The following is a 72089-nucleotide window of genomic DNA, read 5'->3' as shown; positions in this document are numbered from 1 at the left end:
CAGAGATGCTAGCTGGGGTCCTGGAAAGAGGAGAGCTGCGTCAGCAGGGCATGGTGCCCAGGCTGATTAGTTCTGCCATGTTGCTGCAGCTATGCCGCTTCCTGTTCCACGGTGAGGACATTTAGAGACATCTGAGATATTGTTGCATTGCATAGACATAAGGACAATCAGGCTGCTCCTCAAAAATGCAAATCTGCACAGCATGGAAAATAAAGTTATACATATCCTAGTTTTACATTTACACACATTGTGCTTATGTTTTGGAGTACAAAGGGAGTGCCAGAAATGGCTGTTGCACACAGTGCCACTTGCCTAAATCACTGAAATTCATTTCAAAGCAATATATTTTTATCTACAATAATCTGGCTATTTGCTTTGTCTGTCAGAGTTACTCACACTACACAATAATAAGATGCTTGTTAGTGTTCACCTTCCCACCTGTATTACAGATCCTAACAAAACAAAGGCTTTAGACTCTATTTCCAAAGAAGCCATCTTACTCTGCATTCTGCAGTCCATTAAGGTACCCTTAATGTCCTGATGCTAAAATTCCAGTTGAAATTTTTCTCCCTGACAACATTGACCCATCAAGCCAGAAGGTAAGGACCAGTCTATCTGCCCTAGCAGCAGATGAAGACAGCTGTTTATGACAACTTGGTGTGTCAGTTTGTTGCAGCTGTGTTAGAGATGATGGTTCTTTCATCCCAGCTCCTGGCTGTGCTGTGGGATCATTCCTTGCAATACTCAATCCTGTGCTTTCTGGCTTGGTCCTTTCAGTAGCTGTTAATTGTACCTTATCTGGTTTCGTTTATTTAAGATGGTGAGCAGGTCATTTTTATGGTCATTTTAATTGTGTTTTGAAAGGTTTCTGTAGAATCTGACAGCTTGTTTCTGCCCTCTTTATTTAGAATTCAGATACAAAACAAATTCTCAGTCATTTATCACAAGTAAGGGGACTGAAACCATCTGTAGTGGATGTGGAGGAAGAAGGGGTAGAAGAAGGAGGGCATCAGATGCTGATATTGTAGAAAATTCCTTTGCTGGCAGTAGGTCCATGCTAGAAGAATTTCTGCTTCTCTAGACAGTTACTTTCACCTTCACAGGATATTTCTTGCCAAACCAGATGCTATTCTAATTATAGAAAATTTTTACTGTATTTTTTTTTTCCCATCAAAAATGATTACTAGATGTATTTCTTAGGAAAAATTAGCAATCTTATTTCAACTTTTGCCTTCCTAAACTATGCTAATTATCTCTTTCTTTCCAGTCTATTTTTAGCCACAGGTTTAGCCTGTCTGTATGCTTCCAAATCCTTCAGATTCTAACAGACTCAGATAGCCCAGCGTGAGTGCTCCACCTGCATGCTTGAGGAAACTTTTGACTTGCCCACCTTTCCCAAAGCTGTGTAGTATTTCAGTAGCTGAACTGGGGACAGAAGAGGTTGCTCTCCCTTTTCTTCTGAACCTGTCTTGCTTTTCTCCTGTTATTTTCTATGTTTTAAAATAAACTCAGAACCATAAGACCATGCAGTGACTCAGATTTATGATACATGGTGAGTTCCATTTAACTCGGGTAGCTGAGCACAGCTGGAACCATGCAATGGGACTGGACATGTTTGTAAGTGTTCTCAGAAGGAGAATTGTTTTAAAAATGAAGGAAGAAGCTATATTATATTGCATTTGGCTTGTCAGGATTCATTTTTAGAGTATCTGTCAAAAGCTCCACATTGTTTCATAGAAACCAGGGAAACAGCAAGAGTGGGAGAGGAAGGGGAGTAAAAAGAAATCAAATTGGCTATTCCACACAGTATTGCAGATCCAGCTTAAAGTTATATTGTCTCAATGCCTGAGACTTCAGATAATTCCATTAACCTCCAAACTGTTTTTGTCTCTGGAATTTTCATTTGAGATAACCTGCACTGAGATTTTACAGTTCACTGATTATTAGAAGTCAAAGCTGTTACGGTATTATATTTGAGTGAGATAACTTGATTTGCAGCATATGTGAGGTGTACCCCAAAGGACTGTCCTGGTGCTAGTAGCAAGATTAAGGTACTAAGGGCTAGTGAAACTTTTATTAAAGGAACAGTGTTGGAAATAGATCCATCATTTTGCTGTATGTAGGCGAAATTCAGCTATTAAAAAAAATCTAAAACAACAAAGAGAGTAAAATTCTCATTTTAATTAAAATAGAGTAAATCTAAACCAGCTTCAGCACACAAATAAACTGTCTGAATTTACATTTCCATTAACTGATATGAGAGTCTTGCTTAGCATATGAATTTACTTCAACATTTGTACTAAGTTTACACTTTGCTGTTGTCTTTTTTTTCAGGACAAGAATGTACTTTCTTGTGAATCACTGGCCATGAGACCTCACTCCTTAGAGACATCTGCCCATAGAGATTTCACTTTACTGTTGCAATGACAAAGTGAGGAACAGGAACCCCAAGGTGAGCACACTGAACATGTGTTTCCCCCAGGGAAATCATCAGAATGTAATCACCAGAATGGCTAAAAATCATTTGCTAAACAGAAAAATAATTTTCTTAAAAATCTTTTCCCATTCTCTCACACATTTTTTTTTCCTGTTGTAGTTAGAGGGCACTGTTTTCCTTCAAAGCTTTTAGGCTGGTAGTAGATAACATTATAAAGGTAATGTGACTATGCTGCACAGTAGAATGGGATTGATTGGCATGAAACATAAACCTATCAAAAGAGAAAATCAAGCAGGCTGATAGCTCTGCTGTCAGGGCAGATTTATCTTTCATTGCAGCCTTGGCGGTCCCACTGCCTGGGATTAAAAAGCTAAAATCCTGTTGTGATCATTGCAATGACCTTGAGTCAGTGTGAAAATTTTCCATTAAAAGTTATTTTGAATAACAGCTGAACTTTTGAAAACCCATAACTTTTATTCATTCTCTTTGAAAATGTTGGAGATTTTCATAAAAAGTGAGAATATTTGTTTCTTTTCCCTGTGCCCAATAAAATCCCTCCAGTGTTTCCCAAACATCGCTATCAACATCGCTATGTATTTCGTACATGAATGTTAAATCTCTTTATTCACTTTTCACACTACTGTAGTCTCCTCTTGACTTATGCCCCACAATGAAATAGGAACTGTACTTTTGTCGTTAAAAAATGTTCCCTCTGGCTTCCACCTTTCATGGATAAGCTCTAGGATTTTAAGTTTTTCAGTATGTCTTTCAGGTTGAGGTGTCTTTTCCTCTTTTACCCATTTTGTACAGGTACCCTAGCTACAGACTCTACAGGTAGGGTAGGCATACAGTTTTTCCACAGCATATTAGGATGTTCTACAGCAATTGGATCAAGTTCTGTGTATATGGATTGCTTAAGCTCCTTTCAAGCTTCCAGAAATGCTATAAAATGATTAACGTCTATCCATAGCTTGCCTAAAACTGAAATGGCAACACTGAGACACCATTCAAGACCAAAGTTGTGGCTATTCACCTAGCCCTGCTGGAATGCGAAAATGTGCCATGCCCTTGAATGAAATTCAGAATCAAAAGTCTGAATCAAAAATCTTTAGAGAAATTGCTTTTCAAACTGGCCAATCTTCTGCGTAACTCCCAATATCACTTCCAGAGGGATAAAAGTGGGGGCCTAGAACCAAACCAGCCAAAGACAGGGAATGCATATGGGAGTACATCTCCAGATGTATACACTCCACTGGAGATTCCTGATACCCTTCTCTTATCTAATCATTAATTTATTAATGTGGGCAGCAGACATTCTCCTTGTATGAAGATGTAGCAGGGACACTGGGGCAGGGGAAAGGCAGTTTAAATTACAGATCATAGAATCCCGAAAGAAAAAAAGTAGCTCAGCAAATAGCTACTGTTGTTCCATTGTTCTTAAGCGATAGTATTGAGATGTTAAAGAATAATGTTTTGTTTCCCCCCATATCAGGGGGGAGGAGCCCCCAGAGGGGGAGCTCCTCAGGAGGAGCCTGAGCCCAGAGGAGGAGCCCCTCAGAGGGGGAGCTCAGGGCAGGAGGTTAGACTTCAACCTCTAGACTGAAAATAACAATTTCACATCAACAATATAAAATTTCCCAAAAGATTTTTTACTAAGTAATTTTTAAACAATATTTTTTTCCTTAAGTGCCTATTATTTTAAAATATTCTGTGTATATTTAGAATCATAGAATCATAGAATCATAGAATATCCTGAGTTGGAAGGGACCCATAAGGAACATCGAGTCCAACTCCTGGCACCACACAGGTCTACCCAAAATTTTAGACCATGTGACTAAATGCACAGTCCAAATGCTTCTTAAATTCAGACAGGCTTAGTGCAGTGACTACTTTAGTCTCCTTTACTGCTAAGATCATCAGGAAGACATGCTGGTAATCCATTGTGGTGGCAGAGATGGAGGTAACTGAGTTCTTAGCAGTAAAATACTGACTGGTATCTAGGCAGGCATAATGTACAACAATCAAATGCATAATGAAATGCAAAATGTGGGTCAAGTATTTTGTACTTTAACCCCATGCTGGGACAAAATTTAAGATCTTTTTGAAAGTATACCTATGTAGACCTAGTTACTAACAGGCAAAGCACAATGTAATTTGATTGGTTATGGCAATGAGATAGGAAATGCTGAATTTTGGATTGATGTCAAGCCTCTTATTTCATGCTTGCTGTATTTCAAAATTGAAAAAATCTTGAAGTTAAGGAAAGGGAAAACAATAGATTTTTGTAAAAAAAAAAAAAAAGAAAAAAAAAGAGACAAAAAGTCATACTTTATCATCCTTCAGCAACTCTGAGATATAGCAAGGAATATCAAACAGAAATCTAGTGAATACAGAAAAGAGTGGTTCGGGAGCTGGAGGTGGGGTTTTCAGTTGAATTTGTCAAATATCGATTTACTCTTTTCAGAGTCTCATTTTTAAAGCCAAAGATCACATCTGCTTCTTAACCATAGCAAGATTTTGACTACTTCAATTGCCTTCCGAACCTAAAAGAAAGCTTGTGTTTGAGATAAGTCCTAGAAATAAACAGTGAATAAAAGTTCTAAGCAGTTTTTCTAAACTGTTCTGACGTCTGTGTATTTGTTAGATGTTATTAGGAACCTAGTTAGGTGAGAGATATACAATTCCTCTGCAGCATCTGCTATCCACTTTAATGAATCTGTGGTTAGATATGACCAATGTGTCAGAGTCTCAGCTGGTGTATGCACAATGGTGTATATTCATGAACTCTGATGAAACTGTAATATTTTATACCAACTGAGAATCTGAACATAACATTACATGGCTTTATATATCTCTGCATATCTTGCTTTAGGTTTGGTCATTTACAATAAAGTGCACCCTGCTAAAGATCCACAAAACTTACTGCCTTTGCTATTTCTGCCTATACATAATCTTCATTTTATTTTTATTATTTGTATTTTATTATTTTTATTGTATTTTATTATTTGTATTTTGTATTGTATATGTATATACAGTATATAATACTGTAATGTATTTTGCATGTACACTTTGGTCTAAGAATTTCTCAAAATAATGGAGGAAAGCAATTTTAAAACCACATCTTCCTACAGCCCACTCTTGATAATAATACAGAACAAGACAGATAGAAATGTCAAGAAAGAGAAATGATGAAGGCCAAGGACAATGCTCAAAACTCTAACTTTTGCCATGTAGCTATATGCCCTCAATCATTATTGTGGAGGAAAGCATATCTCCATTTAAAAACAGCTTGGTTGGGGTCCTCCTTTCTGTGGTTAGAACAGATTCTTCTATATTACCCTTTTCTATATCCTCACCCCTGGAAGCAATTCGAAGTTGTGCTGACCTGTTTTCCATCTCGACAGATTTGTTAAAACTGACCTTTCCTTCCTATTATTCTTCAGAATTCTTTGTAGCTTCTTCTTTCTTTTTCTTTCTTTCTTTCTTTCTTTCTTTCTTTCTTTCTTTCTTTCTTTCTTTCTTTCTTTCTTTCTTTCTTTCTTTCTTTCTTTCCTTCTTTCTTTCCTTCTTTCCTTCTTTCCTTTTTTTCCATCTTTCTTTCCTTCTTTTTTCCTTCTTTCTTTCCTTCTTTCTTTCCTTCTTTCCTTCTTTCTTTCCTTCTTTCTTTCCTTCTTTCTTTCCTTCTTTCCTTCTTTCTTTCCTTTTCTTTCCTTCTTTCTTTCCTTTTCTTTCCTTCCTTCTTTCCTTCTTTCCTTCCTTCTTCCTTTCCTTTCCTTCTTCCTTTCCTTTCCTTTCCTTTCCTTTCCTTTCCTTTCCTTTCCTTTCCTTTCCTTTCCTTTCCTTCCTTTCCTTTCCCTTTCCTTTCCTTTTCCTTTCCTTTCTTCCTTTCCTTTTTCCTTTCCTTTTCCTTTCCTTTCCTTTTCCTTTCCTTTCCTTTTCCTTTTTCCTTTCCTTTCCTTTTTTCTTTCTCTCCTCTCCTTCTCCTCTCCTCTTCCTCTCCTCCTCCTCCTCCTTCCTCCTCCTCCTCTCCTCTCCTCTCCTCTCCTCTCCTCTCCTCTCCTCCTCTCCTCTCCTCTCCTCTCCTCTCCTCTCCTCTCCTCTCCTCTCCTCTCCTCCTCTCCTCTCCTCTCCTCTCCTCTCCTCTCCTTTCCTTTTCTTCCTGATCTCAGTCCTGACTGTATGAATGGCTACTCAGACCCCTCAAAGCAAGGCAGTCAATCACATGTTTAAACAATACACCTGGTTCTTCTAGAGAAGTACCTGGGACCAGTAAGATAGCCTTGGGAACAGTTACAGTTCTACAGCTGTGATTACTCTGTGTTACAATACATGCAACAATTTTCCTGTGCTGGTAAGAGCACATTATCAAGAACAGGTCCTGAATTATGCATGTGAGCTGGGTTTTGGGAAGCACTGCTGGTAGAATCTTTGCCCTCTGAAAATACCAGTCACAAAAGCCTTAGATTTTTCCTTGACTTTTAAATTATACCTACTGAAACAGATGCTATATATGCAATATTGTAATACGATTCTTTCTTAGTAGCAGAAAGTCTTCTTTAGTGATCTCTAGTCAATATATCCATTAAGTAGTTGAGGGAAGCTCTGTTTAAAATTAAGAGACAATGCATTTTTCATGGAACATTCAAGCCTCTCCAGCACTGCTGAGTTCTTTTTTAATGGGAATCGCTGTTGAAATGAGTACTTACAGGTTTTACAGTAACTGCACAGGAATATAGGTCCAGAATATCTTAGGGTCTTACTTCAGGAGAAGTTGATATACTGAGCTGTTACTAATGTTGTATAAGAAGTTAACAAATATTTTTGTACTTGGTTATACAGTTCTTCTTAATTTTCTTGCTCTTTCTGAGTTCTGCTGTAAATTCTGATTTCAGTTTCTCATTCAGGATGTAATTTCGCAAGAATCTGATCCCTCTTATATGATATAGTGGGGCATGTCAATACCTGATTAACTTAGGTATGTAAGGAACTCATTAAAATACATGGAATACTTACATGTTTAAACTGAAAGGGAAAATCTAGTTAACCAGCTTGGGATGTGGACCATCTGCCACAACTGGGAGGGTATCGCAAAGAATGTTCAAGGATTAGAAAATATGATGTCCAAAGAAATGGCGAAAAGTCTACTCAGAAAGAAGTTGTAAGAGAGACTTTAAAAATGGCTGCTACAAAGAATAAGACAATAAACTGTTCTCCATTCCTATATGGGTTATGTTATGGATTAAAGTTGTAGAAAGACTTATGTCAAGCTAAGGAAAAAGCTTAGGAAAGCTTTCTATATAGGGGATAGTGATGCAGTGGAATTGTCGACAGACTGTGGAATTTTTATTAAAGGAGTTATTTTGAGAAACGGGTTAAAGAAATATCATGTATCAGTGGCAGAGGCGTGAACGATGCTGTCCTGGGACAGCAGCATAGTTTAAGTAACCTCAGATCTCCTTAGGCCATGTTGTGTATATTTTTCTATGTGACAGATAGGAGAAGCAGACTTTAGATACCTGCATTCTTTAATTCACCTGCCTTTTTTCTTCTTCTTTAAAGGAGAATATAAGCATTTGCCCAACCACTTAGGCATTCTGTGAGGGTAAATGCAATACAGATTATTAACCAGTCAGATGCAGTGTCACTAAGTAGAGAACTTGAAACAACAGATAGCACAGGCTGAAAAACTTCAGTAGATTTGGCCAGAGTGCTTGGACTGGAACTCTGTTATCAGCATCCCTGGGCCTGCCAAGCTTTCAGTGGCAGCAGAATTTAAATACTCATTTCATTGACTGCTGACTCAGTTCTATGTGAATTGAATACGTAGTTTCTAGACCAAGAAACAAAATGTAAAAAGGTCCCTATCCTGCTATTACTTACGCATGAAGCTTAATCTACTAGAGTAAAACCATTACATGTAGCTATTCTGATGGATAAAGACAATGATGAATGTAACTGTTTGCAGTCCAGAAGCCTCTACAAGTAGTATCCAAAGCATCCTTCAATTAAGTGGTAGTTTTTGATCCTCAAAACTGGCTTATTTATCTTTTTAAATAAATAAATAAAAAACAAACAAACAAACAAACAAAAAAACATACTATGTGGAGCATGCTGGTAGACTTCTGGTGTACGTTACAGCACCTTCACAGATCCAGCAAGGCTAGAAATAGCTTTATATCATGATGTCTATTAAAGCTCCATATTGTATGTTTTCGTACTTGGCATGTAAAACCAAGACACCTATTCCTTAACTATCGATATTAACTTGTCTGTTAAAATACCTGTAGATGATAAACTGTGTAGACTTCATGTTGTTTGATAATGGGCTAATTTGGTCAGCCAAGAAAAGTACCATTTGAATACATCTATTTGCATTAAAGAGATGAACTGTAGAATTTATTTGTCCTTTGTGAGACATCTGAAAGTTAGATAGCTATGTTTGAATGAGTCACTCATAGGCAAGGGAGAAAAATGAGGGAGGTCAATGAACTGTTCAGCTAATTCTAAGACAAGTCAAGTGAAATCTCCTGTCTTATTGAAAAGATCATATTGGATTTTCAAGCAAGTACAACCACAGAATTGTGTATCTGTTTTGCAAGTTATAATCAACTGGGATTAAAAAAAAAAAAGTTTTGTATATTTTTGCCAGATTTTAACTTTGTCCTTTGAAAATTTTGAAGAAGGGATTATCCTGTGAATATATTTGTGTATGGGTTTCCACTGTGTTTCCCACTGAGCTGACCTCTCTGCAGTGTTTGAATAAAGAAGTTAACATAGACATTTCTGAAAACGCACATCAGGTATGTAAGTGTGCACATCTGGCAGTTGTATATGCAAGTGAGATGAGCTTTTGTGTAAGAAGTTGCACATGAATGTTTTTGAACTTAGACATTTAAGGTCAATGACTGTGGAAGATTTTGCACACAGCTGGCTTGAAATAAAAATCCCAGGTAATTGTTAATGGGCAGGTTTAAGGACAAGTCAATTTTGGTCCCAGTGTCTACTGAAAGTTGTTAGGGTATGAAGGATTTGAAAGAAGAGACTCTGGCTTTAATAAGGGTTTGTCTGGAAAATATCAACTACCTTTCTGCTTTCTGATTCTGAAAGTCTTAAAATGTTATTCTTCCTTCCCTTCCTGGCACATCACAGGATACTGCCTATAGGTTGTATTCTTGCAAGTTCCAATTTCAGGCAGTGATTAGAATTTATGAATGCTGAAGAGAATTTCTAAATTGAAAGGTTTTTGGACTACCATTTTGTTATAGACTGTATGGGACTTTGATCTTTTTCTCACTTTTTCTCACTTTTTTTTTTTTTTTTTAAATGAAATAAAACAAAGTACTCTCGCAACATTTATAGAACAGAACAGTGAAATCCAAGCTGGCTACTTCAAGCAAGGCTGAAGAAATAAGGATACAAACTTTCAAATACAGTTTCATAAATTTATAATATGGAGGATATCAACAAAGTTGACCTCTGGATCTCAATTTTATGCTTTGCTTAACGTTTACAGTGCACTGACACTTAATCTATAATGTAATTTATTATTTCTGTACAATAAAAATTCGTTATATTTTGTAGATTGCTTTGCTAGATGAAGTGAAAAAGAATTGCTGATTTTTTATACTTTTGAAAAATTAGACTAGTCACTAAGTGAATAAATATAATCTGAATGAGTGACCAAATTAGAGAACCCATTTCAGAAATTTAGTGCACACCATATTTACTGCTTTTGGCTTTTCAGATTATCTGCATTAGGTACTGAAGTCTGGAGTTCTTATGTGAGAAATTCAATCCTATACTTAAAGATTTTAATTATGGAATTTGTTATAGGCACACGTTGTAACTAAGTATATAATTTTAAAGTCATTACAGTATATAATTACAATATAGTTAGTGTATCCAGAGTTTAAAAATGCACATTCTAGGTATGAGATTGATATTAAGTAATTACACAGGAAGTTAATGTACAGTCTACATTAATTAGTGATATTTACTTGTATAAAACATGAAGTAGTTTCATTAAATTGTAATTTCAGTATAAAACTATATTTGTACCTGAATTATCATCATTATCATTTTTAATAATAAGTGGTTTGAATCTATTCTACTTTGGTCATGCTCGTTGTGCCACCAACATAGTGTTCAGAATCTCTATCTGTTTTCTTTCTTCTCTCCAGTGTAATCACTTCAGTCTGAGTACACTGCCTAGTCCAGTTTTAGCCTCTGTTAAAGGATGGATGATATAAGGTTTCAAAAACTATGTACAAAATCCCATCTATAGTTATTCTAATTAAATTTAAGCTCTTTTCTACTACCAGAAATGTTGAAGGTTTTTTTTGGTCCTTCTTAAGGAATAAAGCTGTAGGCATTGTCTAAACTAACATGTATTTCCTGATAATACAAATAGCATTTGCTGCCACAGTAATCCTTTCCTGCCAATGCCAATGTCAAATGCCTCTAGCATGGGATATAGTCAACATACAACAATTTCTAGTTGCTCAACCTTCACCTGGTTAGTGTATCACCCGGTTTTGAACACAGCTTCACATCTTTTTTTTTTTTTTTTTTTTTTTTGTACCCTTTGTTTAGGGATCTCTGAATCAAATGGAAGTTTCATACAAAAAATATGACAGCAGATATGCTGTGAATGCAGTGTAGTCTCCATGTGTGTCATAAGGATGCTGTATTGGTTGTAAGTGAGGTCTGCAGAAAAGGCATGATTCCAAGCTCCAGCACATCATTTAGGTCTAGTGAGGGGAGAACAACACATAACTTTGTCCAAATATGCAGTGGTCATTTTCCTCAGTACGTCAGATGTTCAGAAATCTCTGAAAAAAAAAATATGCTGCACCTGTGGTTAGTGATGGAAGAGGCTAAAATCCCCTTATCATTCCTGACTTTCCCCTTCTTGATAAATGTCTGGCAGATGCTTACCCTACACATAACAATATTTGCAAAGTGAACTGCTGTTTTTGCTGTGCTTATTTATAATTATGCATCTCTGTAACTGTATTCCAGAATTTCATCTGTCATCTGAAAAATATTGATATTCATGTTTTTGTGGCTAAGCACAAGGTTCAAAATATGAAGTGAATGTTACCCACCTCATGACAGCTGCTAACAACTTTTGACAATTTCAAGAAGTAGTATGAGGGGAAGAGGAATGGTTTCATATGATATTAACTATTAAGACCAATAATATCTGAAATGGTAACATGGACAATGGTCATTTCATACCTCATTGTAAGCAAAATATCAAAACAGTCTTCTTTGATATATGTAGAAACATGTTTGGGCATAGGGGAGGGGATTTCTGATTGCTACAAAGGGCGGTTGGATTGAGGATAAAAAAAGTTTAATCTGTTTTTCTTCCCCTATTTTTTAAACCATGCCTGTTCCTGAGTAGTAAACAGGGCCAGGTGTAGCAGAAATAGAGTCAATGAAATAATTCCCTTTGATTTCAACAGATGTTGGACTGACGCCCAAAAGAGAGAGGGAATACATTTTCTCTCTAGAAGCAATAGTCTCATCTGCTTTCAGTGCCAAAATTTCTTAGCAATCTCCCCATTTTGTGGGGAAAACAACAACAACCAACCAACCAACCAAACAAACAAACAAAAAAAACACACCAAAAATCTTCCTGTCCTTGTTCATAAGTTTTCTAAATGTCTCTGTATGCTTTTGTTTAAAAATATTCAGCTTCCATAAAAAAATTGGGGTAAAACCCAACAGTAACATAAAAATCAATGACATAGGGATACTGTGTTGACTATCATGGACAAGCCCAGGGGAAGGGCATGGATCCAGCATTACTGTTGCAACCTTATTGCAAAGCCCTGGCACATCTCTTAGAGCTAGTGTTTGACAAATGACAAAACAGCTTTGTCCATTTACTGCCACTTGCAGTACAGATACATGTTGGATTTTATATTTAATGTGAGTGGGAAAACATGTAGCTACCATAACTTAGCAGCTGGCATGTGACTGAATTTCCCTTCTCATAAGAAACATCAGTGTTTGCAGTAAGCAATGAATTATGGTCAGCAGTTAAGAGAACTTTTCTTCTGAACTTGGAATCACTAGGCAAAGATCTAGGTGACTGCAGTTTGATTTGTATCGCTCTTTTCCATCTTTCTCCTTGCTGGCATCGCATAGAAAACCAACTCCTACCAGTTTGTCCTGTTTCAAATCTAAGTCCCAAGGTACAGTTTTTAATTTTGATAACACTGAGAAATCCTGAGTCTTAGCATCAAATAACGAATACGAAATGCTTTGGGATATTGATAAACCAGGTCCTATATATATATATAGTATATATATAAATAATTTGCTTCATGAACTTTTGCTTTGAAGTCTTCTTTTGTTTGCATTTAAGAGATCCTTTCTGGGAGGAAGTACAAATTAAGATGCAGCCTTCAGCCTTCCTTACCAGGGTCTTTCTCTAAGCGTGTAATTAGCTGCAGATGAAACAGCAGCTATTTAAGTGTTTAAGCACCTGATTGCTCCTGGAAATCAGATACTCACATGTCTAAATTACAATAATTTTACCTACTCTGCAGGTTCCGTCTCTGGCCAGAAAGTCATTTGGATTACTCCTGTGTCAGCAAAAGCAGTATGAGATTCCTATTCATTGTATTTTTCATAATAGAATAGGGGTGGTACAGAACTTTTTTTTTTTTTTTTTTTTGTAACTCTGTAGAGTTATCACTTTTATGGCATAATATTACTTAATATTTGTATACTATCAAAGCCTATAGGAGACAAGAAGTTTTCCAAGCATGCCACTGGACTTACTGTAGCAGCAAGGGATCCAAGATAGAGGAGGGAATCTATGCTAAGGCTGAGAGTGTTGCTTTTGTCAGGAAAAGAAAAAAAAGTCAGCTGGATTCATTCTTCCTTTCAGAGGGTATCAAGTGTAAAAAACAGATCTCCCCTAAGAGCATTTGAAAGAGTGGGCAGTGAGGAAATAGCAAGGTGCTTGCTGCTGTTCAGGGATTCTCAGATGTAGAAATCCAGGTGTTATTAAAATAAAATGAACTGCTGGCAGAGCTGCAAAATCACTAGCTAATAAGAATGGATCCAGCATTGCCTGGGGGGGCTGACAGAAGCTCAAAGGAGCGCCTCTCCAACACACTACATTTATCTTACATAAAGGCTGGATTTTTGATTCACTGCAGCTGAATTCGGATGCTCTGTTTCCATTATCACTCACTCTACTAACACAGCCCATTGATTTTACTGCCACCTCTGTTCTCCCTTGTCCTTCTGTATTTGTTTTCCAGGAAACCAGTGCTACAGCCACCGACTCCTCAGAGCTGCTGGCCAGCCTCAACCTGTGCTCCACTTGCACAGCCTTGCACCTAAGCAGCATTCAGGTCTCAGGACCATGCTGCTACAGCCAAAACCCTTTTCATCCTGCCAGGACACTGAGCTTTTATACTGTCCAGCTGCTCTTGAGCTTTGGCTGGCTGACTTAATGCAATCAGTTATTATTGATACTTTGAATATGCATGCTAACTAAAATGTGTTACAGCCTGTCAAAAAGCTAAGTGAAATATTTTTCTTTCGTATGGTCTATCCCTAATATAAGCTGTATGCCTTCTATAAAATATATGCATTGCATATATTCATAGCATACACATACAACATATGTATATATTTATCTCTCTCGGATGCTTATTCAGAAAAAAACAACTCCAGATATGGATTCAGGCAACATGGAGTGCCCAAGTAATCACCTCCACGTTTGCTCTTCAGTAAGAACAGCCTCTAAATTAAGTGTATATAGACCTCCCTCCCTGGTGTGCTTACACATATATTACAGAGGTACATACATATTTATCAATATAAAAATTAGTGTTATTTTCACTGTATGAATAACCCAATGAAACTAGATAGTGCAAAATATAACTGAATTGTTGAAAAGTCCCTGTTGGGTGGTGATAATTCACAATACCCTGATTCTATAAGACAATAAATATAAAACCTCTTTCTCAAGTAGAAAGCAGCAACCTGCCTCTGTAATAGGAATACCCTTGCAGTGCAGCCTGTCTGCCCCAGCAAAACCACAGGGTTGCGATCTATCTCCCTCCTCTGTGACCAGACTTGAAACAGAAAAGTTGCAGTGTTTGACCAGGCAAAGCCTCTGCTGACTTTCCCAGTTTCACTGACTAAAATAAAAAAAAAAAAGTTCTTTACAGTTATATTCCAGGCAGTTTGTGTGTAAGTGTACACAGAAGAAAGGCCATATTTGAGCTTCTAGCCACTGTACATAGGTCAGCAATCCTATGTGAGGAGCTCCTTCATGCTGAGCATTTAATTCCTGTCCCCCACCCCCTCAGCTTCAGGGTTTTTCTGAAAGAACCTGAGGATCTGGTTAACCCCTGGCTGAGAAATCTGGACTCTCTTGAAGTCCTTAAAGATACTGCAGAGAAAGCATTAGACCAAGAAGAAAATGAGCCTAAGGCAAGCCAATAGTCTACCAGCCTCTCTTGGCTAGTCTTCATTATTTTTCCCCAAACTCTAAATTAGCCCAAGCAGTTTAGTCTGCAGATTGATTTAGCTTCAGCTGAAAGTGATGAGGATTTTTCCATTCATTTTAGAGATTGTTGGATCAGACTTAACTCAGTTTGTTCCTGAACCAAACCTTAATGATGTCAATAAAGTGCCTTTTATGCACTTTAATGGGCTTGTAGTCATTCCAGTAGTTCCCTATTAAAGAAAATAATTACTTATTTCCTTAGCCTTCTTCCAACCAATGTGGTTTTGGCTTCTTTTTCTTCATTGCTGCCCCTCCCAGTTGGTTCAAATTAGCTTGCTCATAGAAAATGTCAGCACTGAGACAAAGACTCGAATAAATACAGAGACGCAGTTATGCTCTGAGAGCTGGTCCCCTCATGATACACGAGAGGGAAGACAGCAGAGAAAGCATGTTCTGTTTCATAGCTACATGAAAGACATCATTCCCTAAGGTTGTTTCTGCACTGCGCTCAGGCAGCACGATGTTGGCAGTCACTTTGGTGTAGACAGTGTGGGTGTCCTTACGGGGAAGCTGCAGGGTTACCAGCTTTGGTGTAGGCTGGGTGAGGCCACCTGAGATGCTGGGTGTCCAATTGTCTATGCAAGCACCATGACTTCATTGCCATTAATGCGGGGCTAGCTAAATTATAGCTAGGCTGATAAGCCTCTGTATGCTGCTGTAACACTCCCATTACAGGCTACGTGCAGCTTTCAGCTCTGGATTTGTACTTTTTAGGCTTTGACTTACAGGGCATTGAAGTTAACTGAGAGATTCCCATTGCAGGCACCTTCCTATGCCTATCTTATAGCTCATCAGCCTGCTCAAATGTTTCCCTCTCTTAAAGTGCCTTACCATCATGGGTAAAGTGGAAAGGGATTGCTTATGCACTCTTTAAGATTTGCTTTGGCAGAACAGCCTAAACAATCTTTAAATTTAGATGAAATATCAATTATTAAAATAAACCTAAGATGTGTGTTGCCTGAAGCAAAGAATTAGTACCTGTTCCAAACTAGCATCTAAATACTTGAAAAAATGTAGTGAGTTGTGACAAGTTCATTATTACAGCCATAATGCTTTCTCCTTTGCTGTATTAAATAGATTTCAGGAATGTTGCACAACAAATTATTTTATAAACACCACTTAAAAAATGCAGCTGAGTACTCAGGAAAAAAAAAAAAAAAAGCTATTTTTTTCCATTTTATTTTATTTTATTTTATTTTATTTTTTTTCTGAAAGCAACAAACTGGATTTTGCTCTTAAGTTATTATCAGAGACTGCATTGATCTCTGGGTGAGACAGAGAGCTCGATATGTCCCCCTAGCAGCATCAGTTTGTTCCCTAGGTAGTGAATTATGCAGCAAAATTGGTATGTATTTTATTACTAATACTTACACAGAAGAAATATTCCTTAGAAATAAGAGATTATCTGATGTTCAACATTCTTTAAATTATTTCAGGATAAAATCACCATTCTGTATTTCCTGCTCTGGTTTATTTGGCTGTTTTGAATTGTCGTGGGTTGTATTTTAAGGCAAGGCTTTAATAAATGTGACCGCTGGTTTCCAGCAGAAAGGTTTTCATCCAAGGAGCATGTTATCGATGGCTATTCTCATTTGCAGCACTTGTACTCTCCATGGCTCTCTGCAGCTGACTGCACTGACGTCATCACTAGCACTATCGACACATTCTTTTGTGTGGTGTGAATGAAAAAGTAAATTGATCCCAGTGGGGACTGTGCTCACAATGAACAGAAAAAAGCTGCCACTCTGCCAGCTATAGATGGCATTAGATGTCTGTTAGTACAATCCTTGCCTGGCACTTAAATTAGACAGGGGTGTTTTAATGCCCCCCACAAAATATTCTTTTTTTTTTCTTTTTTTTCTTTTTTTTTTTGAGGGGGGAGGGAAGTTAAGCTCAACACGTGCAAATCGATAACAGTTTAAATGGCAAAGGATGTAAACAAGAGCATCTTGTATCCTTGAGGTAAAGTAATTTCAGAAAAGACAAATATTATTATGCCAAATTTATGGATGAGGGAAGCGTAAGCTCCTTAGGGTCATGGAACAAAGGCAGGGAAAAAAGGGGAATAAAAACCAGTCATCAAATCTTTGACTTATGCAGAAATATCAGTGTCAGAGAGTTGAAATTAACTGCAATAAATAAATTATGTCTGCTAAGCATCTGGACTTACATAACCTGAACTCTAAGCATTATTGTCCTGAACTCTAAGCATTTATTACAGGAGTAACGTTTCTATTTTGTGCAAAGGCAGAATTTAACATTTTACACAAATTTTACTCAAAAAAAGATATATTTTGTAAGTTTTTTTCCATTTTGTATACCTGTTACAGTGTGTAGTTGTCTTCCCCTCCATCACTATGAACTAAGTCTAAGATAAATGTCTAACATTTTATTTTTATTTATTTATTTTTTCAAAATCCGTGTGAGGAAGGTCAGCATCATCCTTCATTTAGCGGTGGTGTGTACATGGATGTGAGGAAAGCATTATAGGTGGCTTGACTCAAGTTCCCTGGATAACCCATGGCATGACAGGAGAAAGAAAAAGCAAAACCTGAAGTGGCATCCCAGAAGTGAACTATCCTGTGCCCCCTCCCACCACACAACCTATAGTTATTGTCTGTATCCTCTTTATGCTAAATTGGACTATGATCTATGCTATGATACATTTATGCACAATCAGGTGTACAACTGATGAGTTTTGGCCTCTTGATTCTCAAGTAATTTCCTGTTTCTCGTCAGTTTTCTTCATTTGTCCAACAGCTTCTGGTGATGGGTGAATGCTGTGAATGACTCATCCTGGCAGACTTGGTGCATCTTGTTGTAAGGTAGATCTATCAACACCTTTTCTCTATAGCACTGACAAAATGGGTAAGCTGACCTATACATGGTTCCTGGAATACTAGCATTGCATTTCCAGCTACGACATTCTTGTTCTTGGATCAGAGGAGTAATATGTCATCATACTGGTGACTATAGCCAGACATATTCTAGCAGAAAGCTGGCTTCTTGTGTAGAAAAGTACCACAAATTTTGTTTCAGTGTAACTCCCCATGCAGCTACATGTTCTACTCAGGTCCCATTTTATAGAGGACATTGCAGAAAAATAACTTTCTAACAATTTTCCAGACAAAGAATCTATACAGGAAGATATACTGTAGGTAACGTCAAATAAATTCCCATATCCTGACCTAACTGTGGATGAACCTCATCATTCTTCTTTTGTCAAGGCAGGATAGTTAGTTGGATAACTCAGGCTTTTGCTAACTAGATTTCCATCAGGAGGACACTCAATTTCTTTGTGGGGCAGAGTTGCCCATACAGTTGCTCTGTGCACGTCTGGGTCCTCGTATAAGAATTTCCCTCTTCCAAAGTGAAAAAGAAGTTTCAGTGTAATGTTAAGAACGGGAGCCTTTTTATCTTGAAGTAAAGGATAACTGCAGTGCAGGACCTGTGGGCTGCAAAGTTACCAGTTCAGGACGAGGATGCTGCTTTGTACCATGGAGCTCTACTCAGTGGAGCTGGTTAAACACTGACTTCAGTACTCACATGTCTGAGACCGTTTCCGTCTTCTAGATCACAAACTCCAGACTCCAGAGGAGTAGAAGAGTGTCATTTTTATTGTCCTATTTTTATATTTGAAGGAGTATAAAAATAAGTTGATGCCATGGGTAGATTATCATCATTGCTGTTCTGCTACGTTCCCCCCCACCCCCCACCCCCCCATTATATTTTTTTAATATCTATTCATATGCATTGCATTTTACTACCTGCAAAAAAATCAGAGATAAATGAAGTAACTTTAGAACCCCAATAAGACTTTTTTTCCCCTTTTTATTACTCTGTTGAATTTTGTTATAAATCTTTCTCAGTATAAAATCAGGAATTAATTTCTGTCTGAAATTTCTTCTAAGATGTTTCTTTTCAACTGCCACATTAAAAGAAAGTGCTGTAGGGGCCAAAGAAAAACTATCCTGTTTTGACATACCTGGAAGTGAATATTTATTATGTCTAATATGAAATGTTTCTTGAAAATCAAATTATTTTTTCTTCTAAAATATTCTTAATATTTAAAAAAACTGAAAACCAAGTGAAATGTCAACCTTTTTTTTTTTTTTTTAGTCAAAACAGTTAAAGTGATTTCAGTGTCTTTTAAATTGCTTTATTTTTTCCCTTCGTTTTTGCTTTTGTTCTTTTTGATGGGAGAAAAAAAAAAAAAAAAGGGAAATCATTCTATTTCCCATGAAATAGAAAATCTGGTGTCTGCCCTGCTTTACTCCCATGGGAACAGCATAGCAGATGTACAAAAAGGATTAATGTTATATAACAGAAAAGTTTAACCAACACTAGACTACTAAGCTGTTCAGTAACTACCCTCATCTTAACCATCCCGTGCCATACAGCAGAGAGATGAGCCTGAAATATAAGCTGGCAGCCTAAGCATCTTTGAACAGGGGGTTCCAGAGTGCTGAAGCATGGTCTGGCAGTGGTATGTCTCTGTCAATAGATTAATACTGGGAAACTGGACAGCAATTGAGCTGTTATGTGCTGATGCATGAAAGTATGATTTTGTGCTGGAAATCAGATATTGGAGAAGACTGTCTTCATGTCCTTATCAATTAATGCCTAAAACAACAACAACAAAACACATGAAAAGACTGAAGCCATGCAAATTCAATCAATTTATTTTTTCGTAGAAATAAAACAGTAAATTGTTCAATGTAATGTACTCTGACTCCGTTGTATTAATAATGTGTAGTTCCTGCATTGACATTGAGCAGCTGGATCTGGGGATGTGCTTACTCTCAGCTTGGTAAACAGAGAAAAAAAAAAAAGAAAAAAAAAAAAAGAGGAAGAAAGATGGATTTAGGCATTTTTTTCCATCCCTCATTACTTGAATTACTGTTGCCCTGGGGTTGGATGGTGGAAGAGGACAGACTAAGATGTCAGAGATAAAGAAGTGAGTGCACTTGGCAGTGTAGAGTAGAGCAGGGGAATTTTTCTGTACGAATTCTGTTCCTTTCTTCCACCTTCTTGCAGGTCTGCTGTTTTTATCTGCAGGAGGAGTTGTGCCTCCTCTGCTCTCACAGGCTGGATATCCTTAAGCCCTGGTCAGGCCAGAGAATAAATGATTCTTTTGGTCTAGAGTTTCACAAGAGCAGCCAGGAGGTCTTTCAGGTTGAGGGGGAATTAAGTTGTTAAATCTGCTGCTGGTCACAAGTGCATTATTGACTTATCTGACTAATGCAATTCACCCTTTATTGTGTGAATAGGCACAGTGTGAATATTGTAGAATTCCCTCCTTTGACCTTGACATTAGATTGTGCAAGATTGTTTTGTCTCTTCACCCAGTTAACTTTTCTGTTTTCTTGGTGAGTTGAGAAGGCTGCCCATTAGCACCAAATGTGTTTGTTTTTATTAAGAAGTTACTTGGGGACTCAAGTAACTCAGTAAGTAAAGTCCAGTACAGTTCACCAGCAAGACACCATTTTATAAATGTCCCCTTTTATCCCCTTACTGTATTCAAAACGGCTGTACCATGAAAAGCTTTGTTACCTATTACCAGCGACCTGAGCCGTCTTTCTCTGGTTCTGGCTGTAAGGTGTCCCTGGAAGAAATACAATCAGTAAAACTCTGTATCTTCCAGAGCAAGTCCATTTTCCTTGGAAGCAGGTTTCTAGTTTGTAAATAAAACTTCCTTCCCTAAAGGATGCATGTCTCTTCAGCCTTGGCTTGGAGGTGAATAGTCTCTCATAAATACAAAAGACAGATTCTTTTCTTATGTATCACTGGTCAATTTATCATTAAGTTCCTGTAGATGAAGCTAGTTTGAATCTCCAAGCTGTTTCCTGTAAAGCAAGAGGTAGGTTCGGTCACTGCCTGAAGTCTGTCATGGGAATTGAAGCTGAGCCAACAAGCAACCTTCACAGTGTTCTCATCCTGGGAAAGTAAAACATGTCAGTGGAGGAGTTTAACAGATTTGTTGTCACAAACATCATTTTGAAACAGAAGGCGAGCTTGTCTCATAGTGCAGTTTGGGAGCCCCACGATTAATACTGCTGTTCAGCCAGCATGGGTGCTTATCCTCATGTACTACAGCATTTGATTGCTGGGCTGACACCAGGGGCCCTTGGTTAAAAGAGCAGTGTGCCTGGTCTTGGATAGGGCTGTTTGTGCAGTGCCTGCCACACGCACACTGTTTAAGCTGCTGTAACTCTGACCTCTGGAAAAGACCAAAAGCAAGAATCTCCTGTCCTCAGGTAGTACTCTGCAGCTCCCTTCAGCCTTCTCAGCAACATGAAGAAGCATCTTCATACACTTTCATTGTGTCCTCTTCTGCAGCAATTTCTTCCACCCCCGCACTGACTTCTCTCTGTCTCCTTCACGTGGCCTTTTTTGTTTTCTTTGCTCTGCCATAGGGGATTTCTATCTGGTTTGAATTTTCGGTAAGAACAGTTGGCTGTGGTGATGCTGGCTGCTAATTCTTTCTTTCTTTCTTTTTCTTTCTTTCTTTCTTTCTTTCTTTCTTTCTTTCTTTCTTTCTTTCTTTCTTTCTTTTTCTTTCTTATTCTTTCTTATTCTCTCTCTCTCTCTCTTTTTTTCCCCTCCAAATAAAGTATTTGTATGAGGGGTTTATAAAATTAATAATTACTGGTGAGATGTGAGGCCAAAAGGCAATGTATTGCATAAAGAATTTTTAAATTTAATTGAGTTGGTACACTATGTATCTAAGTTATATAATTCCTTTTACCAGAGAAAGCAGTGATGGATTAAGCAGGACTTTGGAGAAACTGACATAGTTAGAAAAAACCCTCAGGAGCATGGGAGAATTTAGGGAAGTCTTTGGGCCTCGTATAGAGCGTTGTGGGAACAAAAGGCTGAGAAGGAAATTAAATGATATGACATTAACACAGAATAAGCAAAATTTACTTATATCAAGGTTGGAAGAGAAAAGAAAAAGAAAGAAAGAAAGAAAGAAAGAAAGAAAGAAAGAAAGAAAGAAAGAAAGAAAGAAAGAAAGAAAGAAAGAAAAAGAAAAAAGAAAGAGAGAAGGAAAGAAAGAAAGAAAGAAAGAAAGAAAGAGAAAGAAAGAAAGAAAGAAAAAGAAAAAAAAAAGAAAAAAACAAAAACAAAGAAAGAAAGAAAGAAAGAAAGAAAGAAAAAAGAAAGAAAGAAAGAAAGAAAGAAAGAAAGAAAGAAAGAAAAAGAAAAAAGAGAGAAGGAAAGAAAGAAAGAAAGAAAGAAAGAAAGAAAGAAAGAAAGAAAGAAAGAAAAAGAAAAAAAAAGAAAAAAGAAAAAAGAAAAAGAAAGAAAGAAAGAAAGAAAAAAGAAAGAAAGAAAGAAAGAAAAAGAAAGAAAGAAAAAGAAAGAAAGAAAGAAGAGAAAGAAAGAAAGAAAAAGAAAAAGAAAGAAAGGAAGGAAGGAAGGAAGGAAGGAAGGAAGGAAGGAAGGAAGGAAGGAAGGAAGGAAGAAAAGAAAGAACTGCTAACAAAAGAGGAAATGTAGAGTGTAGGAGGGAACCTCTTTATCTTACCTTCTTACATTCACAATTTGGTGAGGTTTGGAAGAGATGCCCAGGTCACTGATTTCCTACTCAGCATGTGATAGTTATATCATGGAGTTCTCTTCTCATTGTTCTTTCAATATTTGCTTTGTTCCTTAAGTCCACCAGAGCTATTGCTTCACATGAGAAATTAATATATTAATTCTTGAAAGCTTAATGACAAAAATGGTGAAAAGTACAAGGAGATGTTCTCACTCTCATGAAGAAGACCTATTCTTTGCAGAATCCTTTCATCACTCTTTCACTTATTTTCAATTCACTGGGCCAATAATACTCATCATCCTCATTATTCTTGCAAAAGGCAATCACTATATTGTTAAAATAAGTATAATTATGGTTGTGTCACAAAAAAGACAGCGTGAGGGAGGTGTATAGAAAATGCTCAAATCGTAGTTAGTAATAGCAATAAACACATGAAAAAATGGCAGCATTATTTCAAATTTAGGAGAGTTAGTATCCCCATTAAAAGGAGTCAGTCAAATCTAAAGCGTTAGTAAGCTGTATATTAGAGGTATGCCATTTTTGTTTTTCATATATATGTTCTTTTCCTAATACATTATTAAGAAACCAAATTCTGAAGTCCTTAACTCATTTTTTATTCACTTATCATTCAGACAAAACTCTAATCAACTTCAGTCAAGACCTTTCCCCAGCATGGTAGATGAGCTGTGTCATGTTTTACTGCCATCAGATGATAATAAAAAGTTACCACTGTAAAATATAATGAGGTAAAGGACATTTTATGCTCAATGATTTAATAACACTTTGAGCTTATATTGTGCCAGCCAGGCAAGGCTTCCAAAGTGCTTTTCAAATGCTAGTGAATGCATTTGAAGAATGAGGTCTGTGATGAAGTAAATGAAAGGTTATTGTAGCTTTCCTGATAAACAGGCACTGTCAGGTTTAATAGACAAAACACGAGTCTCTTTTAAAGCAAGGTACACAAGGTCCAGGTGTTTCTAGGTGTGCTGTGGTTCTGTTTCAATGTGGGCACATGATTACAAGCTTTGCACAGATTTCCTAATGCCCAGTCCTCTTCTACATTGATTGAGAATCTATTATGTCTTAGAATGGTCTCTTATGCAGAATTTTCCTCTGTCTCCCACATTCCTTCAAAGGTCACATTCAAGCTGTCTTTCTTGGTTCATTTGTTCATTGTTATCACTGATACACAGGGAGCAAAAACCCATTTCCAGCAATACAGGATGACCATCCGCTTAGTTTGAGGTAATGCTGGTCTCCTTTTCAGAACTACCAAATTATTTTTACTGTGTTTCAGCAAATTAAATTCAAGCAAAAATTAAAACATAAGGAAATATAGCACAGGTATTGAGTTATTTCTACCCAAACTTGTTGATTTATTCTTATTATTTTTTATAGTTCTTTAAACAGAAGATAAAAATATCTGAGTCAGGAGCCTTCTGCTCGCAGTGGAAATGTTCAAAATGTAATCATAAAATTCTATTACACTGTCATTGCCTTTTCAGACCTTCTAGTCAGAGTAGCTTGCTTACCGTCAGAGATCAGAGATCACAGCCTGCTACAGCCACAGACTTACAATGAATGAAAGAACACATTAGTATTTGTTGAAGGCTAAAGCCAAGGCTTTTCTTTATTATGTATTACAGCAAGGTGCTTTAGGTGCACAGCTGCAATAGTAATAAGAAACTATCAGAGATGTGGTATCAGTTCTGAGTAATACAGAGATACCAAGCCCTACACAGTATGTTTGAGATGGAAAAGATCTACTATTTCAGAGAATCTGTATCCATGATGTGGTGAGATGATATATTTTTTCTGCCTAATCTTTTGTGGTGTCAACTTCCATTAAGGTGATTGTTAATCTCTTTGACTCCTACTCATTCACTCTCATGGCTTCATGGGACCTCCAGTCCCATCCAGCACAGATAGATCCCTTACATTCCAAAAACCTTTACCAAGAAAGACCCACATACAACGCTCACTTTTGTCTTATAATCAAAGCATAGCATAATATATCACACCAGATTTCATCTAATGTAGCCTGCCCATTTGTCTTTTCTGTGGCCTCCAGGCAATAGATGCCTGTGACTTTATTGTGTTGTTTTCCTTTTAGTCCTCTCTTTTGTTTCACCTCCAGGTCTTCCAGAGCTAATGTGTCACACTTATTCTCCCCAGTGCCTGCCCTTTAGTGAATTTCTTGCAGCAGTTGGTCTTTCCTGCTTACCCCTGGATCTGCCACACTCAGAACTTTGTTTCCTCTGTTATCTGATCCTGAGCATCTCCAGAGAAAATGTATTCAGTCTGTATTCTGTGTGTCACTGTCTTTTTCACAAAGCATTTTAACTTCTTCCTCACTGATTTCCAAGTTCACAGCCTTTGGCATCCACTTGTCTCTACATTTTGATTAGATGAGCTATGCTAAAAATCACGTTAATGTATGTATAAATTATATAAATAACTGTGCAGAAGCCCAAAGCTGTTCTGCTTGCTGTAAAAGACAGTATTTCAGTGAGTAGTAGGACATAAATGATAAAATTCACAATAGGTCTAAATTAAATTAAGACTGTTGTTAGTGAAATGAAATTATCTGTACAAGCAAAATCTAAAATCACAGCTCTTATTTTTCCAGGAATTCTGTAACAGTTTGGTTAAAAGTTTACTAGTTTACTGTTTTGTTGTTGTTGTATTTTTCTTATGTTTGTTTGTTTTTGTGTGCATGTACTGTTAATATTTTATAGTGATATTTCATTTATTTTATGTAAAAATATATATTTTAAATTCCTTTTAGCAGTTGAGAGTATTTTACTGTGAGGCAGGAACTGATACACTCTCTGTTTCCTGAAAGGAACCTTCCAGTCCCAGAGTGACCCTTTGGTAGCTATTCTCAGCATTGGTGAGTCATTCATTAGAGCTTTTGAGTCATAGATGGTATCAGTTTCACATAGGCATCAGAATCACAACTGTACTTGCTATGTAAGAAATGAAAGTAGCGGTGGGAGATAAATTACTTCAGCAAAACTTCTCCATTTTCTTGCTTTTCCACATCCTAATTTCATATCATCTTGAAGCCTGTGGACATTCATTATTGAAATGTATTTTGTCACCTGCAAACTTTATTTTGATCAGCTTGATAGGAAAAAATCAAATTTATTGGGCTTGGTTATTCTGTAGCTGGAACAGATTTCTCCAGGCAAAGGATATTTTACCATGACATTGAATGAGACCCTATTCCTCTGAGAGATTATAGTGAATAGTCAAAGGGTAAGTGAAGTGCTCTTTTTGGTAGAACTGATTCTGGAACAAAGTTCTGTCTATTCACGAGTCATAAAAGAGGTTAAGGTAAATCTATTTGTTAGATGAATCTTAAGCAATGAATGAATGACATTTTTATTAATTTCACTTCACTTATAGATTTGCCTGCAAGTGGCAACCTTTTCTACTTTTATTTAATGAAATGCACAGAAAAGTACCTACATTGAAGAAGAAATCTCCTACCTTTTTTTTTTTTTTTTTTAGATTTCATCTTTAGTCTCCTCAAACAGAGATTCTGGTTTTAGTAAGCATAATTTTCATTTTAAAAGGATAGCCTATTAGCCTATTGGGGGTTAAAAAGGGATTGAAGTACACGATTGTTGCAGATCTGCAACAGTGAAACATAACGGCTGATGGACAGGTGCTTGCTTTTATGGTTTCTGGTACAGTGTCTGTACTTGGGCTCACTCTGCTGGGTTTGCAGGTGGCTGTGGTTTCAAAGGGGCTGTGGGAACAGGACTGAAATAATAAAGCACTCTTTTAGTGGGTGTTGCTCTCTGTAGACTGCTTACAGCAAGAAATTTGCCATTGTGTCCAGGTCTCAACAACACCTGGAATTTTCCAGAGAATATTTTTCCAAGAAAGTGCAGTTTCTACAAAAATCAGCATATTCTAGAAAATGTTGTATATATGTTTTATTTATTTATTTATTTCCACCAGAGAAAATTGTGTTAAATAGTAAATATTGTGTTTGGTTTAGCTTGTCCAAGGTGAATCAGAATTCACAATTTCTTGATATTTTTTTTCTTATTGGATACTCCTTTTCCAATAATATCAATAGTTGCACAAGTAGGTGAACAAATAAAAATAGTTAAAATGCTTAATATGATGTTTGCTCAGGTGACAAAATTTTGGGGTCACCAATTTGTGTCTTTGTTTTGGTTCCCTTTTGACATTATTTACAAGATCAAAACAAAGTCCATAGAGTTAGGAGCTTTGTAACCCTCTTTTCTCTGAGGATCTCCTTAGCTTGCTGAACACCTCTGCAGTAGTCCATGAAACCTGAGAGATTTCAAAAATATTTACAAGCCTATTGCAATGCTGGGAATGATATTCCTATTTTTCAGAGGAAAAAAATCCTATGATTGTGAGGAAAATGCAGAGAAAGACTAGCTGCTGCTGCTGAAAATTTATGTATGCAGCTTTACCTTTACTCTACTGCCTTTAGTTATGCAGTAGCAGTAACACTGCTTAGAAAATAGAGCAGCCATCTAAAATATGTCCATCTTTAACTTCTACACTGCTGTTAGAAGCATCTGCTTTGCTGTAGTGTGAATGAAGATAAATCGTTAATTTAAGTGGACCCTTAGACCCTAAACTTAATCTTTCTTATTTTGCTCCTCAGATATTTTCCCCCAGCCTAAAGCTTGTCTTCAGAAAACGAAAGCAGCCTCTCTTCGCAAATTCTGCACTGGAACATTGCATTGGCTGGATCAAGGTTAGGCTGAAGAGAAACAAAGGTTTAACTGAGCACCTGATAGAGACTATTCTTTGAAAAGCAGCTCACAATGGGGAAAAATAGGGAGCAGTAGATTGTTTGTATGCCAGATGTAGTCTCTTTATGGACTTTGGTAGGAGCTGCACGCAGTTGTGTTTAAGCAAAGTTGAAGGGAGCTGTTCAGAGGGGATTTAATTCTGCTTCTTGAAAACTGGAAAGTGAAGAAAGAGCAGGGTTTACCAAACGAGGGACAAATTCTGCATTAACCAGCTCACATATAACCCTGTTGATGTTTAACAGCCACTCGTTCAAACTATTTCATTGAAATTGATGCAGATCTACTCTGTCTGAAAGCAAACATTAACATTTATCATTCAAATACATATTTTATACTTGATTCAAAAACCTCTGAATGAATGAAAACTTTTCCACTGATTATGAAGGACTATTTTTTTCAGGCTCTAAATGACAATTTCAACCCAGCAAATGATGGCTCCAGTTCTGAAAAAGAATTTTAATTAACTAACCAGAGTTTTAAAATATGGGAATGCTGTATAAAGTTCTGATTCAGAAGGCTTGTTCAGGTTTATCATGATGGAAAAAGCAACAACTAATGACACTAATAGGAGCTAGAGGTAGGCAAGTTGAAACAAAGAGAATGCAAAATTAGTGCTAAGAAAGATGCACTTCTCAGCCGTGATGAGAACAACCAGATTAGACATAATTCATATCTATGAATATTCCTTAATAAGTGAAGATGCAGAGATATTTTGAGAGCTGAAAAAGGCAAAAAGACCTGAGGTCCAGCTTTTCTAAAACATGCACACAGAAAGTCACAGTGTCAATCCATCTCTTCAGAAACAGAAAGGAGATCTAAAAACTATTCTGTAAACAGACTTACTTTCTGCCAATTTATTATTACTAAAATTGTTCTGTATCCAATCCATCTGTCTTAACTTCATGACAGAGAATAAAATAATCTTGAAGTTTAGAACCATTAAGTAGTCTATAATCACTCTACCTTTTGAACTTCCAGGTTTAAATCCTACCAGGATTTATATAAATATATAATTGAATTTAACAAAAAATAGAACTTGCTTCATGATGCAATGAGCATAGCTTTCATTTAAGAAAGCAAATTTTGTAGCCTACTAGATTCATTGTTATCAACACAATTAATGATTCAGAAACACATTAAAATCTTAGCCTGTATTGCCTTCATTGTACATAATTTAAAGTCTAATCTGTACTTGCTTTATGGAAAGTCAAAGATGCTCTGAAATAAAAAGTAAACTTTCAAAATTCCTGTATTTACTAAGAGAATGAAGAAAAAAATGTTAAAAGAAAATGTGAAATAATTGAAAAAATGTTTCTGTTTGTTAACAGATAAAAATAATGCACTCAGAATGAACTCATCCTAAAGCATATCATCTTCATTTCCCCGGTCCTGATGGGGGTGATTCTGTCTATAGTAAACAAGATAATCCACCCTCTGTTGTTTGACTCTTCTTGGACTGGATGTACCATTTATCATGATGGAGATACCTGAGATACCACAGGTAAAGTTATGGAAGATGTTTTCAGTTAAACAGGTGTTATAAGCCTACTTTTTCTTAAAATAAACAAATGAAAGAATAACACAGAAACAAAACCCTAGGACTTAATAGTTTAGTAATATTTGCTTTCTCTCCTGTTTTGCAAAATAGCAGGTCAATACAGTAAAATAATCCCTCTTCCCCTCCCAAGCTTTTGTAATCGCATGCAATACATTGCATTTTTCTGCTAACTTGTAGCTACAATTTTGGATGCCTAATGAAGAAATTCTTGTAAGGGAAATCCCTGAATTACTTATATATGCAAGGAAAACTGTTTAAAGACAAGGAGAATGAATCTGTCTCCTGAGCTGTCTGTTTTTCTTTATTAAAGGTAAAAAAAAAAAGAAAAAAAAAGAAGGCTTCTATTTGAAGAGAACTACTTCATTAGGCATTTAAGAACAAGTTAAGGTGCTTAAAAGTGACAGATTAGATTTTTTATTATTTTATTTTATTTTATATCACTATTTTGGAAGAAAAATTCTGGAATCTCCACCTTATCCATATCCTCTTCACCTGTTCTTCAGGACTCAGACATCTATCACTTTTATATAGTTAAAGATTGTCTATATTATGGTTTGATATTTTTCTCCAGAAGGAAAAGAAATGCATAAACCAGTGTAGGACAGAAAAACAATCCTGCCTTGTTCAGGGTGAGGGGACTCCCTCCTTATTTAAACGTGCTATGAGACTTGAGAGGTCCGAGCCACATAGGAAAGCCAAGGCTCTTGAATGAGTGGTATCTCCTGAGGGTAGCAGACACAGAACTGCTTTTAGATGGCTTTTTTGCTTAGTTGATTTGGGATAGGCTGTAGAGCACTATGTGAGTGTGTAAAGATGTTGGGCTGTCAACAGAGCAATACAATATTTATTAGGGAATCCTAATTCTCTGCAGCAGGAAAGAAGAAAGGCAGTACTACCTACTCCCTTCTTCACGAGGGGAAAACTCCTTAAGCTACAAAAAAGGAGACCATGGATTTATATTAGTCAGATCTACTGACTTCGGCTTTTATTTTCATGCACTTAGCCATTTATACTAAATAAATCCATGCTTGCCTTCTTAGCTAGGAACATTCAAGTATGAACTGCTATCATATTTTATAAATAAGCTAAAGGAAAGGTCATGGATTGCCTCAGGAACAGAACCCAAGACCTCATGCAATAAGTTTTAATCTTAACAAATCATCCATATGGCCTCAGATTGAATATGCTTTTCACAATAAATCTCTAGCTACTAATCCACACTTTTATTTTGCAGTCAAGGATAACTACCAAGACTCCTGATCTCTAGAATGACAATTAGGCAGCAGTTACATGATCTAGGTTGAATATCTGTACTGAGATCTCTTCTCACAATTGAGGGTGATAGAATAAAAGGTCTTCAGATAAATTTACCTTGTGAATAAGAACATCATAATTGCATGGAAGTGTTGTGTTTTTTTTTTTTTTTGTATTTTATTCTACTACATTTTGTTTATTTTTGGTCACGTCATGAGAAATTATGCCAGAATACATAGTTCTGATACAAGAAATATTAGTGTCCAAAAATTACCAAAAAGCTAGTACTAAGGTACTTAATCTCCCTTCCTTGACCTGGCAATTTACTCACTGGTGTTTACTAAATTCATAAATAAGAGAAAAAAAATCACTAACAAAAATATTTAGTGACACTAAAAGATGCACGACACATCCTATAAACTCAGAACCTGAGAAATCAGATGTTGAAAAAGAAGTTTCCTGAACTCCTTGTCACTTTTTCATTGCCTGAAATGCTGTCAGCAACATTCCCTGAAAACACATGAACTTTCTACTTTCATCTACAACAAACAGAAAAAGAAACTTATTCCAGCTCACAGATTGGTTTATACAGTTCCTCAGGGTCTCAGGCTTGCTAAGGCATGATGCTTCCCAAGTACATAGAATAAGTGTGAGTCAGATAGACCCATCTGTTGATAAAAAGAGCATCTGAGGTCAGCCTTAAGACTTTGGAGTGTGTGTTTGATCAAGTTTTTGTTTATGTTACCAGAAGCTTTCTGGTAAATGATATAAATACCATATCTGACCATTTGCCAGCACATATTTGCTCATTGCAATATACCTTCTGGAGAAATATCCATTTTAAAATAACCTGAATCTCTCTCTCTCTATATATATTTTTTTCCTTTTCCTGAATCTACTAATTCATTTTTAAATATGACAGGTGCCACACAAAGTGCTAGAGGTAGATGAGATAGTTGATGTTCCTGACAAAATTGGCTACATATAAGACTTCGGTAGAATAATGATGTAAAAAGCAATGATTTGGCTAAACAAACAATAAAAAAATAGACCAGAGATTCTGTGTGCATTTTAAACAAGTTAAATATTAGCATAAACATCTGTTGCTGTTCCTGTATTTATGCCTAAACACCTAAACAAAGCTGGTTGAAGCAATGCAGTTTCAGAAAATATTGAAATGCCATGAGTGTGAGAAGAATGATTATCTCAAGCTATAAAACTGTCAGACAATTCTGGCAATGTAAGAAACTTAAAAAGATAGCCATCGGTTAAATCCTCAATAAGGTACAACTGCATCAACATGCAATATGAAGAAATTGATTTTATTTTATGTTATGTCATATATAGTTCCTGAGGATTCAGTCTTAGAGTCAGTAAATGCTTTGGCTGAAGACAAGCATGAAGCTTTTGTGTTGTGTTATGTAAAAATAAGACAAAAATGTGAGTATTAGCTGTTTTTGCAAAACAAAACAAAACAAAAACAAACTTACCAATAATACAGAACTATAGTATTAATAAAAAAAGAACAGAAAGGCAAAGAGGTTGATAGAGATGGAGAATTCTTTCCATGTGTAAGGAGACTAAACTGAATGCACCTGTTCTGTTTGGAAAGGGTAACTTAAAGGAACGTGAGATTTTCACAAGTTTATGAATATTATCGGGAACTGGGAAGACCTATAGGATTCCTTTCTGTACAGAAGCTCAGAACGACACACACACGATAAAGTTATCAGGTAGCAAGTTTAAAATAAACAGAAGGAAATGCTTTTCCATATTGTTGCATAACCACACTGTGAGGTCATTTCCACAAGATGCTGTGGATGCCAAAAATATAAATGAATTTAAACAGGGTTTAGAGAAATGCATGGGAATGAATCCATAAGTAATCCAGATGCAAAGTCTGGCTCAGGAAATATTTAAACTGATCACTGCTGGAGCTGAGGATAGATGGAGAGTTGGGCAGTTTATACATGCCTTGTTTTTTTCCACTTTTTCTTGTGTATTCACTATTGGCCAGAGTCTCTCTCAAATTCATTTCACCCTAGGAGGGGGAAGCGCCATGACTAAAAAATTAAAGATATTGTCTTGTGACTGGAGATATCTGAAGCAGACTTTGAATGTTTATATTCACAGAATCCATAGAAAATACACAGTTTGCACATAAAGTAGAACTTACAAGCTTTTCCCTTTTATCTAGATAAATAGAAAAGCTGATTTTTCTCCCAGATCTGCTTCATACTTTTCCCCTGTCAGTACCATAGGAGCAGTCTTTCTCCCTTTCATAGTCCGATGACCAAGATGCTCAGGGTCACTACAGGTATGGGCACAATAAGGCTCAGTGTTGTCCAGTGGGTACTGCTCAAGGACAATTCCAGTATCCTATGAAAGGGAATGTGAGCAAAGGCCATTTGAGGAAGAACTGCATTTCATGAAAAGAAACTACGGTATCAATTACTGCTAAGATTAGCCAATGAAACTTATGTGGCTAGTCCAACACTCAGTTATAACCTACAGAAAATAACCATTTAGGCTCTTTCTGTAGCTGATAAAGAGACAAATGTGTTAAGGTTAGAAAGAGTGGTTTAGTTCTTTTTCTCTGTTGATTATAGAAGGATCATAAATAATTAGTTTACAACTGGTTCACAGCATTTTATATAGCTAAAGTTAGACAGGATAAACGCAATCTATAAGGTCTGATTTCTCAAATGAACTCTCTTATCAATGCAAAGGAATTTCCATCTCTGAATTCTGTGACAAATCCCAGGGGTGAATCTCCCTAAACATTTTGAATTCTTTTTTTTTTTTTTTTTTTTCCTAAATGTGATTTTCTTTCTGAAGTGAATTAAGCGTTAGTCAAAGATAGTGGATTTCCAGCCCTACTAAGCCTTTTATTAATTCATGAACTAGATATAAAATAAACAGTAGCAATTTAATTCTTATCCGCTTATTGCTTCTTCAGGATCTCTTTGTGTACACGCCATCATCATCCTAATAGTTGTTTGGTCAGTGTGATGCATTCTTGCATTTGCATAAATGCTGAGGCTGACAATAAAGTTTCCAGTTAGTGCCAAGTGAGTTGGTGTTCCTGTAGTGTTAAACACTTCTCCAGTGATCCGAGACCACGCATTTCATTTCATGTGGGATATTGAACAATTAACATCTTTCAGTTGTTTAACCACCAGGACTGAGTATGAAGTGACAACTTAGAGTCCCTTCATGAGCGAGTCATGATCTACTCAGTCCCCCAGTATATGCATTTTTAACATAACTGAATGTAATTATAACTGAGGATTTTGCATAAGAAACTTTTTAGTGTTCTGCAACATGCCTCAGTTACAAATCTGATACTGAGTAGGGTATTTCACTCTCGAAACTCTACCTTACTCCCTATATGTATGTATATATATATAATATATACAGTAAATATACAACATTTTAAATGGAGAAGTTAAGGCTATAAATTGGAAGGACTACTGAAATCTGAAAAAGTTACTTAAAATTATTGTTTTATATGGGAAGAGATTGTAGCTCAAATCTCTGTTTACAAACTATTCAGTATAGGAAGTTATCACATAAATTCGTTCAACAAAGGAAGGAGAATATATTGTCAGTGCTTTCAGTCTCCATCCACATGTTTTCCCTATAAAGGTGCTCAGATAAGCCTTTCAGACTTTCTAGAAATCTGGAGACCGTGTTACAAAAATCTCAAATAATACTTATTGCCATTTTATGAATTCCAGAAGGTAAACAAAATTCTCTCTATATATGCAAAAGCTAGATGGACTAATATCTGTATCATCACCAAGTTAGGTGCATGTGTCGATCTGCTCGGGGGAAAGAAGGCTCCGCAGGAGGATCTGGATAGGCTGGACCGATGGGCTGAGGTCAACTGTATGAAGTTCAACAAGGCCAAGTGCCGGGTCCTGCACCTGGGGCACAACAACCCCAAGCAGCACTACAGGCTGGGAGATGAGTGGTTGGAAAGCTGCCTGGCAGAGAAGGACCTGGGAGTACTGGTTGATAGTCGGCTGAATATGAGCCAGCAGTGTGCTCAGGTGGCCAAGAAGGCCGACAGCATCCTGGCTTGTATAAGAAGCCAGCGCTTGTATAATGAGCCAGCTTGTATAAGAAGCAGTGTGGCCAGCAGGTCTAGGGAAGTGATTGTCCCCCTGTACTCGGCTCTGGTGAGGCCGCACCTCGAGTGCTGTGTTCAGTTTTGGGCCCCTTGCTACAAGAAGGACATGGAGGTGTTTGGGCACGTCCAGAGAAGGGCAATGAGGCTGGTGAGGGATCTGGAGAACAAGTCTTACGAGGAGCGGCTGAGGGAGCTGGGATTGTTCAGCCTGGAGAAGAGGAGGCTCAGGGGCGACCTTATTGCACTCTATAGGTACCTTAAAGGAGGCTGTAGAGAGGTGGGGGTTGGTCTATTCTCCCATGTGCCTGGTGACAGGACGAGGGGGAATGGGCTAAAGTTGTGCCAGTGGAGGTTTAGGTTGGATATTAGGAAAAACTTCTTTGCTGAAAGGGTTGTTAGGCATTGGAATGGGCTGCCCAGGGAAGTGGTTGAGTCACCATCCCTGGAGGTCTTTAAGAGACGTTTAGATGTAGAGCTTAGTGATATGGTTTAGTGGAGGACTTGTTAGTGTTAGGTCAGAGCTTGGACTAGATGATCTTGGAGGTCTCTTCCAACCTAGATAATTCTGTGATTCTGTGATTCTGTGATCCTTTGAAAATTCTGTCCCCTTTTGTTGATTCACCACCTCCTCTCATTGCAAGATATTTATTTTTTATTTAATTATGTATTTTTAATTAACTCTTGATTTTGGTGTCGTGGCAGGAAAGGAGGCAGAAAGGGAAGATTTATCTGTTGAGAGTATCTCTCTTACGGGCACAAATACAGCATATCCTGAAGAAATCTTGCTGTCTTCCTCTGTTACTGTACTTAATAGCAGATACACTTAGAGAATAGTATAGCTGAGGCACTAAGAGAATAATATATATTTATGTATATTGTATAATTCTTTTATGTAACTGTTTTTGTTGGCTGTCAGAATAATCTATAATGGAGAAACCAAGGCACTTTTTCGAGAAGTGACTTTCCCAAGATCCCCCAGTAGCCCTTTGCGTAAACCAAAGTTGGAATTCCTCCTCAGAGCCAACCCTCTCAACTGATGACTTCTTACTTCTTGTCTTCAAAATATTTTTTCTTATTCTAACACATATATGTAAAGCATGCTTATTTGTTCTGATTTAGAGTTGTTGTTTCACAAAGAAGGTGCTGGTAATTTTCTTTGTTCTTTCAAAGACCAGGAAATACAAGACCCTATTTTCTTCTGTTGTTGGCTGAAGCTTCACAGTCAAACATTTCTTCCTTCAGCTTTTGAAGGAAAAGTAAAAGAAGCTCTTGCCCTGGAGTTATTGGCAGATGCTGCAGTGGTTAATTACCCGTGTTTCAGGCTCAGATTTACTGTACAGCTTAATCAGCATTTCTCCGGACTTGCGTAATCTAGGAATGGTTTTATGAAGAATGGCAAAAGTATACATACAGGGTCACAAAAAACCACTGTGTGGATGAATGTGATGTCACTGTCACCATTCTAAAGCTCTGAGTGGAAATAGAGATCCCCATTGTCCACTGTGACAAAGACACAGATTCTTTCAAACTTTTTGTTTTAATTTAGCCTGGAATTGCACTGAGTGAGCTGTGCCAAGCTGAGTACTGGAAAACTATTTGCCTCTCCTTTTGCTCCTAGGTAGAGGTTTGGGCTATGAAGACCCTCGTTGTGCATGAGTTAGTTCATTCTGATTCTCTTTGTGAAGTGAATGAAATATTAGCTCTGTGATGAAACATGCATGTGGTTTCAGCAATGTTTTTGTCCATAGGTTGCTTCTGATGGGTAGCCCAAACCACATAAACATCAGGTTTGCTCCCTCAAACATTTTGACCCCTCCAGCACATCAGTATTCCTTCAGGACCGCAACATATCTGTGGCCAACTTCACACATTCTTTAGCCCCATCCCAGGACACGCATGATGTTATCACAGTATACAAAACTCACTTGGGTTAGTTGTGACACAGCCCTCACATTGTTGTAGGCATTTTGAAATTAAATATAAGAAAGCAGATTAGTAGTTCTGTCTCAGGGTTACAGATTTAATTTTGTGCTAGTAAAGTCAATAACACAGAGATAAGTCCAGATATCATCTATACTGTTAAAGTACTAGAATTAGTCACCTCCACAATTTCATTTAGGCCAGCTAGTGCTATTCAGGCTCAATTCCCAGTACCTAGTCTGGATGATCTCACAGTATTTTATAGCAGAAAAGCTTTGAAAATTAAAGATTTGGTCATCCCTCAAGGTCAAGGAATGGACTTTGGGATTGTTTAGGTTACTGAGCTGTATACAGAGCTGCAACATGAGATGCACAGAAGACTCTGGTCAAAGGTCTGGTCTGATCCAGAGAGGCCATGTGGACACAAGACACCCTGAGCCAACAGGAATGGGCACCAGGCGTCACTGTGTGGAGCAAATGACTTCAACATTGTACATAGTTGTCCAGGGTGCTTAGGCCTATCTTCAGAACAGTCCGGATGAGATTTTCAAGGGGATGAGATTTTCAAGGGGAAGTCATGGACATGTCCTTTACATTATAGTGAATTAGGTGCTTCAAGGACAGGCTTTGGAAGTTTGTGCAGTCTCTGTTTATCCTGCCTGCACTTTACAGTACTCAGGTGTGTGCCAGAGGGAGATGTGGATCTTGCCTGCAGCAGGGGAAACAGAGGTCTGCAGGAGGCCTGAAAAACAGGGTGTGGTGACTTACTGCAGTGCTGAGGTGTGTATCATTAACTATAGCTGGGAGATTTAAACAGGTCTCACACTGTTGTGGGTCTGGAGAAAGAGATCCTCTTTCTGGAGAGTGTTAATAGCTTCACATCCCTGGATTAAATGGCATGGGATAGCATCCTGTGGAGGCAAAACACCCTCTAAACACATCAGTGCAAGCAAGAAAGCCTTGCTTGCATGGGTACTGTAGTCATGAGGCAGCTTTCTCTATGCATTTAATCTGTATGTGAAAAATATCAACTGAAAACTGTGGCAATAGGAATGTGTAGTGTATATTTTCACCCAAGCAAAGCTGGAAAACTACGGATCAGGTTATATAGGGTTTGGTTTAGTACTGAAAGCCTAACATTGTACATGAATATGTAATTAAATATGTAATTAGGTTTTCTTTTTAAAAAATACCAAAATTTTATTGTTTTCTAGAGAGGAGGAATTAATTTTTGTTCAATTACTAACACAGTTTTCTTTCATTTTGTCAAAATGTTGTGTTTTCATAATTTAAATTAATCTCATTTCCGTGTACTAGATATGATGCACTGTGCTTTGTTTTAATTATAATGCAGCTGGCTGACTTTAATAGTTAGCTACAATATGCAATTCACAATGAAAAGCAACAAAATGATAAATTCAAATTAAATATAAAATATTTTAATCCTTTTTTACCAAAAGTTGGAAGTTGTTGTTCACATTTTTTATTCTGATAAAACTGTAGTTTGATAGTAAATCATTCTATTATTTTTTCCCATTCTTATTGCAAATATAATGGATTTGAAGTGAACTAGTAGGAATCTATAGCATATAAAACATTCTTTACAATGTCTCAACCAATTTGTTCTTTTTTAGATCTGTGGAGAGGAACTATTTCATCCATAATTCTGAAGAGACATTTGGAGGTAAAATGACTTACCATAAAGTAGCATAGAACCATAGAACTGGAAGAAGACAGTAGCAATGACAGATACTTTCCCTCCCGCTTGTTTAACTCAGAGCTCAAGAGCAGGTACACGATGTTCTGAGGTATTGCAAAAACTCATTAGTTCTCTATAAGAAAAGTTTGCCCTGGAGTTCAGAGTTATTATCCTTGAAGCTAACGATGTGAGTTGAAATTCTATGCAGCTTCAGTGCAGCATGTCTCTACATTTACTGTGTCACCTCAGCTGAACCCTTTTGGCTCTGAGAGCCCGTCAGCAAAATTACAGGTTATGGTGAACAAATGCTTCAAGTTCTTGGGTAATTTCTGGATTAATCAATGGAAATTTTTACGGCTCTAGTATTTTCCTGATGAAAGCATGATTATTTTTCCTATTTTGCTTGAACAAATGGATAGCACAGACTCCAAGATCAGAGTGTAAACACACATATTTCTATAGCTCAAAATTTTATTCATTCACAGGAGTGCTGTCCACTGAATTCCCCAATCTCTCACCAAACCTGCAATTACTACTGGCATTGGACAGCAGGTAATATGCTCTTTGCTTGCAGGTGCAATATGCTGACTGCCATTTATAACACTTTACCCCACAAGAATCATTTATTTGGATGGTAATGCCCTCATCTTGTTCCAGTTACCCATTTGTGCTAGAGATCTGTGAAACCTAGATTTATATAATGTAATTATTGATAAAAGAGGCAGATGCATATGCAATGGACCACATTTTGTGAGGCTCATTCTTGTCTGTGAAGCAGCTGAGAGATATTAAATGGCCTCCATCTGATGTTGCTGGCTAGTGCTAAAGTCTTTATTCACTGCAAAGCACTAGAAGCACGTGATAGAGATGGCTTAGATTAATCTCTTTGACTAGCCCTGTAGGGCAGAGCATCTCCCTGAGGAAATGATCTTCCTGGGAGGCACATTATCCCTTCACCATTCATTCAGGGGTAGCACAGTTTCATATTGCCCCAAGCATAAAGTTGATCCCATTGAGACCAATATGACTGCTATCTTAGTAGCCATGTACACTCATGAGGAAACCAACACCCAGTTAAAACACTTCCATACAAAAACCCACTCATATCATTACAAAATTCAGAGCTAGACTGAGATTTAAAATGTCCCTGTAGGAATTATATTGTTTTCAACTTCCCTACATAAGAGAAGGATCCAGATATGAAATTCAGACTCAGATCCTTCACCACATTATAAATCAACAGTTTGGTTATAAATCAAATCTCTCAATAATTTAGCATCTTTGTATTCAGATTAAGTGCTACTCCTATTCTGCTGTATGGGTGACTGAAAACTGGGAAATAGTGAGATGATATTGTGTACCAGAATAAAATCAAAATCTTATAGGATACATTTGATCAAAATTCAAGATTTCTAAACCTTGTTATAAACTTAATCAAGGTCAACTGCATGTATACAATCTGCAATTTTAATTTGAAATTTAATTCATAGCCTGAACAGAAGTTGTCATTTTATATTAGGAACTAGGCTATTTGTGTTATTTTGTATGTAAAAATACTAATGGAAGAAATCCAAATTTATGGCTTGAGATAGGAATATAGTATATGGATTTATGATGGTAATGTCAGGGGGAACATCCTGGGATTAGTGGTAATTTCTGAGCTATGTAACGGGCTCTAAAGTGATCTGCAGTCCACACTGCAAGCTCTTGCCTGAAAGCATGCTTGCTACTTGAATCCAATTTTCATACTTCTAAATTATACAAAATATAGTGAATCTTCAGACAAAGTGCAATGGATTTAGCAATGACAGATAGACAGTTAAATAGGCTCATACGAAATGCAGAGGACCTTACTTCATCTTTCCCATTCCTGAAATGGCCTTGGAAGCATGAATAACTAAATCTAAAACTGTGTATATCCTCCAAATTCTCATTGAAATGTAGGAACAGGTTGGAGGGCTGTGGAAGCCCAGGGACTTCACATGAACTTAGGAAATTAAGGGCAAAGCTACTGCTTGTGCTGTGCTTCAGATTTGTCACTGTAAAGGGCTGAGGAACTGGGCCCTACTTTGTATGTAAGCAATGTTGGGGTGGCCATGTCAGGTGTAGTTTTGTTAGCTACACAATCCGAGGAAGAAAGGTGGAAGAGGGGGAAGAGTATTAGCTGAATTTCACAGTACGTCCATTGCAGCAGCCTCATGTTCTGTCTGAGAGTGCTTATCTTCCCCAGTGGGTTTAATGTCCTGAATAGTGTATGAATGGAAGTTCCCACTAAACCAAGTTCCTCTTCTAGCACATCCCTGTACTTGGTGTTTCCTGTCCTTTGGCTCTACAGGATTCCTAGTACACAGAACAGAAATACTGGCTAACTTCAGAGAAGCTTAGATTCACTGTGCAGTCCAAAGCCTAACATTCTCTGCATTGTTCAGGAGAGCTTCATTTTCTGCATCGATTGCACAGGGAGTTCAGATCACTAGTCTCAGCTTGTTCTTTTGTTGTGCTGGAGCTAAGCACCTATCTGGTGAAGTTACATACCTAAAACAAGCAGACTGCTTATGGCCTTGGTTTCTGCACTGCTTTGAATAACTCTCTTTTTCCTTATAAATAATATATTAAACTTTGAAAAATTTAGTCTAGAGTTACTTGAAGCATCATTTCCTTTACCTCAGAGAAAAAGACATTTTTGTATGCTTTGAGAAAGAACCAATCTCAGATATGGGAGAGAAGAGCTGTTGCTGAATGATAGCACTGTTCCAGGTGTAAAGCTAAGCTCTAAGATACAGAATGCTCACTTGTATCACACCCCATATCAACTTTTATGAGTCCCAGAGGAATGTACAAGAACACACAGATGATCTATACAATTCCCAGGTTACAGAATAAAAACATGCATATTGCTGTCATCCTAAAAAGCATGTCTGACAGAACTACTCCAAGGAAGATAACTACGTGGGGTGAAGATGTGCAGCAGCACTGCAACAGATTCCTGATCTCTGTTGGCAGATGCTTCATAAAATCTTCCCTTTTTGGCATGATCCAGTGAAAGGGGATCTTCCTTTTACCTGTGGGCTGTAAGCATTCCCCTTCTTTAAGAAGTACATTTACTAAAGTAGCAGACTGGTGCAGTGTCTCAGGAACGTGGACAATAAATCAAGAGGATTGGAAGCATTGCCAATTTAGGAAATTATCAAAAGGAAGTATCAGAAGCTAATGTAATTGGTTATAATCCTTTTGTCATGGTCAACACATAAATCTCACAGCAGAGGTCATAACTGGTGTTAAGTACACTGTCAAAGAAGGAACACAGTGGGAGAGAGTTTGTGATTTTATCTAACTGCCACCTGCTGAGGAGATAAATCCCAAAGTGCGGGAGACTAATGTGAAGACTGAATGTCAGCTATAACAAATTTTGACTGAGTTATTAAAATGAGCTGTCTTATTGATAGACCAAGTCTGTCACTGTAATCTTGCCATGTCACCTAAGGTGTTGAAGCCTACAACCACTGTGTATATCGTTTTTTCTTGGTCAACATTGTTTGCAATTCCTTTGTTTCCACCCTTGTAAACTTCTTCTACCAAAAGAGCTGTAAAATTGGAACCAGGCTGAAGTAGAGGGTCTTCTCAAGTACCAGTGTCTTGAATGCTGATCTTATTTTGATCCTTAAGATTAGACTGCTGTTGAGGACAACCAACAAGATGTTAAACCTTCCAGTGTCAGGCTTCTTTTTGGTGTCTGTGTTTCATGGCTATGCAGTAAAATTGTTCTTACAGTGACCTGACTGATCCACAACTTTGTTTCATGTCATGTTGTCTCCAGGGAAACTAAAGGGAATGAAACATTGTAGCAAAAGCTTCTAAGCAAATAGACATATTTCTTTAGCATCCTTCAGCACTGGCTCTGAAATTAAGCAGATATTGGGTAATTTTCCTCCACAGAAATAAAAACTGATGCATTTCTTGTAATTTAGTTTCGGAAGCTGTTGGATAGCTGTGATGAAGGCACTAATTTGGTCCAGACTAACAATTTGACAGGTGTACGCTGTTTCCCATCTAATGACAAGAGCCACTAGCTGTAGTTGTCCATCTGACAGAGCCAGTGGAGCAACTCAGTTATGTATTCAAAGTGTGAAAGCAGACTGGTGTTAACTCAACTGTTGAACCGGCAGCTGCCTCGTGACTTTTATGTATTAGTCTCTGATGATAGGAAGCAGTGATAATGATTGGTCACAGACCTGATGACCTCCCTGGAAAGAAGAAAACTGTACTGTACATTTATCATTAACAAGGACAAAGTTTTCTGTTCCATGATAGAGTTCCTCTAAATTTTCAACAAAATAAGATGACACATGAGTTTCCTTTCAATAATGCAAAGTAGACAAAACCTCAGCTCACTGGCTTCTCTAGATAAATGGAGAAAGTCCAGCATGGTGCATATATAGAATTTGGTTCACACTTTTCGTTTTTGGTGCCATCAATGTTATGAGATAACCATATATCCAGCTTCTGTTACTGTTATTGCCTCATCAGTCAATGCTTTAGTTACTTATGTCATTCCAGTAACTTCACCAGAACTTTGATTACATTTAAATTGGCAGTGTATATCATGCATATGCAAAAATTTCCGATTGCTCATAGACACACTAAAATGAGCTGGCACCATGGAAAGTGACAGTTGTAGGGACTATATTTCACAAAAAAAAAATATATATCAAGCAAAAAAAGGCAGAGGCTGTCTAATTAAATAGTTTAAGTCGAATAAATCATTTAAACGTATTAATAGGGTTTCAGATTAAGTTTCTATGAATTTGCAGATTCATAACAGTTTCCATACTAGGGGAGTCATGTAGAAAATATGATGGAGAAGATCATATTATTCTTTGTATTTTAATCTTGTCAAAATTTCATATAAAATTAAAACAAAATGAGTTTACACTTTGTGAAATTAGATGGCAATGGTGTTCAGTAACTTGTTAAACCAGTAAGAGCAGCCACGTGGGTACAAACTACAATATTCAGCTATTCATGCTCAAGTTTTTAAAATTAATTTAAATTTCTTGTAATGTACTGACAACAATTGAATTACACGATGGAGATTTTTCTTGCTTTGAACTACAAAAGCTCTTTTGAGTTGTGTGCATATTCAGTTGGCGGTGGTGGAAGATGAGTGAAAAACATTGTAGAAACACAGAAAAAATATGTAAGTTTGCATTTTCCCATAAGGATTGAGGATCCTCAAAGCAGACCCAAACCATGAGACATTCTAAATGCCACACACTGGGGTGGTGGCACAGGAGGAGTCATAGTTTGATCCTTAGCCATAGTCATTCTGATCTGGCTCTGTTAGCTCTTTAATTGAGACACTGTCTCAGGTTAAAACAGATTGTAATAGCTATACCCAAATGCTATAGGACTGTCAAAGTTAAAAGGGTGGGTACTATTTCCCTCTCAGCTTCATCATGCATTCATAAAACACATTTTGTAAGTCTGCTATATCATTAAAGAGCATGCAACTGTATCAGTAGCAGGAAAAGGATAGAGATTCAGCTACTAACGGGATACTTTAAGTAAGTAAAGACTACACAGGGTTTATTTTTATAATGAACACCTGTTTGTCATTCACTTATTGTTTTCCCCCAACCCCAGTATAATCAGCCTTTTGCAAATGGGACAATAAGGGATTTTTTATTTTTTTTTTCAACCAAGGTCTTTTCCCAGACAGCCTCAGAAAGTGATAAGGGGCAGTCTCAGTAGCTGTCACATTAACTCGGGATACTTCTGGACCATTTTAGCTGAGATGATCTGTAGTCTTTGTTTAGAGAGAATGTGTTCAAATAAAAGTCCAGTTCTACTTCTCCCTTGCTTCTCCCCCATTAAAAATGAAAATAAATAAAATTAAATAATAAAATAGCATGACCTGTGGATAATCCATGGGCTGGAGTATTTTGTGCTTATGCAGTATATAAGGACAGCACCCATGGGACCTGTTCAGAATGGGATTGAGCTTTTTGCTGATTTATATTCCACTATACATTTCCTCATCACAAGGTGATGCCAAAATAGCTCAAGTACCTGAAATACTGTGGGCATCTGATTATGTACAGGAATCTCTTTGCCTGTGGTCACTTCTACATGACCCACTAATGCAGTGAAAGCACAGTGTTACTTTCTGTAAAGCACAGAAAGGCTTATATCTTCTGTATGTTTATTCTATTTTTTCTTTTGTTGTTTATTCATGACAGTGGCTCGGAAATTATGCAGTATTCTAATTATCGCAATTGTGTCCAAAAGAAGCATTTCTATTACCAGTACCTCCATTTCAGTATTTGGACCACAGGATACCATTTAACTGCAGCTGTTGAAATTGGCTGAATTTTTACAATACCAACTGCTGAAGCTATAGTATGACTATGTTAATCCTACCATTTATATTAGCACAAAAGTAATTGAATACTAAAGCTGCTCAATTTGCATTACAAAATCATTTCAGTAAAATAATAGCAAGTATGAATCTTTATTCTTATGACATCAAATAAAACTGGCCTTTTGTGCATAAGATTTATTTCAAAATAGAATTAACCATAAAGAGTTCTACAGGGAATTCTTGCCCTTTTTCATATGAGTTTTAAGCAGCATTTTCCGAGGCAGGAATCAATATGGATAATATTACAATTCAGATGGGCAAAATAAACAAGTATAATTTCCTTTAATCAGCTATGAATATGCATAAACAAAATATCTCCTCTGTGGTTTAGATATCAGAGGCTTATTGCTCGTGTAAGAAAGCTTTTTTTTTTTTTAAAAAAAAAAGCAGAACATACACAAAAAAAAAAAAAAAAGAGGAAAAGTCAGTGGGTTGAGAATAGACAAATCCTTCATCCCAAGTATATTAAATGGCAAGAAAATTTAGGTACCATGCAAATATTCCATGAAGCCCACAAGATTTGTTAATTTTTTTTTTTCAACATTAGTCAAGACAGCATCCTGGATAACTGTTACAATAGTTCAGAACAAACAAGGAAACACAGAGAATGGCATGTTTATTTTCCAATATTTATAGAGTGACTTGGATAACTTTGGCCGAGGAAGAACAAATCCATCTCAATAACTATTACACAGCAAATAAAACTGCACAAGCAACTCCTTGGTGTAAAGGCTAATTGCAAGCACTGTTCTACAAGGAAAAGGAAACAAGCCACCTCAAAAGCAGTGGGATAAGAAAGGCTCACATTAATGCTTAGGTCATATAGTTAGCAAATGTTAACAGATGCATCTATTATTAAGAAGAGTCTGATTCTCAACTGGACATCGGTTTCCTTATTCTACCAGAGTAACAAGAGAAGCTTTATTTGAAATAAGATTGAGCTCCTGAATGGTATAAGGGTCTGTTTACTTACATGGGCAAATTGCCATCTCAAGAACAGGCAGCTCAGATAAGCTGCAGTACCTGCCTACATGTGCTCATCAAAAACAAATTCACCCAACTTAACCAGGGACAGATGTGAAGGCTGAAATATGACAATGTTACCCCCATTTGCTGAGAAAATGCATAAATCCTGATGCGAGTATTCAGCCAACAAGAGGTAACTCATAAGTGGTGCCCAATGACAGGACAAGAGGCAATGGGCATAAACTGGGACACAGGAGGTTCTGTCTGAATACCAGGAAGCACTTTCTTTACTGTGAAGGTGATGGAGCACTAACACAGGTTGCTCAGAGAGGCTGCAAAGATTCCATCCTTGGAGATCTTCAAAAGCTGCCTGGACATGGTCCTGAGCACCCAGCTCTGAGTTGCCCTGCTTGAGCCGGGGTCTGGACCAGGTGACTTCCAAAGGTCCCTTCCAATCTTAACCATTCTGTGATTCTGTAAAGGAGAATATATATCTATATTTGCTCCTCTGTGGGAGGTGTGCCCAGGTCTGTGGGAGGTGTGCCCAGGTTGAAGAGCTGCTCAGCCAGGTAGCAGAGCTTCAGGAGGAGGTGAGCAGGCTCAGGAGCATCAGGGAGTCAAAGAGGGAAATTGACTGGTGGAGGTGTACTCTACCCTCTCTGAGACAGACTCACGAGCCTGCCACAGCACAAGTGTCTCCTGCTACGCAGAAGACAAAAGTTCCCTCATCCCACCAGGCAGTAGGAGGAGACCTAGGCCAAGGGCGGGGAATGGAGACAGGTTCCTGTTCGGGGTGGTAGGCGAGCCCTGTCCCTGCCCAACTCACCTTCACATCTACCCTTATATAACAGATATGAGGGTCTAGAACACGACAGTCAGAACAACGAAGTAGACGAAAGCCCGTCCCAGTTGGAGAGGGTGCCTAAGGCAAGGCAACCTATCCCCCGCATTGCTACATCATCTGTCAAAAAAGAAAGAAGGGTTATTGTCATGGGGACTCCCTTTTGAAAGGGACAGAGGGCCCAATATGCCGACCAGACCCAACCCACAGGGAAGTCTGTTGCCTCCCTGGGGCTCGGGTGAGAGACTTCGCTAAGAAAGTCAAGTGCCTGGTACGGCCCACTGACTACTACCCACTACTGGTCTTTCAGGCTGGTAATGACGAGGTAGCAATGAGAAGCCCGAGAGCAATCAAAAGGGACTTTAGGGCTTTGGGGAGACTACTTAAAGGATCACGGGCACAGGTTGTGTTTGCCTCTATCCTTCAAATAGGGGGGATTGACGCTGAAACCCTTTCTACATGCTTATGCCCTTTCTACACCAAACACCCTGCCAACTGCTAGGAAATTATGATTTTTAGAGCTTAGAAAAAGCTAATTTTGACCAAAAGAAAAGGGGGGAAAATCTCAGCTATAGACGTATTTCTGAATCATTTTAAAGTGGAATAGAACTGGCTTGAAATATGAACCTGCTTGGAACAGTGAGCCAACTAGGAAAGGTGCCCTCCTAGATCTGTTGCTGGAGAACAGAGAGGGTCTTGTGGGAGACGTGGCAATTGGTGGCCGTCTTGGTCATAGTGACCATGAAGTGGTTGAGTTTAGAATTTATGGTGACAGAAGGAAAACCGTCACCAAAACTTCAGCCCTGGATATGGGGAAAGCAGACTTCAGGCTGCTCAGGGAACTGGTCAGCAAGGTCCCCTGGGAAACTGCTTTTGAAGGCATTGGCGTCCATCAGTGCTGGTCAATCTTTAAGCACTGCCTCCTAAAAGCACAAGATCAGGCGATTCCAAAATATCAGAAGTCAGGCAAGCGGGGCAGAAGGCTGGCCTGGCTGACCAGGGATCTTCTACTGGAGCTTAGGCGAAAAAAGAAAGTGTACGGCTGCTGGAAGGAGGGTCAGGCGACAAGGAAGGAATACAGGGATGCTGTTCGTGTTTGCAGGGAGAAAATTCGTGTGGTCAAAGCCCAACTAGACTTGAAGCTGGCCATGTCTGTGGGAGACAATAAAAAAGGTTTTTTTAGATATGTGGATAGAAAAAGGAGAACCAAAGAAAACATAGGTCCGATACTTGGCGGGGAAGGTCTCCTCACAGACAATGACACAGGCAAAGCAGAGACGTTTAACACCTTCTTTGCCTCTGTCTTCAACACTGATGATGGGCTTCGGGACCCAGGGTGCCCCGAGCTGGAGGACCATGACAGTGGGAATGACAAACTCCCAGCCGACCCTGAGTGTGTGCGGGATTTGCTGCTCCACCTGGATCCATACAAGTCCGTGGGTCTGGATGGGATTCATCCCAGGGTGCTTAAAGAGCTGGCTGACGTCATCATGGGACCTCTCCCAATTATTTTTCAATGATCTTGGGAATCTGGAGAGGTCCCGGCGGACTGGAAGCTGGCAAATGTTGTGCCAATTTTCAAGAAGGGTAAGAAAGAAGACCCTAGCAATTACAGGCCTGTCAGTCTCACGTCAGTGCCTGGTAAAATTATGGAGAAGATGATCCTTGAGGTTATTGAAGCGCACCTGGGGGACAATGCAGTCATTGGTCCCAGCCAACATGGGTTCATGAGGGGTAGGTCCTGCCTAACAAATTTGATCTCCTTTTACGATAAGATCACCCATCTAGTCGATCGGGGAAACCAGCTGATGTGATCTTTTTGGACTTCAGCAAAGCTTTTGACATGGTTTCCCATAGGATCCTACTGGACAAAATGTCCAGCATACAACTCAACAAAAACATCATACGATGGGTGAGCAACTGGCTGACGGGCAGGGCTCAAAGGGTTGTGGTAAATGCGGCCACATCTGGCTGGCGGATGGTCACTAGTGGGGTCCCTCAAGGCTCCATTTTAGGGCCAGTCCTCTTCAATGTTTTTATAAATGATTTGGATGTAGGACTAGAAGGTGTTTTGAGCAAATTTGCCGACGACACCAAACTTGGAGGAGTTGTAGACTCAGATGAGGGTGGAAAGGCCTTGCAGAGAGATCTGGAGAGATTGGAGAGCTGGGCGATCACCAACCACATGAAGTTTAACAAAAGCAAGTGCCGGGTCCTGCACCTTGGATGGGGCAACCCTTCCTATACGTACAGACTGGGCGACGAGACGCTGGAGAGCAGCCCGGCAGAGAGGGATCTGGGCCTTGTGGTTGACAGCAAGTTGAATATGAGCCAGCAGTGTGCCCTGGCAGCCAGGAGGGCCAACCGTATCCTGGGATGCATCAAGCACGGCCTTGCTAGCTGGTCAAGGGAAGTGATTGCCCTGCTCTACTCTGCGCTGGTGCGGCCTCACCTCAAGTACTGTGTGCAGTTCTGGACACCACAGTACAAAAAGGACATTAAACTGTTGGAGAGTGTGCAGAGGAGGGCGATGAAGATGGTGAAGGGCCTAGAGGGGAAGACATGTGAGGAGCGGCTGAGGTCACTGGGCGTGTTCAGCCTGGAGAAGAGGAGGCTGAGGGGGGACCTCATCGCAGTCTACAACTTCCTCGCGAGGGGGAGTGGAGAGGCAGGTGACCTATTCTCTGTTATCACCAGTGATAGGACCCACGGGAACAGAGTTAAGCTGAGGCAAGGGAAGTTTAGGCTAGACATCAGGAAGAGGTTCTTCACCGAAAGGGTGGTTGCACGCTGGAACAGGCTCCCCAGTGAAGTAGTCACTGCACCAAGCCTGTCTGAATTTAAGAAGAGATTGGACCGTGCACTTAGTCTCATGGTCTAAACTTTTGGGTAGACCTGTGCGGTGCCAGGAGTTGGACTTGATGATCCTTATGGGTTCCTTCCAACTTGGGATATTCTATGATTCTATGATTCTATGATATTGAACTCATGTTTGAATCTTAAGATAATCTTTTACGGAATGTACAGGAAAAGAAGCAAAGTTAATGGGTTTCATAAAGAAGAACTAGGAAGATATTCTGTGTCAGGGAGAAGGCTCCTAGACCCAAGGAAAACGGTGTTATTGCTGGAGCAGAGGTTTCCCATAGTAAATGCTAAGGTGTTTGGCAGACATGGACATGCTGTTCATGGTAACTTCTCACTTAGGACAGGGAGAGGCAACAAAGGAATTAAGAGAGCATAATGTGGTTTATTTGTCACTGGTCTACATTGACTTTTTGGAAGTCATGAAGTAATCAGCAGTTACACAAAACCAATATAAATTGTTGTCCAAAAAGTTATAATAATACATTTATATATAGTTTTATACTAAAATCTACTACTATCCAAGAATAAAGTGATGAGGAATCAGGCTTAGAGTTCATAAATGGCAATCTTCAGAGGAAAGGGAATGTAAAATTACACACATTTGGTAGTAAAAATCATTTATGACTCTTCGTCTTTTTCCTTCTCTCCAGTGTTACTACCCGTAGGATAAAATTGGAGATAAAATGCTAGTCCATGCCCTCTTCCCATTTTTAAACGCAGCCTGTCCCTGTTACCTCTTTTCATCTAGACTTCACATATGAGACGAGGAACAATAATTTTATTTGGCATGTGTGATATTGTCCAGCTATTTTAACAAGAATGCTGAACACAGCTGTAAGTTTCAGACTCATAATGCACTTCTTGCTTGGTTACACGATACAGTTATTTCATATTCAGTGCTGTTAAAAGCAGCTAGGGTCACTTGCTTCCCATCTAACATTTCTGGCTCATGGAATTTTTCAAATTGACAAATAGGTTCAGTGTGGGTTCAGCACCATTTTGAAGTCTTGCTTTTTGCTGATACTTCTTAAAATTCCAGCTCCTTCTCCCTCATTCTCCCCAGGCACTGCAGATTAGACGTAAACAGGCAGCATTCTTATTCATGTCAGTAGTGGTTATGATTGCCTTATGACTCCTGAACTTCTGGGAAAGTATACATTTTCCATAAAATTTTGCCTTCAGTATTTACCTGCCAGTCAATTTAGCTTTCATTTTTCTGATGCCAAGACATATAATTCTACTGAGATTCCAGCTTGTATTTTTCTTCCAGTGGTTCAGAAAAAAGTAAAAGGAAACTTAACAGAAATATGCATTTTTATGGAATTTTATTTTTCTGTTTATAGAATTCTGCTTTTCTCCCCAATATTAATATATGTCACCATGTGAAAACTTCATCAGGTGCAAATGACTAAGACCTTGTTTAGCTGAATAAAAGATGCTAATGTTGAGCAAATGAGGGTCCCAAGATTAGATTACAATATTGCTTTAGCAGTTTTTTTCTCTAATGTAGTTCTGACTGTTTCATTACTTTATTAGTTTCCACCGCAAAGAATATAAGTATTTGCTTTACAATAGGACAGGATGACTCATATTACATATCTTTATCTTTGTCTAATGTAGCATACCTGAATGGGTAAATAGAAACCCGATAGTAATTACCTCTGGCCTGCTAAGCAACAGATGCACAATACAGATAGTTGAAATACTCTAATCAAAATCTACAATTTAACAAAATGTAATTCTATACTTGCAGTCACATTGTAATGATTATTATGATTAATATCATTTTTTATTATTTTTTTTTTAGAAAGAAGTATTTTCTAATAATTTATAGTTATTACTAACATTTTTCTACATCTTTCTTTACCTTCCTTTCTATATCTCCTGCACTATCTTCTTCACAAAAGCAATGGCATAGATCACCTTTGTGTGATCCTTGTTATGTACAGCATTCATTATTTCATTGTGATGTTTTGCTTCTTTTGAATGTAGCCTCTTTAAGCTGTCTTTCTGAAGATATTCTCCCAGATCTAAGGGCAAAGTCAGATCAGTCACACTGTTCTGAGATTTTCTTATCTTGATTGTTTTTACAGAGATACTGCACGTCTTGATTTAATCTTACATATCTGGATCTGTTAAAATGTGCAAGCTGAACTTACCCCATTAAAGAGGATGCATTGTGTTCACATTTGGCTTTGATTCATGATGTATCAGTACCTATTAACTGTTCTGGTAGATGATATTATACAAAACTTTACAGTGTGAAGAGTGGTTTGGTGTGCCTTAAAATTCTGAAAACTCATTATGAAGCAGAAACTATGTATCAGATTGAATATTTTTAGCCTTCCCACCTAAAACAGCTCTACTCTTTCTGAAAATGCCTTGTCTTGCTCATCTAAAGATTATCCTTATGGCTGCTTCAAGGTGAAGCTCTACCATCTTAATGTGCATTTAGATAGGAACTTGGAATCTTTCTAGAGGGAGGGAAGGACATGACCAACCTAATTTCAGAAATTTGTTTTCTGCCATGTTTTTAAAATTGCTAAACATAGCCAGCTGGTTAGATGGGGGGTTCAGAAAATTGGAGTTCACAAACTTTAAGGATTGAAGGCCAAAAATATGCTAGCTTATTTCCTTGAGGAAATTTTTGTCATTGTTAGCAAAGACAGGCACAGTAAGGAAGATTAGAAGTCATGTTTTGGGAGAGAAGAGAGTTTGGAGAAGGCACAGAAGAATGTTACAGGAGTGACAAAGATGGAGGAAGGGATATTGGCAAGGGAATTGATGAAAAGCATGAGGGAAGCAGAATGAACAAGGTTATCACTGCTAGAATAAATGTCTTCCACAACCCAGAATGGTACTTCACATTCTTTTATTGTCTAGCAAATGTCTGTAATATGTACAGGAAATGGAGGGTTATTTTCCCTGTGGAGACTGGGAAACATAAAAAGAACAGATGTCTGATCATCCTATGTGATTTTTTTTCCCCATAGGACTTCTCTTCTATTCAATCTGAAAGTGAAATTAAAGCACTGACCAGATACCTACTGCAATTTTATTTTTATCCTCATACCTGAGTTCATATGGGTTCCCACATAATTAATACAAATATTGTCTGGATTCAGAGAAGTGAAGATTTCTTTCCCTATTACACTGCAATATCCAAGTCCTTTCAATGTTGTGGAAAAAGAAAACAATTACTTCTCTTTCTATCATCTCCCCCCAGTCTGGAATTTTGACTCACTCCAGAATAGCTTGGAGAGTATAATTTAGGGCAATCACCCACAATGTGAGACATCATATTTCCAGTCCTGCTTTAAACCAAGATGAGCAGGACTTGAATGTCTTCTGTATTGTTGGTGAGCTCATCATCATCAGAGTGTTATAAAAAAAAAAAAAATTCCTCACAAATACTGAGCAGTAAAAGTTTCACTGAAACTGATATTCTTCTGGGGAGGTGTTTCGATGTCACTGAACACAAAAAGGCCATTACACCTAGAAATTAACCCTAAGTCCTACTTTGGAAAGCCACTAGAAATGACAATGGAGGGAAACAGAGACTATAAGTCACCTTAGAATATTAAAAAGATGACAAAAAATAAATCAGCACAGAAGAGAATTTCAAATAAGTCTGTTTCTCTCTCATATTAACCTTAACATTCTCTTAATTATTATATTTTGGTTTTATTTTAGAACATAGAACCCTCATTGTGCAAGCCTAGTATGAACAATGACCTAAAGAAAGTACATTATAAGTTGAGACAAGACACAATTAAATACAAGTTGCAATCAAGGGAGCAAACTGAAGTTGTAAGGATAAGGTTATTGTGTCACACAGGCAAGAAAATATGGCTCCATAGGTGAGTGAACAGCTCAGCTAAAGGCCTTCAAGTCAAATTAACTACATCAATTAGCGTTACTGGACTTCTGTGCTTAGCTATTGCAGAATTTTCTGTATAAAACTCAAATAGATTCAATATCATGAAAAAATAAGTACATTTCCGTGCATGCTTATTTCCATCTACAGTTAATGTCTTTCTACATATTCATATTGACTCTGCAGAATAGTGAAGTGTCTTATATAGTTTTTATTATTATTATTATTTTGTTTATTTTGCTCTATTGATGTTAACTGGAGAACATATCACAGAATCACAGAATCACAGAATCACAGAATTATCTAGGTTGGAAGAGACCTCCAAGATCATCTAGTCCAACCTCTGACCTAACACTAACAAGTCCTCCACTAAACCATATCACTAAGCTCTACATCTAAACGTCTCTTAAAGACCTCCAGGGATGGTGACTCAACCACTTCCCTGGGCAGTCCATTCCAATGCCTAACAACCCTTTCAGTAAAGAAGTTCTTCCTAATATCCAACCTAAACCACCCTGGCACAACTTTAGCCCATTCCCCCCTGTCCTGTCACCAGGCACGTGGGAGAATAGACCAACCCCCACCTCTCTACAGCCTCCTTTAAGGTACCTATAGAGTGCAATAAGGTCGCCCCTGAGCCTCCTCTTCTCCAGGCTGAACAATCCTAGCTCCCTCAGCTGCTCCTCATAAGACTTGTTCTCCAGATCCCTCACCAGCCTCATTGCCCTTCTCTGGACGTGCTCAAGCACCTCCATGTCTTTCTTGTAGCAAGGGGCCCAAAACTGAACACAGTACTCGAGGTGCGGCCTCACCAGAGCCGAGTACAGGGGGACAATCACTTCCCTAGACCTGCTGGCCACACTGCTTCTTATGCAAGCCAGGATGCTGTTGGCCTTCTTGGCCACCTGAGCACACTGCTGGCTCATATTCAGCCGACTATCAACCAGTACTCCCAGGTCCTTCTCTGCCAGGCAGCTTTCCAACCACTCATCTCCCAGCCTGTAGCGCTGCTTGGGGTTGTTGCGCCCCAGGTGCAGGACCCGGCACTTGGCCTTGTTGAACTTCATACAGTTGGCCTCAGTCCATTGGTCCAGCCTATCCAGATCCTCCTGCGGAGCCTTCCTGCCCCCGAGCAGATCGACACACGCACCTAACTTGGTGTCATCTGCAAACTTACTGAGGGTGCACTCGATCCCCTCATCCAGGTCATCGATAAAGATATTAAAGAGAACTGGCCCCAGTACTGAACCCTGGGGGACTCCACTAGTGACCGGCCTCCAACTGGATTTGACTCCATTCACCACAACTCTTTGGTCCCGGCTATCCAGCCAGTTTTTAACCCAACGAAGCGTACGCCAGTCCAAGCCATGAGCAGCCAGTTTCTTGAGGAGAATGTTGTGGGAAAAGGTGTCAAAAGCCTTACTGAAGTCAAGGTAGATCACATCCACAGCCTTTCCCTCATCCACTAAGCGTGTCACTTTGTCATAGAAGGAGATCAGGTTCGTCAAGCAGGACCTGCCTTTCATAAACCCATGCTGACTGGGCCTGATCGCCTGGTTGCCCTGTAAGTGCCGCGTGATGACACTCCAGATAATCTGCTCCATGAGCTTCCTTGGCACTGAGGTCAAACTAACAGGCGTATAGTTCCCCGGGTCTACCCTCCAGCCCTTCTTGTAGATGGGCGTCATGTTTGCTAGTCGCCAGTCGACTGGGACCTCCCCTGATAGCCAGGACTGCCAATAAATGATGGAAAGCAGCTTGGCCAGCTCCTCCGCCAGTTCTCTTAGTACCCTCGGGTGGATCCCATCCGGCCCCATCGACTTGCATAAACACCAGTTATGAAGCATTGACTTTGACAGGACAAATTATCTGCAATTTTACTTAAAAAAGAGAAGACTTATGGAAAAATGAGCACTAAGATTCTAAGATTGTTGGGAAAGGTATATTCCAAAAAAAAAAAAAAAGAGCAAGGGAGAGGGAAGTATAGTGTTCTTTTTCCATTTATTGAAAGTAATTAGTGTTGCAGAATTTTTAGTGATATTATATTGATTTTTCAATTATTAAATAGATCTTCAACTATTGTTGAGTAAAATCATACTTATCCAAACTGTGCAGATTTAAATTACCTATAGGTCTTGTTTAGTAACCTTAAATTTCTTCACAGGACAAATTCATCTGTATCTGATTTAGAATTTAGGATTGTTAGATCTTGAAATCTTCAAATTTAATGGAAATATGCTGGTCAGCCTAGGATTTTAACTTTGTTTTACAAGGCACACACTTGCTATGGAAGGCAAGCAAATATATGGAGGAAAAAAGCAAACTAGTTTATACTATGCTATTGACCTAACATAAATTTAATGTATTTTATTCATGGAAAAATGGTGCTCCAGATTTTGCCCCCTCTTTATAGCTGAGTAAATGAGGAAGCTAGATCAACATGTACTCTAGGATTCTTTCACATGTTAACAACATATAGATAGGTTATGTATTACCATAATTCAGTGGAAAGAGAGAGAGTTTTTGTTTTGTTTTGTTTTGTTTTGTTTTAATGTATTTGCCAGTGAACAAAATGAGGAAATAAATCTAAGCACCTGATATTCTTTTATGTCATAAAACGTATTTTCTACAACATACTATATGGTCTTCCTGTCACTGATGCAACTCTATAATATACAGCAGAGGTATATCTGCAGTAAAACTGTGTTAGAATAAAAATAATCTATCCCCCACATTTTTGAAGGGAAGAATGGGAGTTATTTCACCTGCACAGAAGCATTTCCCTGCTCTCTTGTCTTTTCGAGTTACTCTGAGTTATTCAACCAGATATGTTTCTCATCTTAAAATATAGTCATGTCTGCTTTGCAGCAGAGAGAATCATTAAATACATTTGTATTTCTAACAAATAGGATTAATTCATGGTTATTCCCCTAGATTTCTGACAGGATAGAGAACAATTTCATCCAAACTCAACACCTGAATTTCCAAACTAGATACTTGGATTTATAAATTGCTTTGCTATAATGGTGCATTATACACACAGAAGTTAATTCATATGTAAGTAAAGTGTGATTATAAAAACATTGTTGCTCATCCTTCTTCTCACTGTGAAAAATAGATGAAACTAAACAGAATTAGAGGCTTTTACCCTATTTAAATAGCTGTAGTGTTACTAAAGAAGAGCTATTCTAGAATAACTATCCTTGCATGACACACTATGTAAAAAAAAATCCTTCTTTTGTCACGTCACCAGCTAACACTGAAAACCTTCATAAGAACTGTGTTTCTTTCATACAGCAAAAATGAAAAATAAAACTAAACAAAAACACACATTGTATTTCAGATACCACTGAATGAACAAGGACTAGCTATTTGAAGATGACAACCAAGTGTGAACTCAGAATGATGCTGACATTGACCTTGGATTTTTGTTCCATTCCAATAATTATTTTAAAATAAATATGCCTTATTTTTTGAATGTATAATAGGCAACAAATAAACTTGCAGATGTTTCTGAGTATTCATCATTATAAAAACACCTTTCTTTTCATAGCTTTATTCCAGCATGGAGATGTGCTTTCACTTTGACTTACTAGCAAGCTTTCATAATTGCAATTTGTAGGAGAAAAGAAAAACAAACAAACAAACAAAAACAGGAAAACAGGAAAATTCTATAAGCAGTTTTCAGCTGTGATCTTACACTGCTCAAGACCCAAAAATTTACTGTTGGATATAGAGTAGCAAATGTTTTTGTCATTATTTTATTACATTTCATAGCAAAGAAAAGGGATAGTGCATCAATGTTTTATGTTTTCTTTAAGGAAAAGCTAACCTGGGTCACAGAAGACCAATGGGAATATATGCTATAGGATTCATATTTATTCTGTTTGCAAGAGCCAAGTGATTGAACATCTGCGAACCCATATTTAAAGAAAAACTTTCCCAGACTGTTTGATAGCTTTTACATCTGTAGCAATGTACTGTAGGTCATATTAAGAACTCTGCCGAAGTTAGACAAAAAGCATTTCTGTTAGTATTTCTTTCCTGGGCTAACCCTTATAAGAAATATATTCAGAATTTCCAAAATAATAATTATAATTATAAATTTATGATCTCTTTTATTTTTGTGCTTCTACAAAACAATTCTAGATTTGCATGTAAAATACTGCTTCAAGGTTTTGGATCATTCAGAGGTCTCTTAAGTTAGAAAAACACAGCATCTTTGATTTTCATTTTTGTATAAGAATATATTTCTCAGTTTCTTAATATCTGTGCAACTCTGTGCAGTAATGTGGTGGATTTTTTTGACTGGAGTCTTTTGTACTTCAAGTGAAGAGTAAAGCGATTGAGCTTTATTTGGCTATGTTCCACATTTTGCATATTCCTTCCTGCATGCTTTGTGTTGCAATTTTAGACAGACTACAGTGGGAATTTAGAACACACTGGGTGCTTTTGTAAGGTACAGAAATGATTAGAACACTTCTTCCAATATTAGGCAGTAACACTTTCATTTGAGGTCATCACAAAAATTATTGTTTTACCTTGAATAATTAAAATGTTTTTCTTAATGCACATAGTTGCTTTCTAAAATACCAGAATCTCTTGCCCCGCCCCCCCCCCCCAGGGAGAAGTTTCTATTATAAAAATATAGTAGCAACTATATCATTTTTTGTCTTACAAAGGCACATATTTCTTTCTTGCCTCTAATTTTCAGGTAATTTGACAAAAAATAAAAAAAAAAGGAAAAAAGTGAGAATAAAAAAGTAAATAATGGACTCCCTCTTGGTGGCTATATCCTGTACACCTGTGCAAGGGTACAGAATCCTAAAGAAATTATTATATTTGCAAGGCTTTGTCAGCATGAAGAACTACTTGAGCCACACCAGGCACTAGGTATCACTGGGAAGAACAGGAAAGTTCTTTTGTTTTGTTTTTAAACTCTATACTGCACATCTGCTTATCCTTGACACACAGGACAGCTTTTGCAGTGCCTGGACTTCTTATTTTACAGGTCATAAAGCTTTATACATGAATTTCGTCATCAAACTCAATGATCTGTGAAGGAGCTCTAACTTACTGACTCAACCAAGCTTGATTTCAAGACTAAAAACTGCTGCTGCCTTGATCCTGATAAGGATCTTTTCACTTCAGTTTCCATTCATGTTTTTCAAAAAATATGTTATTAATAATTTTTATCTCTCTTTCTTTTTTTTTTTCTTAAAAAAAAACAACAAAAAGGTGTATTATATTCAGTTAAAGGAAGAAGAGTGTGGAAGAAGAGTGTTTTCACTGACCGGTCTTTGATGGATTTGCAAAGGTATTTTTCTTGGAGACAAAAAAAAAAAAAAAAAAAAAAAAAAAAAAAGGATGAATATAGCAAAGAACATTTTCCATATGGACCTCTCTCTTAAAGATGCTTGTCGGATCCACTATCACTCCTGCCAAAGACAAATTATATTCTCCAAATTCTCCCTCCTCTGCTCCCTAATAAACCTGGAAGTATAAAATAAAGTAATCCAAACATCCATTTTCTCTAGAAAGTATTGTTTCTATTAGAGGTGAAATGTGGTTGGGCTAAAATACATAGCATTCTCACTGATGACTTGAATATTTTCTATCTATTTTTCTGACATATTATTGGACATGTAATCTAATATTTAGATTAGATTTATTATCCATAATTTTCTCAGTATAACTCAGTCATTCTTGTATTCCTATGCAGGCAACATAGATATGTAACTAAAACACAAAAAGTCCCCAAGCTGTCTACCTGTTTCCATTGGCTGTAGTCTCTGTAAACTTTGATCAGCTTAGGCACTTTGGCACTCAGGAACTTTGATTAAATGTTTAAAATCAAGTATTAGGAACCCTTGCCATGACGACAGAAAAAAGTGCCAGTCTAGATGTTATGGTTTTATTCCAGCTGGATAAAAAATAATCATGTTCATTGACTGCCTTGAAGGCCCACTATATTTTCCATATATTAGCAGATACAAAGGCTGCTTTCCCTGAATTTTATGAAAGTAGAATGCATGCGCTTTTTTCTACTGCTTTGATGTAGAAATTGAGAAGAAAGTTAAGGATGATGTAATTGTGAATTGAAACAAGCAATTATAGTAAAGCCCCTTGAAGTCAGAATGATATTTAAATAGAATTAAATTATAATTCAGTTGTTAGAAATCTCTTTGAGGATTTAACTTTTCAAAAATTACCAAAATAGAATGCAAATAACTAGTTGTTATAAAATAAGCATTAATCAAATGATATTGTCCAGTAAGTGGTACAGCAAAAATACCAAGATCTCTTTTTACTAGCAAACATTATTAGCAAGAGAGCTGCTTTCTTCTTCATACATACATAGTTTCTACTGAGTTAATATTTCCTATAATATAGGTAAAAAAAAGATGCTATGTTTTACAAAGCCAACAAAACCCACTTTTGTAATTATCTGAAAATGAAACAAAGGATGCATTCTATTGCTTTAAAAGAGTTTTATTTTGTTTATTTATATTTTTATTAATGTTTATGGCAAAATAAATCTTTTTTTTTTCCTTTTTAAGTCAAACTATTATGTGTCACAATTACTTTTTTTTTCTTTTTTTTTTCCTTTTTTTTTTTTTTTTCACCAATTATTTTTAGATATTTAAGTAGATTAATCCAAGAATTTATCACCTTTTGTTGGTTCGCTGTTTAGGGTCATTGAGAACAAAGCTTATTTGTTTTTATTTGTAATTTTTAGTGGAAAAGAGCTCTCTTCATGTCTTACAACAACCATAAGAAATTGACGTGAATCAGCAGGCTTCTCCTTTCAGGCAGTCCTAGGTCAGTAGATCAAAGTAATAAGCATACCTTTCAAACTTATTGAAGGCTCTGGGAAATAATGAAAAATTGTGTTAGCTTAGTTACAAAACAATATGCCCTCTGAAGGTTGCCTGAAACAACTGAATGAACTTTTAAGACTTGAGAGTGTCATTCTGCCAGTAGGCTAGGTGTTTTACATATCCATCCCAAAGCACAATGTGTCATTGTCTTTATCAGTGCCATTGGCTCTCTTGTGTGACATCTGCCGTATTTATAGATAAATATAAAATCAAGCCTCCTCTCTCAATTAAATAGACCATGCAGTTAGGGAAAACATAAAAGGGGGATAGAATTTACCTGTATATGTTCTAGTATGGCGGATGCTGCTATGCTTTGCTTGAACCCAAACTTACTAACTTCACAAAATATTTACCACATTACATTACCAAAACTGCTCTCAGATCATGGAGAAATTTCCTGGAACTGGAAAAAAGCTACCAGTACAACCTACCTCGCTCAGAACCAGGAGACCCATAACTCATAAAGTTGTTATTGTCAGTTTATTTACTTCTAAGACCACTGCACACGTTCTGCCTGGATCCTAAGTGATTATCTCTTCCAAGAGTCAGCATTAAAGAAAAGAATCATCTTGCATTCACTCTATTCAAATGTATTTCCGGTAAGTAAAGATCACTAGTGGCCTCACTGGATATGATCTTCTGCAAGTGTAAGAAACTAGGCTAAAATTTACATCTCACAATCTATCTCAAATAAGATTTAATTATCACACCATTCTAGGTAAAAGTCCATGTACAATACAATTAAATATACTGGAAATAAAGTTAGGTCTTTCACAGCATTTTATCTAAAATTCTGGATCACCAACTACTATGCATTGAAATTATATCACAGTTCAAACAGGTTATAATAATTATATTTTTCTTGTGGGCTTTATGTCTAAAAGCTACCCACTGCTGTCTTACTTCATGACTACAGTGCATGGTGGTGGATTCCAGTACTTAAGATGCATGGCTATGTTATTTCTCCTTCCTTCGTTTGGTATTTTCAAATCACAATCTCCAGTCATGTTTTCAAGTGAACGTTGTTATATACAAGAAATTTCTTGATGAATTTAATGCCACAGGTGGACAAAAAGGGTTAGATATGAAACTGGGTCAGAAGCAATCAGCTTTCCTGGGAGAGTCACTGTTCTGGAAAGAATCGGAATCAAGAAGTCTTTCTGGTAAGAAATGAGGTACTTACTGTTTTTCAGATGACTACGAGAACATATATGTGTTTTGAATGTCATACAGGGAGACTTAGACCCCTAAATATCTACCAGAGTTTTGCATTAGTTTTTTAAAACCTTCTATCAGCTTCAGCCTTAGTGCCTTGAATATTTATTGAGCTATAGCAAAATCAGCAGATCACATCAAACAATCTGGCCAGTGCTGTCTGCAGCTAATCTCTACTTGTTTTTGCAGAAAACTATTTCCAGTATTATTAGTCTGTATTATCAGTGATGGAATATTATTTGAAACTAATAATTCACTTCACTTTGGACTGTCAAATATAGCAAAGTATAGGAAAACTTGATACAAAGGAAATGAACTATCAGCATCAATTTATATTAAAGGACTCAAGATTTCCATCAGAAAATATAAAATTAGATCCTAGATTTTTGCTTGACTGATACATATTAATGAAATTTATGCATATAGTGAATAGTGATAAAAATGCAGGAAGGCTGCATGAAGAGACTCCTTTGTGTCTTTGGTTTTCCTCACTTAGATTTGGTGTAGGGTTCTACTTAGATGTTAAACAGTAGCAGATGTTCAGGAATGCAAACCAAATCTGGGTCAAACTATTTGGAAAGCTCCGAAACCTACTTCCCACTCATGTGTTAGCTCCTTTGTATCCATGGGAGGGTAAATCCGTCTCATTTGCTCTTTTTGTCTCACAGTTTTGCAACTTCAGAAGTCTCTCTAGTGTTGCTAGTGTTGTGAAGAACAAAATGGCAAACTTGCTGATTTCACAGAATTACAAAATCACAGAATGATTTGGGTTAGAAGGGACCTTAAAGGTCACCTAATCATCACCCCCCCTTCCCCCCCCCCCCCCCCCCACACACACACACAGAGCGGGCAAGTGGGCAGAGACACTTGCCAACAAATCAGGTTGCCCAAATCTGGCCATGAACACTTACAGGGATGGAACGTCCACAACATCTCTGGGCAACCTGTTCCAGTGCCTCACCACCTTCAGAGTAAAGAATTTCTTCCAAATATAAAATCTAAATCTCTCCTCTTTTAGTTTAAGACTTTAAATCATTAGTTTAGGACTTAAGACCATTGCTCCTTGTCCTGTCAGTACACTGTCTGACAAAGAGTCCCTCCCCAGCTGTCTTGTAGGTCCCCTTTAGGTACTGGAAGGCCTCTATAAGGTCTCCCCAGACCCTTCTCTTCTCCAGACTGAACAACCCCAGCTATCTCAGCCAAGAGAGTTTCTGTGATTCATAACTACTACCATACAATGGGGCAATATATCTACCATTTTAAATCTAAAGTGTATTAGAGAGAGAATTTTTAGAAGGAGGACTTTGCTGAATCACCTGTTCTAGACAGAAGAATGGAACTGACACTATCCCATTTCCATGTTGATCTGTTTGTTCAGAAAAGGTTCACTGGCACTCCCCAGACTATATTGCAGACCAGGAATTGGGAAACAAAGTGATGTGAATAGGTATTTCCCACATATAACATAAGAAATGTCTTGTTTTTGTAACCTGCATGAAATATCTTGGAACAGAAGTTTGGGGAGGGAGGACAAGGTATTCTTGGGAAGAAGCAAGATGCTCATTCATAGATTTTGTTACTGGAAGGGACAATTCTGATCATCTTTCCATATCTGCATAAAGAAAGCTACTCATGTTTTCTAAACAATTAAGCAACATATTAAATGTGGAACTAGCAACTTGACCATGTAAAGGCATACCACAGAGAGAGACAAAACATCTACGAAACAATAAATTCCTACATTTGAAAGAACCTTCCAGTAGGAGGAAGCTATTAGACTCGTATATAAAAAGATTAAATGATTTTTTAAATAATGATTTTTTCTGCTTGCAAATTAGTGTTTTTTTTTTCTTTCAATTAAATGATTTTTATTGTAATAAAATGAAATACTTATGTGTATGAATACAATAATAATGTGTTAAAACTGAAATGTATGGATCCACCTCAACTCAGAGTCGATAAGGCAGAGTGAGGTGTGACTCTGAAAACATGACTACACAGTTAACTTTCTCAGTTCTATTCTTTTAAGGTAAAGACCTGAAATACTTTATCTTTATTATCAAATAATTACCTGATTGTAAACAATACCCTTACCTGCTTACTTATGTTCCTGCAGAAAGTTTTATTCTGATACGACAGGAAATACTCTGCCTTTTGCTTGATTAACACCAAAATTTTTGGTGCTTTTGTTCTCCCTAGGCACCTACTTCAATGAAAGTATCTAAACTTTCTAACAGCATATGGAGAAATATATCCATCTATCTGTATATATAGATATGTATGAGCCTCTTTTCAGTCAAACAAGTTGGTTAAATTTAAAGGGAGTCCTTCAAAACTGGCCTATGATGAGTGGAAGTTTGATCTGGAGTAAAAATACATCTTTAGTAAATTCAATTTTCTTTTACTTGAAGCGTCACTGGTACACAATTTAATTTTAACACTACATGCACCCTTCATAGGAGTCCTTTTTGAGTGGAAGGCTATTGCTCAGTGTAATCATATCCAATCAGGTCATCTTTACTACCATGTATGAATACAATTATACTTTTCTGACATTATTGCTTGAGTTTATACCTGAAGAATATGCAAGGACCGGGACATCATAAATTTTGCTTTGCTGGTATAAGGTGGTATTAGTTACATTTTTTTGGGGGGTTGTTATGTCATTAGGATAAGATTAGATTGTCTCCCAGTTTCCAAACAGTGTTCATAATGCACTAGTTAGTGCATAACTAGTTAGTGAACTTAGTTTAAGCATTAAAAGTGAAGCATGTGCCATTACATTCAATTTTAAATTTTAGAGATTCTTCATAAAATCTAACATTATGCAAAATGATAATGAGCAAAGCAGCAATGCAAAGGGGAGAAAGAGAAAAATGTCAGAATACTGGAAATGACAGCTTCTATCTCAAAATTGTATTTCCTGTTCTAGAAGACCAGAAGCATAGCATGCGATGTAATTGCCATTATTAGACCCAGACTTTACTCCTTTGCCTCTGGAAAACATGTGTCTACATTCTAATGTTTTTCTCTGCAATGAATACAACCCTGATACCTAGCCAAAGGCCCTGGAAACCTTCCCCTGAAATCAAGTGTCTCAAACAGCATTTATCACTTTTCAAAACGCTGGTGAGATGAGTTTTGCCCTAGAAAAAGGGCAAGAGTTTTGCCCTAGAAAAGAGGCATCTTCTGTCCTCCAGACAGATGAAAAGGAGACAAAAGAATCAAAATGGAGATGGAACAGTATTGTTATATGGGAAGGGATAGAAGCAACATAGTCACATCTTAAATTTTAGGTTGGTTTTGCTGACAGCTTTTCTTGGAATGAGATTTTGAATCATTTTGGTGTTTGAATTGAAAAATAAAATAGAAAGGAAGGTAGGAAATCAATCAGAAATCTTCCTATCTGTTTAGTCATTCAAACAGCTATTTTCAACTTTAAAAGATTTTTTTTTTTTTGAGCAAAACGATCTGTTTTGTTTTACTTTCAAGGATTAAACTTATTTTAAATAGTTAGATTTACAGGGGCAGTATTCACAAGATCAAAGAGTAGATGACGTTTTCCTTACATTGTAGGGTTATGGTATTCACCCAGGAGAAAAAGCCCTGTTTATCTTCTAATTCAGGCAGTGGGATTTGACCTGGATTTCAGGCTTTGCCAGTAACTTCTCTATTTCACTGCTTTAAGGATTTTTTTTTCAAAACTCAAGCTCTCATTCTTCTATCTGAAGCTTTCTGTTTAGCCTAAATATTTATTTAGAACTGAATCTTAAGGTAGTCTTTATTTCTCCTTCACCAAAATATGACATAACCACTACTCAATAATGTAACTAGTGCTCTTTCTCTATTCTGATTAATACTGAATTAGTTAAGAAGGGAAAAGAGACCAATTCCCACATAGTCTATAGTACTGAGCATATGGCATTTAGCTGAAAAGGAGATGGAAGCTTCAAATTAAAAACCATGATCTAAATCAGGAGGCATCCTAATTGAGGGAATTCTTCCACATCACTGAAAAGTGTCATATCCCATGTAATTACTTCAACCTGTTTTTCTTAACTTTAAGTTTCATTTGGGTAGTCTGGGAAAAAAAAAAAAAAGTACTTTTAGGAACATTGTAATGAACTTTCTGACCTTTTATATATTTATATTGATCTTCCGTGTGTTTGTGACAGTATCGCCATCAACTTTCACCAAAGTCACTGGGTTTTCCAATATTTTTGCATACTTCAAATCACTTTTTCTTTTTGCAAACCTTTGCTCAACTTTTTTTTTTTTTTTTTTTTTTGGTGAACTTCAAGTGGTCAGCATTTCCCAAAGGGAGTGTCCTGAGGTGCTCACACCAAGAGTGTTCTACTGAATATGAAGCTGCTGGCATTCTTCACAAGGCCCAGTATATTACCTATGTATGAATAACTGTGTATAAATATGTGCTGGAGGGTAAGCATTGGGAGACTCCATCCACAGGCAAAAAAAAAAGGAGGACGTGCAAGTAGGTATACAGTTATTACAAGATCAAAAAAAAAAAAGGAAAAAAAAAAAAAAACCACAACACTAAGCCCATACAAAAATAACAGATGGACTACATTGAGCTTTCTTGTGGAAAATATTTCCATTGCGAAAAACTATAATAGCTTCTCTTCTTTGGGGCATTAAAAATAATAATAATAATAATAAATCATGTTTCTATTGCCTGTTAATAAGGTAGCTGCTTTACTCTTGTAGCATATTATCATTACTAAACTTGTGAATAAATCTACTTTACAATCTAATACATTACAAAATCTCTTTTGGTTATTTGTATTACTAGCATAGACTTCCTGAGAGTACATTATGCACATTTAGATATTAAATACCAACTGAAATTTATGTGTTTTGATGAAACCACAAATTAGGGGAGTAGCAGATTTAGATATTTTCTATCAATCAATCAATGGTATTATACACCAAACTATAGTACATCTAGCATATAACAAAATAGAAACCATCAAATATCACAGAGGTCAGTCCTTCAATAAACTCTGTACCAGTGTGGGCATGTAACCCTCTGTGTGATGAAACAGACCAAAATGACATGGATGTACTTCCACAATAAACTGCTTGCATGATCAACATCCATGTGAGGACAAATGTCATTCTCTTCTCTTCCCTTCTTGTAAATCCATACAACTTTCTGTGACTTTCAACAAATCAAAGATAAAAGACTCACATAGAAGTTTTTACTGCTTTACTATTCATATGCATCAGATTACATTATAATTTCATGCTGACAACTTTAGAGAAATCTTTGTTAATTTGGATGTAGTCCTTTCAGGTAGTGGACATCCAACCAGATTTTCTGAAGGTAATTAGTGAATCAAATAAAATGGTAATGGAAACAGGTAATTACTTGAGAGCCCCTGGGTAATAGCAGGAGGTAATTATTTTAATATCTGCATGCTCTACCTCAAATTGCAGATGGATTGCCACAGCCTTGCTCTGGGAAAGCCCGCAGTTTCACCATGTCATTTCTAAAAGGATGGGAAAGAATCATTGCTTAAGTGAGGGTGTATTTCATACCATAAAAGGAAATCCAGTCACATAAACACTTTAATTTGATAAGATAATCTGTAATTTTGACAAGCCAAAGTAGTGCAGTGTAAAGAAAATGTAGCGCTTCGTAAAAGCAGATTTTTACTCTGTACAAAGTTGATTAGAAAAATAAGATTCATTAAAACATGGATGGAAAACATCTGGTTATATGGCAGATGGCAATTCAGCTATCAACACATCCAACTGTTAAATGAATGGACTGATTTAATACAAAAAGTATGGCTTTCCCTTCTCTATGGCTCATTCATTTGCAGATTGTTGAAATATTTTTTTCATATTAAAGTGAGCTCTTCAACAATTCAAAATGATTCAAGTCCTTCTCCTCCTTGCCTCTGGCATACACCTTCTCTATTCTTTGCTTTAGCTTTGCTGCTAAAACAAAGAAAAATGATTCATCCTTAATGCAGAAAAGTGGAAAATTTGTATGTCTTTTCCAGGCTTTATAACACCCTGGACCAAATTTTTGGCTGCTGTAATATTGATTTCTAGGGAGTTGAACTGACTTTATCTGTTTTCCCCTATATAGTGGAGCAGGATGTCATGATGCTTCCTGAATTCCTAAAATAATTTTATAACCAGAAGTATTGCAATAAAGATCCCTTTAGATGCTGTTGTCAGAAACAGTGTTTCCTAAAATGATTGCAGTGACTCCCACCCTTAAAAACACAACAGTTATAAAGATCTTCACACAGTGCCTTTGATGATTGTGGAGGCTAGCAAAAACTGTCATTACACATGGATCAGAAGGCACTTCTTAGCTCTTGATTATTCATTGCAGAAGACTGTGTTCTGCCTTGTATTATACTTGTGCAACATCATTGCAGTCAAAAGGGTTGCGAAACTGAGACCTGCAGATAGAATTTCAGATGTGTTTGCCCTGCATTTATATTGCTCAATTGCTGTTCATTGATTTCCCTGTTTTGTTCTTCAGTGTCAATATGTGCAGCAAAGGTCCTTTTAAATACTTAGGATTGGGCACTTTTGATTCCTTAATGAATGCAGCCATTTTGTGTTTGATCCTGCAATTCTTAGGAAGTAAAATTTCCAGCCTTGGAGTAGCAGGGAGAACTTCAAAGGGATACTGCCACTGAGTGAGTGCATGACAAGTAGCTGGGTCTTGGCCAAAAAAAACTAAGATGCTTGGTAAATGTATTAATTTAAGCATAGATTATTTTATTAGAGGGAAGGCATAAAGACCTCAAGAAAGGGCTCCTTTGGAACATCTGTTAGAGAGTAACTAACAGTCCTAGATGTATTCCAAATAGAATACTAGCTTCAGCTATTATTTATTACTATTAAATTTATGACACTTGTAGAATATAATGAATTCATTGACTGTGCTGTTAACTTGGATTAATGAACATCATAAATATACTTGGAACAAACTAAGAGTGTAAAGGAATAGAAACAGAATGATCAGCAACAAATCTGTATCATGGAGTTGAGAAAGTAATGGAAAATGATACAAATGATAAAAGTCAGCTTATTTATACCTCGCAATAGAAATTAAAATATACAATAAAAGAGAAATGTAGAAATACAAACAAAGCAGAAGTATTATAAAAATATATGCACAGAAAATAAAAGCAAGTGTTTCTTTGTTCATACTGACAAAATGAGGAAAAACAAAACAAAACAAACAAACAAACAAACAACAACAACAACAAGGGAAGGTAAAGCTACTGTGAAGATAGGATCAAAATCCTATCTTCAAAAAAACCTGTTCACTGGAACAGGCTGCCCAGAGAAGCTGCGGATACCCCATCCCTGGAGGTGTTCAAGACCAGGTTGGACGAGGCCCTGGGCAACCTGATCTGCTGGGTGGCATTCCTGCCCATGGCAGGGGGGTTGGAACTAGATGATCTTTACAGTCCCTTTCAACCTGAGCTATCTATAATTATATGAAAATGAAATATAGGGGAGTATGGGATTAAAGAAAATCTTTAGGTCTTTTCTAAGGAAGAGTGATTTTCAGCGCAGCTGATGATTTTTGTTAGGACACAGAATGTACTTTGAAAGTTTAGCAGCTTGTTTAGCAGCACTAAGCAAGCACTGTTCTGACTTTGGATCTGAGTCCAGGAAGCTTCCCACCCATATCAATAATATCTCAGCGACTTACCCTTGGACTTTCCCTCTGGATTGCTTGATGTCTATATGTAGCACTTTTGAGTAATACATGTCATCCTCAACTATACTTTCTGATGGCTTGAAAATTCATGAAATTGACATAGCCAAATGTATAATCACAATAAACCATATCAGAGAAATGAGAATATCTTCTCTTAAAGTTACTTGGCTCATCTAGTGTAAAAGTATAGTGGAATGAATGTACTGCTACTTGAATATGGTTCATTTGTCTTCTGCTAGCATAGCAATATCATTACATCTAACAAAAAAAGTTTTCAAGGTTTTAAAAATTTCTACTATGGGACTGTGCACCAAAAGAACTGAGCAAAATCATCTCCATCCATAAGATATCTCCACAAGAAGTGTTTCATTATCTGTTCAAACTTTGAAGTCTGTGTCAAACAGGCTTATCAATGAAGAAGGCCTCTGTCCCACTAGGGGAAAAAAACATTCTGACTTGCAACGTATTCCCAAACTGTGCCAAGAATTTAACATATTAAATGTTTGACTATATTTATGGAATTACCTGTTGTAAATGTGTAGAATTCATGTACATATAGGCATCCTGAAGCAGCATCCAGAACAGCCAGTCTGGGTCTGTAAGTTGATGAATGACGGGTTTCTACCATCTCTCATCCTAGTTTAGGAATAGTTCCCTGTTTATGCATGGATTTGAGCACAACCATTACTTCTAGCATGTGTTCCTCCCCAGGACAAAAAGCAAGATGTAAATTGGCTTGCAATAATAGCACTGGACAGACTTTCTTGGTTCATCCCCCAAAGCAATTCAAAAACTGTTTTTCAAAACAGTGTTAGGTAGGTGGAACTTTGTAACAAACTGTTACAGTTGGTATAACTGTGCATAAACCAATGAACCTTTCCGGTAGAAAAGTTTCATTCCTCTTCTGAAGTCTGATCATGTTCGGGGTACACTTCTTCGGAACACGATGCTTGAAAATAATTTCCCTTGAAGTGAATAAGTGACTTGTCAAGAGAAATGTTTTGACCAGGAATTTATATTTATTGGCATGTTTCAGAGCTGGGATCAATGAGTGGGCACAGCTTGAAAAGCCAGTCAACCCTTGATAGAGAAGAGCCTGAAAAAATTGCTACCGTGTTGCTGCAATTGTAGAACAGTAGGAATCTGTTTCCACTTACAGTAAGAAGGGGGACAGACTGTTCAGCAGATCTTTATGAAATCAATTGGTTCTGTGTTTTTTTGTTTGTTTGTTTTTTTTTTTTTTTTTTTTTTGTGTATATATATATATTTATCATGGTTTCATCCATTTTTACAGTGAAATGTTAGATGGTTTTCTGTTTCCTTCAAGATATTCCCTTATTTACAACTTTTGCAAATTGCCACAGAAGTTTTGTGTAGATATTTTTAAAAGTCTACTCATGCAAGTAAAAAAAAATAAAAAAAAAATAATAAAAAAGTATTTTATAATATCTTTTCTGTTTTCCAAAGTATTTCTAAGAATTTTTGTTACTAATGCAGCTAGGCTTACTAATAATAGAACAAAACTAGAAAAGGACATTCTGAGGCAGGGGTAAATCACAAGTGAAGAATGAAAAAACAAGAGATCTGTAAGCAATGGTAAAACTTTAAAAGGCACACTGATATAAAGAGTCCTGATTTACTCTATAAAGTGAACTAACAATAAAATGGTAGCATTGAACTCATGTTGAACTTCATGTGTCTGTGATATAGACATCTGACCTGGGGATCCGGATCTCCTTTGCAGAGAGTGGACAGAAAAAAGAATTTCTGGCATGCTGTTGATCTAATCTGTAAAATGCCTTTACTATACATGAGATGAGATGAGATGAACTTCACAACTTCCAGTTCTCCCCATTGGCCATAGAGGTAGGATAGGCACTTGTCTTATATGTGGATAACTCCACCGTACAGTCTAGATTTTGTCAAATTATGTATATTACTTTTTTTTTTTCCCAACACAAATAAAAGAATAAAATACTGTTGACAAACATCTCTGTTTGGTGGAAAAACAGCCTATTCCAGTTTCGTGTTTGCTGGAAAAATTAAAGGTTAATATTTGATCTTTCTTCCACCCACCAAAGTGGCTCAGCTGTGACTCCAGAATACTTTATTGAGTAGATCTTGACTTATTACTAGTCAGATAAGATTATAGTGTAGCTTTAAGCATTAGGAAAATATCATGCTCATTCAAGTTTGGAAGTTCATTATGTTCATTAAATCTGGAACTTATTTAAGTTTTGTTGTTCTAGTTTGTTTGTTTGTTTTAACTGACTATTCAAAATTATGCAAAATTAATTTGTTCAACTTGTAGTGAATAACCTAATCAACTATTTTATTTTTCACATTTTGGTCTCAATTGAACTACATCCACTCCGTTATTGTTTTGTAACATGGTTTTAAAATCACTCACTTTGGAAAACCTCAGCCAGCACCCAGTTAGTCTCTCCTGAATAAATCCACCTTACAATGCAAACCCTACTTAAACCAGATCTCAGAGTTCATTTTGTCCACTGAGTCGAATGGGTACAGGTGAAAGAAACACACTTCTTTTCACAAACAATGTTATACATTTTCAAAAGCTTATAATATTACATTGAAGCCAATCATGCACTCAGGAAAAATCACATACCACAGAATTATAGAATATCCAGAGTTGGAAGGGACCCATAAGGATCATCAAGTCCAACTCCTGGCACCGCACAGGTCTACCCAAAAGTTTAGACCATGAGACTAAGTGCACGGTCCAATCTCTTCTTAAATTCAGACAGGCTTGGTGCAGTCACTACTTCACTGGGGAGCCTGTTCCGGTGTGCAACCACCCTTTCGGTGAAGAACCTCTTCCTGATGTCTAGCCTAAACTTCCCTTGCCTCAGCTTAACTCCGTTCCCGTGGGTCCTATCACTGGTGATTACGGAGAATAGGTCACCTGCCTCTCCACTCCCCCTCGCGAGGAAGTTGTAGACTGCGATGAGGTCCCTCCTCAGCCTCCTCTTCTCCAGGCTGAACACGCCCAGTGACCTCAGCCGCTCCTCACATGTCTTCCCCTCTAGGCCCTTCACCATCTTCATCGCCCTCCTCTGCACACTCTCCAACAGTTTAATGTCCTTTTTGTACTGTGGTGTCCAGAACTGCACACAGTACTTGAGGTGAGGCCGCACCAGCGCAGAGTAGAGCAGGGCAATCACTTCCCTTGACCAGCTAGCAAGGCCGTGCTTGATGCATCCCAGGATACGGTTGGCCCTCCTGGCTGCCAGGGCACACTGCTGGCTCATATTCAACTTGCTGTCAACCACAAGGCCCAGATCCCTCTCTGCGGGGCTGCTCTCCAGCGTCTCGTCACCCAGTCTGTACGTATAGGAAGGGTTGCCCCATCCAAGGTGCAGGACCCGGCACTTGCTTTTGTTA

The 72089-nt window shown here is 37.5% G+C and overlaps 1 long non-coding RNA gene across 1 annotated transcript; it reads left to right on the top strand.

The window, feature by feature from the left end:
- Positions 1 to 25656: 25656 nt before the first annotated feature.
- On the top strand, positions 25657 to 37884 carry LOC121068223. Its single transcript, XR_005818723.1, has 3 exons — positions 25657 to 25785; positions 28661 to 28833; positions 37834 to 37884. It is a non-coding gene; the product is annotated as an uncharacterized LOC121068223 (long non-coding RNA).
- Positions 37885 to 72089: the final 34205 nt, after the last annotated feature.

Source organism: Cygnus olor, chromosome 3, assembly GCF_009769625.2.
Source record: "Cygnus olor isolate bCygOlo1 chromosome 3, bCygOlo1.pri.v2, whole genome shotgun sequence".
Classification (NCBI taxonomy): Eukaryota; Metazoa; Chordata; class Aves; order Anseriformes; family Anatidae; genus Cygnus; species Cygnus olor.
Note: the sequence above shows the minus strand (reverse complement) of the source record. Positions and strands in the feature narration are given on the sequence as shown.